The 72,089-nt window shown below is 34.5% G+C and overlaps 4 protein-coding genes across 8 annotated transcripts in view; 2 read left to right on the top strand and 2 right to left on the bottom strand.

The window, feature by feature from the left end:
* LOC111052047 (indian hedgehog protein) overlaps positions 1 to 20,900 on the top strand; it is a 111,990-nt gene extending 91,090 nt beyond the window's left edge. The window contains exons 2-3 of the mRNA XM_022338664.2: positions 5,277 to 5,538; positions 19,765 to 20,900. Coding sequence (XP_022194356.2) covers positions 5,277 to 5,538; positions 19,765 to 20,486 — 984 coding nt within the window. The 3' untranslated portion in view covers positions 20,487 to 20,900. The remainder of the gene's footprint in view (positions 1 to 5,276; positions 5,539 to 19,764) is intronic.
* A 5,423-nt stretch (positions 20,901 to 26,323) lies between these two features.
* LOC111052043 lies at positions 26,324 to 43,907 on the bottom strand. 3 transcript variants are annotated; one of them, XM_039434676.1, is made up of 5 exons: positions 43,809 to 43,903; positions 43,297 to 43,439; positions 40,621 to 40,687; positions 36,032 to 36,243; positions 26,324 to 26,636 (listed from the first exon to the last, which is right to left on the bottom strand). In XM_039434676.1, the coding sequence occupies exons 2-5, from the start codon at positions 43,419 to 43,421 to the stop codon at positions 26,615 to 26,617; spliced, it is 426 nt and encodes a 141-aa protein (XP_039290610.1). In that variant the 5' UTR covers positions 43,422 to 43,439; positions 43,809 to 43,903; the 3' UTR covers positions 26,324 to 26,614. The 3 variants fall into 3 exon arrangements, with proteins under 3 accessions (XP_039290610.1, XP_039290611.1, XP_022194350.2); XM_039434677.1 differs by lacking the exon at positions 36,032 to 36,243 and having other exon boundaries at positions 40,409 to 40,687; positions 43,809 to 43,907; XM_022338658.2 differs by lacking the exon at positions 40,621 to 40,687 and having other exon boundaries at positions 36,032 to 36,316; positions 43,809 to 43,907.
* A 226-nt stretch (positions 43,908 to 44,133) lies between these two features.
* LOC111052045 (dnaJ homolog subfamily C member 9) lies at positions 44,134 to 53,078 on the top strand. The gene is made up of 5 exons (XM_022338663.2): positions 44,134 to 44,381; positions 45,127 to 45,279; positions 46,701 to 46,823; positions 49,004 to 49,215; positions 50,859 to 53,078. Exons 1-5 carry the CDS (start codon positions 44,288 to 44,290, stop codon positions 51,081 to 51,083), a joined length of 807 nt encoding a protein of 268 aa, XP_022194355.2. The 5' UTR covers positions 44,134 to 44,287; the 3' UTR covers positions 51,084 to 53,078.
* On the bottom strand, positions 53,068 to 67,001 carry LOC111052044 (protein spindle-F). 3 transcript variants are annotated; one of them, XM_022338661.2, is made up of 5 exons: positions 66,188 to 67,001; positions 63,608 to 63,699; positions 60,599 to 60,797; positions 57,804 to 58,171; positions 53,068 to 53,547 (listed from the first exon to the last, which is right to left on the bottom strand). In XM_022338661.2, exons 1-5 carry the CDS (start codon positions 66,654 to 66,656, stop codon positions 53,524 to 53,526), a joined length of 1,152 nt encoding a protein of 383 aa, XP_022194353.2. In that variant the 5' UTR covers positions 66,657 to 67,001; the 3' UTR covers positions 53,068 to 53,523. The 3 variants fall into 3 exon arrangements, with proteins under 3 accessions (XP_022194353.2, XP_022194352.2, XP_022194354.2); XM_022338660.2 differs by lacking the exon at positions 53,068 to 53,547 and adding an exon at positions 53,727 to 55,910; XM_022338662.2 differs by lacking the exon at positions 53,068 to 53,547 and having other exon boundaries at positions 57,795 to 58,171.
* Positions 67,002 to 72,089: the final 5,088 nt, after the last annotated feature.

The raw sequence follows: 72,089 nt of genomic DNA, 5'->3' as shown, positions 1-72,089 counted from the left end.
AGGGAGGCATTTGCTTTTACAGTCAGTCTTACGCTTACTTTCCCCTCTTATGCTCATTCACACCCGCTCTTTCTCTCTCTTTTTTTTTGTCTGTCTCTTTCTCATTCTCTTTTCTTCATTCCCTCCTGACTTTTATTTCTTATCTTTACGTCGCTCTCCTTCTCTTTACCCCTCTTTTTCTTCCCTCTATGATCTTCTCCTGTCTTGTCAATGAAATACCGAAGCAAACGAACCGGCTTTGTCCAATTCCGCCAGTCATCTTGTTCGAGACCAAAATCTGAATGGATCATTCTTTACACTAGTTTGGTGCAGTGGACATCAATCACAAGTTATATGGGGTGGATAGTTATGGTATTTGATGAGGGAGATGAAACGTATAGAACTTGCTTCACTTCATTATTGAATTTGTATTAACATTTTGTTAAACATCACACGTTTTTTCACATGAATGAGTCACAATAGGATTTCAAATTCTACCTTCACATCCAGTTACATCAAAGCTTCCTCTGACTAATTCATGAAAACCTGACTCAGTATAAATTTTCGATCTCTACATCCAATCACATAGAAGTGTCCTCCGAACAGTTCATGGAAATCTCACTGTCATTGTGAAAGTTTTAAATTTGGCCTTCAAATCCAATGGATTCGTAGTTTCTTTCCTTTAGTTCATGGAAGTTCATGGAAATATGACTCAGTTGAAATGAAGGCTTACAATGTGACCTTTACATCCACACAAAAATCTATTTCCTCTGACTAATGCACGAAAATACTTTTCATTCACAGTGGGCTTCTTCAATACAATAAATACAATTAATCCAATACAATACAATACAATAAAGCCCTTAAGACAAACTTCACAACCAATTAAAGTTTTCTTAATATTATGTGAATCCCTGTTATCCCTGTTACCTACATAACTTCAGAAGTATTTAGCTTCGGATATATACTATATTAATTAATTCATTCAATGTGTAGTGATAATTGAATGTAATATTTAACTATAATTTGTTGTTTTAATTCTTCTAAATTCAAAATTTCCAGCTCATATAATTAATTATATTTCTGGACTAATATTGAACTTGAACTTTTTACAGTAGAAACATAACCTATTTTTTGGACATGTAACATTATCAAAATTTGGGAATGGAATAGTTTTAGGCCAAGCCTGTTGTTCCCACCCAACAATATTTATATGATTTGTGATTCTATCCACGAATAAATAAATAAATAACATAATGACAAAGAGGATGAAAATAGGACTAAGAAATTAAAATATGATGAATATTTCTTTGATGGGAGATTCTATTAGAAATTACAGTTTAACCAAATGCTGGAATATTATTACATTTCAATGAATCATTATTTCGTTGAATATTTGTAATAATAATTATTTTTATACAATGAAAATTTCTTCCCCTTTGATAATACCCTTCTCAACTTCTTTTCTTTATTCATTCTTAGAATAAGTACAACATCGAAATAATTAGAATATTGAGTTTGTTTTCTGGTCCTGCAAAATTATTTCTTTAATATGTGAATATTTCCTATTTTAGTAATAATTATGTGGAATATTTCTTCTATGTTTGGGTTTGAAGCATATAAATTTAAAAATCTACTTTGCGAAAATATTTAAGGACTGAACATTTTCTGAAGTGAACAACTACAAGACTGTTTCGGACTATGTGTAACCTTATCTAAATTTTGTAGCGTGAATGTTGATGTTGTGGAACTTTTCCATAATTGAATAGAATTAAAACGTTGTCAAAAATCCACTTTAATTAAATAAAAATCAATATTTTACAGGAACATGCTTTCGTGTGCAAACATTTTAAGTCTATTCAATTATCTAAATTTGGGAGAATAATAGCACAAGGTAACCTTATTTTTTCTCTCCCTATCATTTTGATGATGTACTTATTGTATGAATCAATAAAGGATGAAGATAGGGAGATGGAAATAAGGTATTGTAGCTATTGATTTCCAAAACTTTGAGTCATCACGAAAAACCTACTCCAATCTCCACATCATATCTCTGACTAAAGCTTTCTTACTAACAGCTTCCAATGCATCCTCCACATGGAACTCTCGTCTGATAGTTTGCCAAATTCGAATCCTGCGAGTGACGTCACAGTGTGGTGACCTTGCCAGGGGGCGTTGAGCTGTAAGTCCGGCTCGAGGCTTAGCCAATGTCTGCCCGGCGTCTAGCCTGATCAATCGCAGGCTATTAGCCTAAATTTATGCACGGCCTGTCCAACATTAAATAGATACTGTGTACTATCATCAATTAGCTCCTCTGGGTACGCCTACTGCAATAGCTGTGCCGCCTCTTTGTTTATGAATTCTATGTACCGAGAACTGAGATAGTTCACCTTGAGGTGAACTCTATACAGTATTCAGGGGCAAGGAAATAAACTGATAGGCATATCAATCCAACGAAAGTTGATATTCAGCTATTCATCCGTCTCTTTTCATTTGTTTGACTCGTCTATTTTGTTACATTTTATTATTTTGAACCGCCGTCTGTGATTTTCATTACTCCTTTCAATTCGATCTAGCATATCAGTATTATTTTCAAGCTATAAGTAAAACTACTAGTTTGAAAGGTTTATTTCTATTTATCAATTATCTCCTATATCGAAAGTTGAGCTTGAACTTCTTACAGAAGAAACATAACATATTTTTTGGACATGTAATCAAAATTTGGGAATGGAATAGTTTTGGGCCAAGCCTGTTGTTCCTTCCCAATCATATTTATATGATTTGTTATTGTATCCACGTATATTGGTTATTACTTGCTTTATTTGACCTTTGCTGTACAAGCTTGTAGTAATTTAAGTAATTTATTGTGATTGATGGGATTAATTTCATCCAATCACTTGCAGAGGTTCGAATTAGACTCTTTAATATATTAAATTTAAGTGATACTTTGAAATTGGATCCCCAAAGTTACTATCTTGTATTTTCACTCAGGCCTTATGATCGTCATAATTCCTCGGACACAGGCTTTGCCCATGTGAGGAACTTTCTTCAAGTTTTGTATATGTATACTCTTCTGTATTGTTTGTACTTTCTAAGAAGAAGAATAGATATAAATTCAATTTCAATTACAATATTTTTTCTCAGTGAATATAATATGTGAAATGAGTAACATGAATCATTCCTCTTCTATAATGTTTCTCTTCAACTCATCCTATTTCACTTCTCACGGCAACCTCATACTCGGATTATTCACCTACACTGATCGCCATAGGCATGATCTATCATTCTCTCAAATAAGACAAAAGATAATCTTCAATAGCCTATCTTCATAAAACCTTCGAGTTCTCAGTGATCTACTACTAGTAGTTCTGTGAACAGTAGACATCGCGCTCAGTAAGTCATATTGACCTGTTGTTGTTTTCAAAAATTAATAAATAGTTTATCAAATTAAAATGTCTAAAAAAAAATCCTAAATAAACATAGAGCTTTCTGTCCTATCGTACCGTGACGTGTCGTCCCTGAATGTGAGTGTGAGCACTGTTATCAGGTCTGGCTGCAACTGTCTACAACGTTGATGGAAAGATACATTTTCAAGATGTGCGATGTTTTTGAACGGGTAGTATTATAGTCCACTAAACAGCTGATTTATGATGAATAATTCTATAGTCTGATGTTTACTCTAATATTGGCGGATGAAGGAAGCTCCTTTTTCCTTTTATATTATCATTGAAATGCAAAATTTCCAAAAACCTTGTATATACGTCGACGCGCAATTTAAAAAGGAACATACCTGTCAAATTTCATGAAAATCTTTTACCGCGTTTCGCACGTAAATGCGCAACATATAAACATTCAAACATTTTCACATTAAGAGAAATGCCAAACCGTCGACTTGAATCTTAGACCTCACTTCGCTCGGTCAACAAATCTCCTTGGAATCTGCAATTATCCTATTATCACACCAGACAATATCATGTTGTGCTCTGTAATCTACAAATCTAGTTAGAAATTTACAATTTTCATTCAACGCTTTAGTGAATATGTTCTGCACTGCATCTATTGCTCTTTATTTCCTATGTTTAGATGAGGTTATTAGCAGCTATAACCTCTGAACACTCAGTGGTAATGAGCCACTGGCAATGTATGGCAATAAACATTTTGAATCTTGGATCTTCATCCTGCATCGTAGATCTTGAATAATGAATTTGGAATCTTGAATCATGAATCTAGAAACTTGCATCGTGAATCATGTTTCCCTTATATTTCACTTGATAAATTAATCATGATGACATAAAACTACACGACCTTTCCGTTTTCTCTATTAAAGAAGTGCAACGTACCCAGAATGCCCCAACACTTTCAACACTATTCAACATCAACACTTTTCAACGCTATTTCGGTAATAACCTCTATCTGTATCTACATTCTTATTCGATACTTTTTCTTGCAATTTCTCTCCATAATGCACCTGTTTCTAACCCATTTCTTCTCTCTAACTGCGAAAGTTCCAAGAACGTCGCAACACTTTCGCTATTCCGGTGATACACCTCTATATCAATCTACAGAATTTCATATTACTTTTTTTGTTTTGATCCAATTTCTTTCCATAAATTGATCTCTAATCTAACCCTATTTATGTTAGAACAACATTTGTCAACAAATATCTTCGGTATAGTGCCTTCCTTGCAACATTGGTAATGAAAAGATTCCTGTATCTAGTGTTGTGGTTGTGGTTTCTAGTTTGAAATGTTGTTCTATTATGATGTTGTAAACTATCTAATTTCTTCTGTAATAGATATAGTAGTTTTAGTTATTATTAAATAAACATGTATTTATTTATTTCTTGTCTTTTGATTACAGAAGTACCTAGAACGCCCAAACACTTTTGCTATTTCGATGATACATCTATATCCTGTATCTATATCATTTCACAGAATTTCATATTACTTTTAAGTTATCTCTCAATAAATCAACCCCGTATCTAACCCAATATTTCTTCTCTCCTGACTACAGAAGTAGCTAGAATGCCTCAACACTTTGGTTATTTCGATGATACACCTCTATCCACCTCTATACACCTCTACCTATATCATTTCACAGAATGTCATATTACTTTTCATGCTTTCTCTCCATAAATCAACCCCGTATCTTACCCATAATTTTTCTTCTCTCTCCTAATTACAGAAGTTCCTAGAACGCCTGAACACCCTTGCGATTTCGGTTATATACCTCTATCTCTATTTATATCTACATTCACCGATATCTAACCCAATATTTCCTCTCTGTTCTGATTACAGAAGTGTCTAGAACGCCTGAACACGCTGGCGATCTCCGTGATGAACCAGTGGCCGGGAGTTCGGCTGAGGGTGACCGAGGGTTGGGACGAGGAGGGCCAGCACGCCGAGGAGTCGCTGCACTACGAGGGCCGAGCCGTCGACCTGACCACCTCGGACAGGGATCGCTCCAAGTACGGCATGCTCGCGCGCATGGCTGTTGAGGCCGGATTCGACTGGGTTTACTATGAGTCGAGGTCGCATATACACTGCAGTGTTAGATCAGGTATGTAGCACAAAGTAGAACCAAGATTGAATTAGTTTTAAGGGTTTTGATTTTCATGAGTTAGGATATTTAGGTTTAAGGAGGTTTGAGTTTAAGAATTTATTTACATTGCTCAGTCCGATCAGGGTTGTAAAAGAAATTGTAGGATATGATTAAATTAGTTTTAAGTGTAGGATTTCCATAGGCTAGGAGTTGCACGTACGCCTGTAAAATCTTATTATATTAAAGCTGCAAAAGACAAAAAATTACGAAAAATTATCAGCCAATACGGCTGATTGTATCGGAGAACCTACCTCGAAATCGGTTAGAGAACACACTGGAGGCTATTGATTAACAAATCAGCGTTAGTTTAACGGATTCATTTCTGTTCCACAAAGATTGGTTAGTTTTTAATCCCGATTAAGTTTTCCGGTTAACTAACCAAGATTTTAACGGTTTCACAATCTGGCAACACTGTAATTCAACCGACAGATGTTATTATTCTGAACAAAAATGACACAAAATTGAGGTTATGTTATTGAAGCAGTGACCATTCATGGTCCACATGGTTCACATGGTCCATTTTTATGGCATGCACCATAAAAATGTTCTGTCTGTCGCTAGTGCAAGTGCTATCTGCAGACGAACCAGATCGAAAACTAACCTCAAAAATCAGAATCTAATAATTGTGAATGCTTATATAAGCTAGATACACTCCTATATCTTATTAACGAATGAAATTCATTCATATATTTAGCCCATACTTTGAATTTTGTAGTTTTTTTACCAAAAACTAATTGTAAGACAGCCATCACTAGGTACCTAATCGGCATTAGTTGGATTTAATTCCCCCTGAATGGCCTGTTAAAAATCTTTTCGTCGATTACTTTAACCGGCGTTATTTTTCGATTTCTACCTTTGTGCAACCAAATTTTCTTCGTTTCAGCTAATCGCCGTTAAAATGGCGTTATCGCTTGAAATTTCTGTTTTGTACAACCAAAATGCATCGGTTAGCGGTAATATCGATTAAAGTATAAGATTCAATTGTGATTAAACGTTAACCGATGTACGTGCAACGAGGGGTAAGTCTAGAGGGATTTGAAATTAAGAATTCAGTTATATTGCTCAGTCAGATCAGGAATGTAAAAGAAAGTGTATATGATTAAATTAGTTTTAAGGGTGAGATTTTCATGGGTCTTTAGGGGTTTGAGTATAAGAATATCTGATGATAAGATACCTCTGGGAGGTTTAGGTCTGGGAGGACCTCTGATCTATTTTTCACCCCTGGGCCTTAACCACATCAATCCTCCACTGTTGGTATAACAAAGAAAATCGGATCATTGGAGACTGGATGGAGGCGGATTGCCGGATTTTAACATTTATCAGTATCAGAGTCAGTGACTGGTAAATATTATAATTCTCATGAGTTCTAGTAGAACTATCCTCACTAACCCCAGCCGAGCGAATATGAATAATCCCATTATAACTCATGGGAAGAATATTCTAACTACAACCAGAGAAAACTTCTATAATTTAAATGCTGTATTCTGGGCTACAACGGACCAGATCACTGATACCATAGCCACCTCTAATACCTCTGTAGTAGAGGTGGCTATGCTGATACTGATATGTGGGAACCCGTCTCATACATGGAATGAGATGAAAGAGTAGCAAATCCAAATATCTCATGCCATTAAGGTCCCCAAAGTTATAAGTATCTCAGTAACTGTAATCAAATCGGTATCTCTCGGTATATCTTCATCACGTTCTAATAAGAAGTAGGCTCCATAATTTCCTGATGGAAGCGCGATTTTTGATGACAAGTTTAAGCTCTTCAATCAATTCAAGGTTAAATTACACTTGATGCAGCTTTAAATAGAATGAACAATACTGGATATTGTAGTGAATCGGCTAATAAAATGGACACTTTTCATGGTATTCTAATCTCTTTTTCATATAAACGCCTTTCGAAAGACTAGTAATTGTTGAATATTGTTGGGTGATTTTAGATCTAGGAGAGGGCAAGGAACGCAGAAACCGACGAAAGAAGAAACGCAAGAAGTACTCGTACAAACACGATAGGAAGAATTCTACGGAAGACGATAAGGACCTGAGGTAAGCGTGCATGAGCAAAAGATGAAATGATTGAGGATTGAGAGAGAAAAGGAAGATAAGAAAGGAAGTACATAGAAAATCATGATTGAGCATTTGTGTGTGATTTGAGAAAGTAGTAGGAAACAACTCTTTGAATGAATTATAGTAAAGCATGTTTGTCTTTCACATGAGTACCAGAGTACAAAACACTATTACTGTGACACGTGGATAACAATTTTGTACTTGAAAGGTTAAATCTGTATGTGAAATGCTAAAAAAGACTGCAATTAAACCAGACATTGGAAGACAGTTTTTGGAAGTAATACGAAACAAACCTGCATGGACCATGCTATAAAACTTTCAAAATATCCAGGAAAAGTAATAAGTTGATCATAAAAGCGTTAGTGCTGAGTCTGAGTGAAATAAATGAAATTGAAAGAGGAGAAACTCATAACGGCACCTTGAGAGAAAAGAGACAGAGGACTAAATCTACAATCGTTCGCACTTATAAAAACGGAAATCGAGGATTTAAAAAATTCAGAGAAAATAAAGATCATGAGAAAAACTCTTGTGGTAAGGAATGAGTTGAAATATAATGAGTTGACAGGATAGGAAGCATGAAGTGAAAGACAAATGCATTCTAGAAGAAATAAAGCAACATGCTGTATTGCTCAACATCAGTTTGAATTTACAAGTACCGTGCTATGTCCTCTTTCTTCAAAAATAGTTGAATTATTTATTAGAATTGGAAGAGTAGGAGAAATAGAATGAATGAAATACCATCCATATAAGGAACGATTGATCAGAAGAAATTACTTTCTAGAACGTTCAACAAGTGGGAGGGGCTTGACTCAGCCAACAGCCAATGACAAGTCGTCAACCATAACTCACAAACTCCTCCCACTGACCAATAACAGCATATTATAATGTTGCTATTGCGTCTGCGCCAGCCATGTTGGATTTCAAAACAAACAATTGCCCAAGTGATGCATAAATTCACGTAGAAGCAAGAATAAATTCTATTCAATAACAAATTATTGGTTATTTCAAGTTTTTCTTTTGAAGAGGCGTGTTCCAAGAGATTCAACGAAACAATTATTGAAATTTCCAAGTATCTCGGAACCAATATTTTTAAGCATGCAGACTTAGTTTCAAATCATTTCCAATATTGGTGACAAGCAAGATATTATTGAATGTTAGGAATTCAAAGTAAATTCACCTCAATAGAATCACTGGTAGATATTATTTAATTGCTCTTCATCATGCAATTATTGAGACAGAAACAAGAAAATCAACAAAACTGTTTCTCTCTCGAATTTTGGTGAATAGCTTAGCCCGAAGAGCATAGTATGAAGTATGCAGCTACGTACTTAATTGTAGAGTGACCCTTAAGATATTTAGTATAACATTATAAAAAATTTTGTAATGATAAGAATGAGGTTTCCATGCTTCAGTGAAGTTTCAGTTTATACGAGGGATTAAGAGATTCAGTTCAACATGTACGGCATTAAAAATACGCTCTCATTTCCTCCCATTCATTTAAAAGAATATCTATCACCTTGATAAAAGTATTTCTTGAATAGATCCTTTAGAGCCTTTAAAACTATGTTTATGTATTACTCATGAACTCATGGTAAAAGATAAGGCAAAAGAGTGATACTTAAGTAGAGTTTATATTACATTAAAAAATACGTCCCAAGTGTTCCCATTCATTAAGAATATCTACCACCTCAGAAAAGTAGCATCACTTTAATTTCAGTATCCTAAAACAATGTTCTCAGCTTCTCACTCTCCCCAGATTCCGTTCAAGGGGAAGATGACTTTTAGGAGACAACCTTCCACCAGAAATAATGTGAATGATAACAAAATGGAGACGCAGCAGACAACTTTCTCGTAAAAAGAGAAGAGAAACAAAGAAGACTGGAAGGGAGAAAGAAGTGGAATCATTTAATAAGAAGTAGTTTTATGTTGGGGCCAAGATTTAAGGCCGGACTCCGGCGCTGGTTTCATATCACTAATAAATTTCGAATAAACAAGTGGCTCGACTACTTTTCTCACGAGCTGTGGAATGCAAATCGAGGTGATGATGATTGTAAAGAGATGATAAACATGGATGAAAGCAATTCGGAAGAATCGTATAATAAGGACCTCCCGCGTTTTATTTCTGTGCCGCTATTTAGATGAGTGAAGGCCGGCTAATAAATCAAATCTCAACGAAAATGTTGAGAGACGAATATATTTTTCATAGTCGTGAACTGATTTGATTTGAATTTATTTTTTGATTCATAGTGAATCCAGAAATAGGTATAGAAGCTTATAGGTATTCGCTTCGTCAATTTGAGGATTGTTTTGAGATTAAATGTATGTTAAGAATTTTTATTTTAATATTATCTACGTCAATTCAAGGATTGTTTTAAGGTTCAATGTACGAGTATGTTGTGAATTTTAAGGATTTGTTCGATCTAGAGATCACTTGTACGAATGCATGTAATAATAATAATATTGTGAAAATATGCAATAGAGTTTAAAAAGCAGAGAATGTGAACGTTTGGAGTATTCGCTTCAATCTGGAGATTGTTTTTGGAGTTGAAGATTATTTTCAAGATTGAAAGTTCGTCTATTGAACATGAAGGTTCACAAGATCTTTGAGAAGACGACTCCATTCATTATTGTCTGATTGATTAGATAATTTGAAATACCGCACTGTAATGGTCATCAGCTGAATGACATTGTACTGACTGTTCATTATGTTACCCTATTCATCTAAAATTAGAGGTGGATCAGGCATTCTTCAAGATCGTGTCGGAAAAGTTGAGTAGTTAGAAAAATTCGAGGTGGAACCCCAGAATATTTTATGAATCAGTCGTATAAAATAATTAAGCCGTTCGAACAAAAATACAATCCATTGAACTCACAAATTGTCATGTAATTATAATTCAGATTATTACTACGTGCTTAAATGCGAACACAGGAAACTTGTGACTTGAAGCAATGAGAGTTGATCACAAATAGATCCTGGCCCTTCGATTGTGGCCCTCGATCCTGGCCCTGATTTCCCATGAATTACAACTGAAGATAATTTGAGTAAAATTGAATTATGTAAATCTAAGAATAAGCCGTAGGTTTATTGAATATGTAGTTTAATACTTGGTTCTATCATCATGAACTGATTTGGTTCAAATTTACTTTTACATTTATTCTGATTCGGTTTATTAAATCTGTAGTTGGATTTTTCATCTTCTCATCATCTTATTATTCTATCTTATCATCATCTTATTATTCTATCATATCTACGGCTTATTCTTAGAATTACATGTTTCAATTTTACTCAAATTATCTTCAGTTGTAATTCATGAGAATTCAATCTCCTTGCTAACTTTAGAACTCTCCTTCAAATTACATAAAAAACTAAACAATCTAAGCTCAGATTTGAACAATCTGCGAAAGAATTTCTCGAAGAATCATAGCAACAGTCATAAAAACGTTCACCGTTATCCGTCTGTGTATCATTTTACGCAGAAACCCCTATCATTGAGAAAAACGTTCCAGACTGACACTTCCCAGCCATTTCATTCATGCTCAGCCGGCTCACTAAAATACGCCAGCGGATTATCCGGATAGTTGAGTCCTGATAATGCGTTATCCGGATAGTTGAGTCCGGATAATGCGGAGCCAAAGAAACCACCATTGAGAAGCTCGGTTGCCAATTAACGTAGCAAAATTTTCCCATAACCTAGAAAAGAGCAACTTAACAATGTTTTCCGTACCAGTGTACTTCATGAATGAATCTTTCTGGAAATGTATGGAAGGCTAGTGTTGTGAAGAACAATGACCAGTTTTCTTAAGAAAACATTTCGCATCGACGAATTTGCAAAAGTGGTTTAAAATGCAGCCTAACAATCTAGGCATACGGTAATGTGAGTTTGAATGCCGACCTTGCAGAGATCAACAGATATTGTTAGAGAAATCTGTGACACACTCACTTCACATTCTTAAAAGTGAGATAATTCCTTTACCAGTAGGTTATTGTGGAAACTCAGAGGAGTTATAATAAAATTAGCCAATTTACTCGCAGAAGTAGACTATTTTTTCTAATAGGTTAAGGTTGAAATTTACAGATATCATTATTTCTTTACCAAACAAAATTCAAACTTTCCCTTTGAATTTGTACCTATTCTACCTGAGCAATTATTATTGATGAATTTTACAGTATTGTAATAGCATAGAACTCTTTCCAACACACAGATTCGTAGGAGTATTTAATTTGATTTGAAACATTAATGTTTAGTTTCACCCAACTCGGTCAAGATATTTGAACATGGTCATACCGATCACGCTTTTACACGTGAACTGGAATTATCGCTAGTAACTACCACCATAGAAATCAAATGTTCCAGTGCACTTGTAAACCGTACCTGATTAGCCATGTTCAAATTATCAAGATCGAGCTTATTGGTGAAACCCGGCATAATAATATCAACATCCGTGGGGTAAAAAATGAATAAAATTTTATTTTAAAAAACTGTCGTTCAATTCTTAGTTCAAAGTGTGATTCTTAATATTCGCTTACCCTTATATATTTGAAGTCCGTTCAATTTCTTCTCTGTAGTCGGAGATCTTGTTACATCAGCCAAATGAAATTCATTCAATTGAGGCCATAACATAGAAGTTTCAAAATCTGTTATCAAACAAAAGTAATATTGAAAATGAAAAAAATATATATTCAAAATGTGTTGCTCTAATATCTATTGACGGTCGTTTGTCAAAATATTAAACGGTTTCATTGAACTATCAAATGAAGGGTGATTTTATGAGTGGTAATAATAATCTTTTGAATAATAAGAAGTCATAAAAATACTTGCTTGATACTTTAAAAATTTAACTATATTTCCTCTACTTATTTCAACATGTATGAATAATGAGTCTAAATCCTGCAAAAAACTGAGTTAAACTTGAAAAAGTGTGGACTGATAATTTATTCTCGTCACGAATTGAGTCACTAAATAATTGTCGGCTAATGATTGTCAAACAAATGGCTGTCTCATTCCAACACTAATATTTCAATATTTGTACAGATCTCACTCATTTATGTCAATTTGTTTTCATTTTTCCTGTTCTCTACAATGAATCTCTTCTTCTTCTTCTTCTTCTTCTTCTTCTTTTTCTTCTTCTTCCCACTCCTATTACAACTATAATATTCTCTTACCTTGAAATTAAATTTTCTTCTAATTTTTCTCTCGCTCCTCCTTCATTGTCGTATGTCATTCTTCTTCTTCTTCTTCTTCTTCTTCTTCTTCTTCTTCTTCTTCTCTTCTTCTTCTTCTTCTTCTTCTTCTCCTTCTTCTTCTTTTCTTCTTCTTCCCACTCCTATTACAACTATATATTCTCTTACCTTGAAATTAAATTTTCTTCTAATTTTTCTCTCGCTCCTCCTTCATTGTCGTATGTCATTCTTCTTCTTCTTCTTCTTCTTCTTCTTCTTCTTCTTCTTCTTCTTCTTCTTCTTCTTCTTCTTCTTCTTCTCCTTCTTCTTCTTCTTTTTCTTTTTCTTCTTCTTCCCACTCCTATTACAACTATAATATTCTCTTACCTTGAAATTAAATTTTCTTCTAATTTTTCTCTCGCTCCTCCTTCATTGCCGTATTCGTTCACCCACTTTCTTCTCATTTATTCACTCTGTTTTCATCTTACTCTCCCCATTCATTCTCAGCCTCTCTTCAGTTTTCTTTTCATTTTTCTAGGGTCCTCTAAATTCTTCGTTCTCTCACGTCTTCCCACTTCTTCATTCTCTCCCACTTTTATATTCGTCTCTCTCTCTTGTTCACATTTCATTTTGATATTCTTTTCTCCTTTTCCTGTCAATTTCTCCCACTTCTCGTCTTCATTCTCTCCCACTTCTATCCACGTCTCTCACTCTCTCTCCCTCTCACTCACTCTCTCTCCCTCTCTCTCTCGTTTACATTAAATTTTGATACTCTTTACTTCTTTTTCTGTCAATTACTTACACTTCTCAGTGTTCTCAATTTCAATTTTCTGTTTTCCATCTTACTCTTCCGCTTCATTCTTAGTCTCTTTTTTGTTTCAATTTCATTATTCTCGGTCTCTTCCACTCCTCCCTTCCCTTACATTCTCCCACTTCTTCCTTCTCTTCCTCTCCTCTATTTTGTTCAAAGTTCATATTGATCCTCTTTCCTTCTGTTTCAGACCAAATTTCTTCCACTACTCCTTCTCAATTTCAATCTCCTTATCAGCTTTCCTTTACTTTTCTCTCTTCGTTCACTATTCTTCTTTCTCTCTTTCTCATTCTTTCTCTCTTTCTCATTCTTTCTCTCTTTCTTTTATCTCTTCCTTCACTATTCTTCTTTTACTTTCTTCCTTTTCTTTTCTTACTTCCTTCACTTTTCTTTCCTCCTTTACATTTCTCACTTTACTTTTCTCTCTCCCTTTATTTTTTTCTCTCCATTCACTTTTATCCCTTCCTCCACAATTATTCTTTCTTCTCTTCTTCTCTTTCTTCATTTAATTTTCTCTCTCCCTTTACTTTTCTCTCTCCCTTTATTTTTCTTTCTCCGTTCACTTTTACTTTTCTTTCTTTCTTCATACATTTTTCTTCTTTCCTCTTTCCTTTTTTCATCCTCTCATCCACATGTCGGCTGGGAAAAACAAACTCTGCCCTATGTTGTTTGCTTGCCCACAGACCTCAGTGTGGACAAGCAAACTAGAACAAATCAAATAATATTTATGCAGGAAATGACAGACCTACGTCAAACACACACACACAAATGCTCAGCCCAGGTCGTGACTTTGAAGGCTCTATTGACTGACTATCAGAGTCCCAGGTCAGGGTATACTGAAATTACTTCAGTCAGCATCTAGAGACTGAGGTCTTCTAAGGATTCCTAAGGACTCTTCAACTGTCAATAGTCGAATAACTGAGATACAACTGTATGTTAGGAACTAGGGTTGCATTCTATTTATTGGATTGTAATAGACTTTGAAGTGCTCCAAACCAGCATTATGTCAACTCGATTCATATCAAAACTAAAATGAGATATATCTATACTGAAAATACATAAGGGTTAAATATAGATAAGGAAAGAACTGGCTTATACACGTACGGGATAGGAGAATTGTGTTTGACGCATCATCACGTCTAATCTACTGAACTGAATAACTAGAAATTTTACATAATAGATTCTTAATTAACCGAGGATGGTTCTAGGCCTATTTCAAACTCTTCAAGAATCTACAAGATCAAGTTTTCAAGTTAAAAATAGACTGTTGCGGAGCACGGGTTACCTGCTAGTTCAAAATAAAACAATGAATCGTGATTTACAAATAGATGTACATTCACATAAGAATTTAAAATCAGAGTACCCTTATCAACATTTACTTTTCAAATAATATTGACATGAGAACTTTGACTTTTAATTTTTATGTAAATTTTTAATTTTTATCCCGAAACAAGAAAGTGAAGATGTACATTTAAATGAATTCAATCTGAGTGTGAAACAGTGGTAGAGTTCGAAGAGCATTAACTTATAATTGGATTTAAATGAAAGAGTATTAGATTATAATTGGATTCAAATAAAAGAGTATTTGATTATAATCGGATTCAAATAAAAGCTAAAGTATGTACTTTTTATAAAGCTAAAAAGTATGGCTGGATTGTCAGATCATTTGGTCATGGAAGATAAAATGTAGATACAGGATTTGAGGACCTATAGAAGAACTATTGAACTGTCAATAGTCAATTAACTGAGAAACAACTCACTATAACAACAACCTACCTAACGTGAGGTCCACGTTATAATGACAGTGGAGAAAGATAGGAGAACAACGTTGCCGATCCTCTGTCCTGTAAAAACCTTCTATAGACGGTAGCTGATACAGGTTTATTGATGTAATATTAACTGTTCATTCTCGTTTAAAATAATCAATTATATTTTATTAAGCGAGAAATTATATTTTTTTCAATAATTTTATTATGAATTTTCATAATTAAGATGAAATATGTTGTTGATTGATTATTAATTCTACATTGTTGAGAGACGATCTGGCAACAGAGCAAAGCGAGAAAGAGGAAGCACTGTCAGCTTTGTTGAATGATAGACAAGGTAGCAATACCAATGCTAATCAAACACTGCCATCATAACGTCGCAGATTTTAAATTCTTATTCACTATACATTCAATTAGTGACTTTATGATGATCTTCAAGGTGGTTTTGAATATTCATTATAAATACATAATATCGATATTATATGAGTTGTGTACTTATAAGTTTGAAGTTAATTTCTACTGTATTAATGATACATTATAATATAGTGTCAAATAAGTGTCTACTTCTAGAAGTAGGTCTAGTATCTTATTGTTAGTTATAGGTATCTGATGGGATGTTTTGTATTTTGTTGTATTGCTGATGTAAACAATAAACTTGAAACATGGTATTATACGAGTAAACTGAGATGGTCGTATATACCATCCACGTTGAACGCTAACTACGATTACATGAAGCTATAGTCGCGTTTATTACAAAATGTCCTTCATTACATGTTTAAACCAACAGCTGACACATCTCCGTTAACACCAATGTGGTGCATAATATGGGCTTAAGAATAGGCCTACTAATGCACAATTCGCCTTTTATGTATTTCCGGTTTTACAGAGGGCTAGTAAAGATGTTCTAAAGCTATCGAAATTTGAGCTGATAGACTGAAAACTCAAACTAATTGACAGACGGAAAACAAGCAAATATTGACTTTTAATATTAAAAGAGTTTTGATTATTTACTTTGCAAACTCTCCATCATCTCGCAATCTCAGTTCTCATAGTTTACAAGGGAAAATCGTTCTCTTCCTTCGGAAGAAATCACATGACAGCCGATACACTATCATTTTCTTCTCAGGAAACCAAAGTTTGAGTTTGTAACTAAACCAAACAATTCCATCCTTCAAAGTTTCAATCAAAAGGGTTGACAAAAGTGAAAGGATATTTCGTGTGAACCGTTCAGGTTTGTTGAGTTCGAGCCCTCCCCAGTTTAGAGGAATGAAACTACAGAAAAGGTAGTCACTGAAGGACTCAATTTAATTGGTGTTTGTCACGTCAAGAAGTGGAGATTCGTTTTCAGAGAAGAAGATGAGCTGTTTTCAGTGTGGTAAACGAGCCTACTTAATTTGGAAATTGACGTTTTGACAGTTGGAACGCAGAGGCGGTCCTGTGAATTTTTGCGAGTGGGATATGCCTGATTTGTCGGGCATATTAGCAAATGCTGGACAAAGATTAGAGAGACAGCTGGGAATGTGTACTATTCAAACAACGCTAATAATGGGTGTTTAGAGGAGCACTGTTATTCAAAAATGTGTAGAACTTCCCATAGTTTACAGAAATAAGTTTGGGAGTTTTTTCAGTTTCACGCACTTTTCAACAATATGCACTTCCAGTTGTAATGGAAGAGGAGGTATATGAGTTTGGTGGTCAAAAATCTATGTTTAGTCCAAATTGAAGATAATATCATAGAGAAAGAATAGCATAAGTAGATATCCCATGGTATAGGGAATTTATGTCACAACTTTTACTGTTATCTCAAGCCGATTACTGTCGATTATTGACAATTTTTACTGTTTTGTTGGGGTGAGAGTGTATGAACGGCACAATTTGAGAGACTACCAGGGTCACACAGCTGCATAGGAAAGAGCTATGTGAACTATCAGCTTGGGATAACAGTAAAAGTTGCGACATAAACGCCCTATACCATGCGATATCTATGCTATCGTTCCTCTACGGTTATAGGTATCTGATGGGATGTTTTGTATTTTGTTGTATTGCTGATGTAAACAATAAATTTGAAACATGGTACTGTACCTATTATACGAGTAAACTGAGATGGTCGTATATACCATCCACGTTCAACGCTAAACTACGATTAAGTGAAGCAATAGTTACAATGTCCTTCATTACATGTTTAAACCAACAGCTGATTACATCTTCGTTCAACTGAGATGGTGCATATGGGCGTAAGACTACTAATGCATAATTCGACAATTATGTACCAGTTTTTATGTACCTTTCTATTTCCGGTTTTACAGAGGGCTAGTATAGATGTTCTAAAGCTATCGAAATTTGGGGAAGATTAAACTAATAGACTGAAAACTCAAACTAATTGACAGACAGAAAACAAGCAAATATTGACTTTTAATATTAAAATAGTTTTGATTATTTATTTTTCAAACTCTCCATCATCTCACAATCTCATTTCTCGTATAGTTTCCAAGGGAAAATCATTCTCTTCCTTCGGAAGAAATGACATGACAGCCGATACACTATCATTTTCTCCTCAGGAAACCAAAGTTTGAGTTTGTAACTAAACCAAACAATTCCATCCTTCAAAGTTTCAATCAAAAGGGTTGACAAAAGTGAAAGGATGATTTCGTGTGAACCGTTCAGGTTTGTTGAGTTCGAGCCCTCCCCAGTTTAGAGGAATGAAACTACAGAAAAGGTAGTCACTGAAGGACTCAATTTAATTGGTGTTTGTCACGTCAAGAAGTGGAGATTCGTTTTCAGAGAAGAAGATGAGCTGTTTTCAGTGTGGCAAACGAGCCTACTTAATTTCAAAATTGACGTTTTGACAGTTTGAACGCAGAGGCGGTCCTGTGAATTTTTGCGAGTGGGATATGCCTGATTTGTCGGGCATATTAGCAAATGCTGGACAAAGATTAGAGAGGCAGCTGGGAATGTGTACTATTCAAACAACGCTAATAATGGGTGTATAGAGGAGCACTGTTATTCAAAAATGTGTAGAACTTCCCATAGTTTACAGAAATAAGTTTGGGAGTTTTTTCAGCTTCACGCACTTTTCAACAATATGCACTTCCAGTTGTAATGGAAGAGGAGGTATATGAGTTTGGTGTTCCAAAATCTAAGTTTAGTCCAAATTGAAGATAATATCATAGAGAAACAATAGCATAAGTAGATATCCCATGGTATAGGGTGTTTATGTCGCAACTTTTACTGTTATCTCAAGCTGATAGTCCACGTAGTTCTTTCCTGTGAAGCTTTATGACGCTGGTAGTCTCTCATATTATGCTGTTCATAAACTCTTATCCAGTCAAAACAGTAAAAATCCACAATAATCGGCAGTAATCGGCTTGAAATAACAGTAAAAGTTGCGACATAAACGCCCTATACCATGGGATATCTACTTACGCTAATGTTTCTCTATGATAATATTAAATAGTCTAATAAATTAAATAATAATAAATTAAAGATAATTAATCCAAATCGAAGTGATGATACCGATTATGACAGTCCACTAAATCCAATTTCTTGGCGGCCTAAATTGAGAATTGAATTGGAGTCTCTTTCAGTTGAAACATGGAATATTACTTGAATGTTTTCACTGAGTTTGTCCATTGAGAAAAGCAAATATTATTTTCGGTTATTAAAATATTATGAACTGACACTTGCTTTGAATGATACAACTATAGTGAGATCCAGGTTATAATGGCAGTGTTTGATTAGCAATGGTATTGCTATCCTTGTCTATCATTCAGCAAAGCGGATAGCGCTATCTCTTTCTCGATTTGCTCTGTTGCCAGATCGTTACGATCTGAGCAAAGCGAGAAAAAGGAGATAGCGCTATCTGCTTTGTTGAATGAAAGACGAGGATAGCAATGCGAATGAAACACTGCCATTATAACGTGGACCTCGTTACGATTGAACGTAACATTACGTTGATATAGTACTGTAAACTGTAATTTGATTTCCAGAAAAATATTATTTATATTTATGTTTGTGAACTGTATTTTGAATGGAAATAAATTTGATTTGATTACCATTGTGAATTTAGTGTTTGTTTTTCCTCAATATCTATCAAGACCTTCGTTTCTAATAAGTCTAATATAGTATCAGTGAGTATTCTATACTCACTAGTCTAAATAGGCTACTCCACTGTAAACATCTATTGACATCTCAGTCTTTTTTGTAAATACGAAAAAGCGCGTGTGAATAAGGGAAATATATAAGACTTGACTTGTTTAATAGCAACTGTTGATGTTTCGAACTTTCGATTAAGGGACATAAGTCTACAAATGCTTTTTCGTAGCATATTTTGAGTTTCACAACTTCCAACCTAATTCCGTCTCTTTTTGTTGCAGATTCGTCACAAGTCGGCAAGACAGGCGGCTGCTTCACGGGCGACAGCCTGGTGACGACATCAGACGGCCGTCAGCTGAAACTAGAGGAGGTCCGACTCGGCGACGAGATCATGGCCGTCGACCCCGACACAGGTCGCACCGTCTTCAGCGAGGTCATCCTCTTCCTAGACCGCGATCCTCAGGAGACGCGTCCCTTCCTCAGGATCGCCACGAAGACAGGCGCCGTCATCAAGATGACTCCCTCACATCTTCTCCTCCGAGTTAACTCCCAGAAACCGGCGCTGAGTTTCGAAGCAGTTTTTGCGGACAGTGTGAAACCGGGTGATTCTGTTTTACTAGCTAACACCTCCGGTGGGGATCCCATCATAGACCAAGTGCTAACCATAGATACATTTACAACCGCCGGTGTGTATGCACCCCTAACCCGCACCGGTACAATAGTCGTCAACGGTGTATCAGCTTCATGCTACGCGTTAATTAATAGTCAGTTTGTGGCGCATCTAAGCTTCGCGCCGTTAAGAATCTATCTTAACCTTAAAGAAAGTTTGACGAGGTTCTGGACTTTTGCCTCGCATCCCTTAACCACAAACACGTGGGACCATCATAACTATCTTAGGAAAAGACGCTCGTATAGTATACAGTCGGGTATACATTGGTACCCGGAGTTTTTGTATAAAATTTCGCATGTTTTGATTCCTAGTTTCATGATGAGGGATTCTTAGTGAAAATGGTTCTGAGGATGTGTGAGGTGCATGCTCAGTGAACGTTTAAACTCATCAACGTTTTAAACGTTGATGTGTCACTGTAAACTGATCTATTAGATTAATAAATTAAACTAGAGTAGTCTTTGAATCCAACAACTTGTCGAAGTGTTGAATGAACGTTAAACGTCAATATGAACTGTAAACTAGTACTCAACTAGATTAATTGAACTTGTTCAGTCTCTGAATCCAACAACTTGTAGAAGTGTTGATTGAACGTTAAACGTTAATGTGAACTCTAAACTTTTCAACTAGATCAATAAAACTAGTACTAAATTCTCTCAATTCAACTTCTTAAGTGAACGTTAAACGTTGATGTAAACTGTAAACTGATTAACTATATTTGATTAACTAGTTCTGTCTTTGAATTCAGCTTATGAACTTACGCAGTGAACGTTCAACGTTGATGTTAACTCAATAAATAAATAAGAGACTTGATTTGAAATTACTGTATAATAATTATTTCAAATATTTAGCAGTTAGTTAAACTACAATTTCTAATAAAATCTTCCATCTTTGATTTGAAATTGTTTACTCGGCTGAAATAAATAATTCTGTGGACTGTTTTGAACAGGCAAATTGGTGTAGACTATTTATTATAGAATCTACAAGAGTGTAATTTATTATGTGTATGTGAGATAGAGGTGAAACCAATAATCTAGAAAACTGCAACTGCATTTTCTTTACAGTGAACTGTTTAAAAAATGTAGCCTACAATAGGGCCTACACAATTTTCTCGTGTTTTTCCTACAGAATTTTTGTAAACGACAAGTTTTATGCAAATAAAATTGAAATCTCTTGTTAATGATATCAGTCTCATTCCTCATATCATGTCCTGATAACAATGAGTTAGCAGTAATGGAGATCCAGAAAGATATTGTTCCAACTCTGTTTTGAACAGAGATCACAACGCTATCTTTCAGAGAAAATTGTAACTGGAGGAACCTTCAGAAGTGTTGTGGAGCATTATCTCTGCCCTATAAGAGGTTGTTCCTTCTTCAGATAAATTTACAGATTTACCTGATTAATTGATTAATCTAATTCCAAGGATCAACATTGATTACTCATTTATCGGTGATTCAAAATTATTGCTATTTATCAAAATAAATACTGTAACTATCGGATTTCTGGTACGGTAATAATCTGATTTGATGGGTTACACTTTCACATGACTTGGTCAATTACCGTAAATCATTTTGAAGCTAAGAGCAGATTATATTATGAAATTTCGCCTACGGTAGAACTTTTGAATCTTTAGTTAGAAAAGAGAGGAGTTGTAAATTTGTTATTGGATTTTGAGATTAAAAAATCTGTAAAATAAAATGTTTTATTAGATGTAGTTATTTATTCAAATAGCATTTAATAAATTTATAATAACATGTAAATATGGAACTGTCTTTCAATATGCTTTACTGTTATCAAATCCTGCTTTCCATAATAAATAATCAAGTCTAGGTTATACGGTATAGTAAAATAAAATTTGGTAAATATTAATTCTTCAAAACTTAGCTGAGTTTATTTTTGTAAACCCTACTGTATTTAATTTTGTACATTTTCTAATATGGTAACCTTTAGGCAGTTTAAAAGACTACTTTTTCATATTTAATTCTGTTATATTGGGTCCATTTGATGGTTATAATAGTTGTATCATAATGGACATTCATAGCAGATTAAAACTATTAGCCTTTACTTTCTATTATTTTTTGTAGTAAATCAGACTCCGAATAATTTTACTGGAATTCTTATTAACAAGTTTTTAGTTTACAAGATAAATTTTGGGTCCTTGAATTTAGTTCGAATATTGTCTCAAAATGTTTTATTCCCCTATGTAGTCTATCCCAAATATTTGACAATCATTATCCAATAGAAACAACTTGGAGCCTTTCTCTCATAAATGAAAAACGTTGTCCATTTATTTTTGGAATAATACTTAACTTGTAAATTATTAAATAAAAATACTAAGAAATTGTCAAAAGATTTATTAATAGATAGAAAAACCGGTTTCGGTTGTTACACCATTGTCAATCTCTGATAAACTCTCAGTTTATTGTGGTTTTTTGACAGTTTCTTAGTATTTTTATTTAATATGTATGAATAATTACCGCAATATCAACTTCTCAACTACACAAAAAGTGAAACTTGTAAATTATTCAAATTATTGTAATATAGTGGAAAATGTGTATACTTTTCAATTATTTACCATAAAATGTTTTTGTAAAATATTATTCGAATGGAATTGATTAAATTCAAATGTATTAGGTGAGTCTATTAGGATTTAAAAAATATATTACTGTAATTAGTAGGTATTTATTATCGTGAAAATAACTGATATTCCAAGTTTTTATATAAATTATTTATTGTATTTCCAATGCTTTAAATCAACATTGAATAATCCCAACTTTTAAAAGCTAACGTTTATTCGCGTTGAATCCATAGATATAGATCATAATAATAAGTTATTGTTATAATTTATGGCTTCAGATATTTTACTAATGTATTTTCTGAAGTTATAGCCTTGTAAAGTTCTGTAAAATTTTAGTTTAAGTTTTGTAATTAAATTATTGGCAAGATTATAGAAGAGGCTGTAAACCTTTCTCTTAATTTACCATTTAGTTGTAAGTTAAATATTTAATAATATTTTAAATACGTTTTTTAATATATGTACATGAGAATAAATCGTGTAAAAATATTCAACTGTTGTTCTTTCTCAGACTCCATAACCATACAACTATATCTTCGTAAATCACTTAAATGGGCTAAAGGGGACTTGTAGTACCCTTTATTGAAAACTTTAAAATATTTTACGATTAGTTTCGACCGTAGGTCATTTTCAAAGAACATTTTCAAGTTATTGGAAATGACCTATGGTCGAACCTAGTCGTTAAAATATTTTAAAGTTTTTAATAAAGGGTACTACAAGTTGGTATATTGTTTTTATTAATATTTATATCTTCGTATATAACTCCAAATTATGTTGTTGACTATCTGGTAAGACTATCTAAAAATTTATAAAAACATTGAAGATTGTCATCAATAGTAGTAGGTAATATTTTTAAGACTGTAGTATTACTAGAGTATTCGAGATACTACTAGTGAGCCCCCGGACTGGAGAACTCGCTCAAAATGTCGCTGATATTCGGTCAGCTGTTCTATTGAAAGCGGTGGAAAGTCAAGAGAAGTAGTTCAAGCTGCATTGCGTTATTGATTAGGCTACACGCATGCATCACTAGGCATATAGCTGATTTGTGATGATAAATTACTACAATTAATTTCTTAAGCACTTCCAAAATTATCCTGTTAAATCCTCAAAAAGGACAAAGGAGAGTCAATTCCGTTGGCCAACGATCTAGATCTGTATAATGATTCAAAGAGTATGTTTGTGTTGAAAATTTAAAGTTGATTGATAGAAGTTTCAAGTTCAATTGATTTGAAGTTTATCGTTGAACATACAAACAAATTCTAAAACTGACGACTCGAGCCTCTAGTCAAAAGTAGGAACTCGCTATGCTCGTTCAACAAGATAGTAGACTATGGTGTATGCTGCAGAAGTTTATTAATTTCTTAAGGCTGGGCAAAGGCTAGAAATAAACATTCTGCTGATGATATTTTGCAAAGTTTTTAGAAAAACTTAAAAACTTTTTCAAAGGTATTCTTGGTGATTTCTATATCACCAAGCTATCAAAATGAAAATGTTTTCTTAGGAAAAATTGTTTTCCGATCATTACTTTTTGAGATATGACCGCCTAAAGTTTAAATTTTTGGGACAGAACATTTCAAATTCTGTAAGAGATAAATCCACGAGATTTAGAGGATAGAATGAAATAAAAATGTTTTGATAATATCATTTTTTGAGAAAGTTATTCAATTTACCAAAAATAACTTTTAGTTGAATTTATATTTTTATAAATATCACCAGTAGAAAGTTTATTTTTAGCCTTTGCACAGCCTTAAAGAATGGAATCTAAATCAGGAATGTTAAAACAGGGAGCATGAGTTTCTATGATATTAGTTTTCATAAAAATACAACTTACCAGATTTTTCATCAGATTTTAATTCAACTACATTATTGTAAATCATAATGATAACAGTCTTATAAATAGGCTAAACTAGTATCCCAACTTACTTTACCTCCACCAGCTAATTTTACACAATAACTTAAATTTACAACTAATTATGAAATCACACCAACAAAATTTTCTACTGAAGTACTGTACTTCATAATAATTAAGATTATTTCATAACCCTGATTGAGACTGATGAAATCTTCGGAATAAAGCAAAATGGTAGTACCTTTGACAATGAACTTCAAAAGAAAATATATTGCATTATTCTGTACATCACGAGGAAACACTAAAGAATATCGAAGCCTGCAGGTAATTTCAAAATTTTAGTAAGTAATGACATTGTCTCAAGAGTAAAAAGGGAAAATCTTTAGAACTTTCTAAAGTGAAAATAATTTAATCCAATGATTAGAGAATTGTTATTATGGGATGAAGATTACTCACAGGGAGTATCTAAAAAAAGTTGATAGTTCCATTCTCGAACAGTTTAACATCATTGCTTGATAATCTATATATATAAAAGCGAAATGGCACTCACTCACTCACTCGCATAATTAAAAATCTACCGGACCAAAAACGTTCAAATTTGGTAGGTATGTTCAGTTGGCCCTTTAGAGGCGCACTAAGAAATCTTTTGGCAATATTTTAACTCTAAGGGTTGTTTATAAGGGTTTAAAGTTCGTCTTTTAGCATGTATATTCTTCTTCTCCCAATCTCTTAATTATAATTGAAATTTCCATATCATATGTTACTATAGAACTATAATCTAGATAGAGTACCTCTTCGAAACAGTTGTTAACTGGCAACTAAATTAATAATTTTGTCAGGTTGGCATTAAGTTGAGTTGACTTTGTTAGGTTGGCACCAAGTTGAAGATTTAAATGCATCTATCGCGGAAAAATTGATTGAGCACTGCTACTTCAATCCTGGGAATATTATATTACTAGCAGTCAGGCTCGCTTCGCTCGCCATATCCGTTTAGTCTGGACCCCCGACTGGATTGTCCTAATATATGATAAAAATGCCCAACGCGAGCCTGCTGATCTCATTCTTGGATGATCCAGTCGGGGGTCCAGGGGGCGGAGCCCCCTGGCTAGACGGATATGGCGAGCGAAGCGAGCCTGATGGCTAGTTGGTTATAATTATTACAATAAACAATGGCGAATAATTTTTTTTATGAAGTTGATTAACTATGAAATCAGCTGTACAAATAAAAATCAACTCAATTAATTCAACTATTTCAAATGATACATTATTTAATAATATATTTGAAACATCCTTAACGAATTGAGAGTACTGTTTACAACATTATAATATTCTTTACTAATTTCAGATCTAAACCAATCAAATTTCAATGGAAAGATAGGTTACAAGTTTACACTTGTAATTTTAAAATGAGATACTAATATGCAGTTTAATTTCATCTCTAGTCAGGTTTTTCAATTGATTATTACTTTTTTCTCACTGGTCAAAGTTGAAAATAGCTGCTTGCAGTATTTCAAGTGAGAATTAAAGTTGAATTCGTGCAAAAATTAAAATTTAGCTATAAAAAAATTTAAACTGAATAAACAATTTGAATTTAATTGAGAACATTGAAATCACTCTAAAAACTCAGAACTCACCTGAATAAATGATCATAATAATTGACTCTGAATATCTAAGAGCCCATCTCAATAAACAATAACCAGACGTAGAATAAAAAGGTTCAAATAATAAATTCAACCCAACAAAATAAAATAAAAGGTTCAAATATTACATTCAACTGAACAAAATAAAAAAACTAATAACATTTAATGTTTACTATACAATAAAACCATTTTACAGATAATATACACAAATTAATATGCTAGATTGTCTTTGTTGAAACTACTGCAAAATAAAAGCATATTCTCACCCATTAGCACAATTATTAAAGCAAATATGTCGATTTTTCACTTCAAACTCATTGGATGTTGTCAAGATCTTCACTCGGAAAATATTATTAATACTTTTTTCACTTCAGTTCAATTCATAAAGCCATAATAGTTTTTACAAGTAGTCCTCCAAGTCCCTGAAACAGAAAAAAAAAAACATAATCATTGCTATCTTTTTCTACTAAAAATATTAAATTTAATCATGCTCAACATTGAAAATTTTTGTGATTTATCTTTAGAATAGAATTCTATTGATTTTACATATTGATTCAACATTCTAACATTCTAGTAATATCTCAATAACCATTGAAGTTGCAGATTTCTATCTAGTTACATTGAATTTTAAAGTTAATTTACATTTTAGATACTGTTTTTGGTGAGATATAGTGATATTTGAAACACTAGAATATTCTCTGAAAATATCACGAATTTATTGTAAAGTTACATAACTTACATGTTTAAATACCTATGGTGTCATCTTGTAATTTTACATGTTAACTAATTTGATACTACCCTTCTGAGCCACTATAATGTTATAAAATTATAAGTTTACAGAAAAACATTGAATCTTTTACCATCTTTATCTCAACGTTTTGCAAATGATCTATGTAACTTGAAAATTGAAAGTATAACTGCACATCTTGTGAGTTCCAACTTTTAGCTACAACTATATAAGTTATACCTTTATTTATAGAATAGCATTAAAGTACCCTCTGTTTTGAAATTAATATGAAATAATAGATTGAAAACACAAAAGATAAAACTACAATAGTGAGGTCCACGTTACAATGGCAGTGTAGGAAGATAGGAGAAAAAGGTTGCCAGATCTCAGCCTTGCCACCCAAAAAGCTGATACTGGCATATCTGATCAATTTAACTGTTCATTATTGTTGAAAATGGATAATCATATTTTATTTGTCAATAAAATATATTTTATTTGTCAATAAAATATATTTTTTAAAGATGTAATAATAAATTTTCATGATTGAGATTAAATATTTTGTCAATTAGTTGAATTTATACATTGTTGAAAAACGATGTGGCAACATCGCAATGCGTGAAAGAGATAGCGCCATCTCCTTTGTTGAACGATAGACAAGGATATCAGCACCATTGCTAATCACACACTGCCATTATAACATGGACCTCACTATAGTTTCAATGTTCCACCACATCATCTGATGTCGAAACTAGTAATTTTAATTTGTGTTTTTAATCTATTATTTTATATTAATTTCAAAACAAAGGGTACTATAATGCTATTCTATAAATAAAAATAAGTAGCCCTGAATTCATACATTTTAATAAGTTATAGCTTGTATCTTCTAACTTGTTACTAAGTAACTTTGAAATATTACTTCATCTACATAACTTTCTAAGGGTGAAAACATGGTGAAGTGGAGAAGGTAGCTTCAAGCTTGAGAGTTTTAATAATAATACATGTATTTAAATGAGTCCAAACGATAGTGGAACGGTATGTTTTGACCCATTTAAATACGTGTTTCATTTTGCTAGTAGCTACTTTCATCGCTCCACTATGTTTTAACCATGGATAAATATAGCATAAGAAGATATTACATGGTATATAGGTCATTCATGTTTCAAATTTCAAGGTGATTTTTTGTTAACTCAAGCCGATTTTTGACTAATATTTATAATATTATTGTTTTGTTGGGGTGACAGTATGAGAAGTGGACAGTATGATAGACTACCAGCGTCAAATAATTCAAATTCAAATTGAGTTTATTCACAGAAATCATTACAAATACAGTACACATGTATAAATAATATAAATACTTGTGAATTTTCCCCACATAGACAAGTCTGTGTGTGGGGAAAGAGTTCTAATGAAAAACAACTTTGTACTAAAAAGAAAATTATAAATATTTACAATATAACTTGAAAAATAAAAGTTGATTAAATTTAGTGGAGAAAGTATATTTGTTTTGAATTTTCGTAAATAGCTTTACGAAAAACAACTTCTAGGACTATCCGCCTAAGTTAACAATTTACATTTAGAACATAAACACCCTATACCATGGGATAACTTATTATGCTAACTCTTTTCTATGGTTTTGACCCAGAGTCTGCGGTCTTACAAGCATTTTTTCACGCGTAAATGCAGCTCGTTCTCACGCCGCTTGAAAACCCGCTACAGTATGGTCACACGTCCATGTTTTTCACTCGATTTAAGTATATATTTTTGGCCAGGGAATGAGCGTTGAAAGAAGTGCCAAACGTGAAAGGACACAAAGAGCTACCCTAAGAGCTATGCAGTTTCATACGTCGAATAATTGAAGTAAAGTAGAAGTAGAGAAGATTAAAGTAAAGTAGAAGTAGAGTGGATTAAATAAAGTAAAAGTATAAATAGAGTAAAGTAAAGTAGAAGTAGAGTGGATTTAAATAAAGTAGAGTAAAGTAAAGTAGAGGTAGAGTAGATTAAAGTAAAAATGCGCCAGTTACAGCAAGGAAATAAGTTCTTATGGTAACTATACTCCAAGCACATTGAGTCCAATACCGTTTTCACTCAGCGTGCTGCAACATTAAGGGCAACCTGCCGTCCCATGGGTTTCTATTTCTATACCTAAATCGCATCATCTTACTAAGATATAGATGTAGAAACTGATAAAATTTCTTTCCGCAGATACACTCAATGTGGCCGTACCCTTTTGCCGCATCCACACTATAGGCCAATGCGTACTAATGACGACCAGTGCAAGAGTGTGGATGGGTGGTTTGCCAGAGCTCACTTTCATTGGCCATCGCTGCGATTCTTGGCCAGCGAAGGCCAGCTCAGTGACTGAGCCAAAGTGTGGACTGGGCATTACCGATTGTCGGCCGACACTCATTATTATTGACCTCTGATTGGCTAATTTATACATTGTTGAAAAACGATGTGGCAACATCGCAATGCGTGAAAGAGATAGCGCCATCTCCTTTGTTGAACGATAGACAAGGATATCAGCACCATTGCAAATCACACACTGCCATTATAACGTGGACCTCACTATAGTTTCAATGTTCCACCACATCATCTGATGTCGAAACTAGTAACTTTAATTTGTGTTTCTAATCTATTATTTTATATTAATTTCAAAACAAAGGGTACTATAATGCTATTCTATAAATAAAAATAAGTAGCCCTGAATTCATAAATTTTAATAAGTTATAGCTTGTATATTCCAACTTGTTACTAAGTAACTTTGGAATATTACTTCGTCTACATAACTTTCTAAGGGTTAAAACATGGAGAAGTGGCGAAGGTAGCTTCAAGCTTAAGAGTATTGATAATAATACATGTATTTGAATGGGCCAAAATATATTGAAGCGGTATGTTTTGACCCATTTAAATACGTGCTTCATTTTGCTAGTAGCTACTTTCATCGCTCCACTATGTTTTAACCATGGATAAATATAGCATAAGAAGATATTACATGGTATATAGGTCATTCATGTTTCAAATTTCAAGGTGATTTTTTGTTAACTCAAGCCGATTTTTGACTAATATTTATAATATTATTGTTTTGTTGGGGTGACAGTATGAGAAGTGGACAGTATGATAGACTACCTGCGTCAAATAATTCGAATTCAAATTGAGTTTATTCACAGAAATCATTACAAATACAGTACACATGTATAAATAATATAAATACTTGTGAATTTTCCCCACATAGACAAGTCTGTGTGTGGGGAAAGAGTTCTAATGAAAAACAACTTTGTACTAAAAAGAAAATTATAAATATTTACAATATAACTTGAAAAATAAAAGTTGATTAAATTTAGTGGAGAAAGTATATTTGTTTTGAATTTTCGTAAATAGCTTTACGAAAAACAACTTCTAGGACTATCCGCCTAAGTTAACAATTTACATTTAGAACATAAACACCCTATACCATGGGATAACTTATTATGCTAACTCTTTTCTATGGTTTTGACCCAGAGTCTGCGGTCTTACAAGCATTTTTTCACGCGTAAATGCAGCTCGTTCTCACGCCGCTTGAAAACCCGCTACAGTATGGTCACACGTCCATGTTTTTCACTCGATTTAAGTATATATTTTTGGCCAGGGAATGAGCGTTGAAAGAAGTGCCAAACGTGAAAGGACACAAAGAGCTACCCTAAGAGCTATGCAGTTTCATACGTCGAATAATTGAAGTAAAGTAGAAGTAGAGAAGATTAAAGTAAAGTAGAAGTAGAGTGGATTAAATAAAGTAAAAGTATAAATAGAGTAAAGTAAAGTAGAAGTAGAGTGGATTTAAATAAAGTAGAGTAAAGTAAAGTAGAGGTAGAGTAGATTAAAGTAAAAATGCGCCAGTTACAGCAAGGAAATAAGTTCTTATGGTAACTATACTCCAAGCACATTGAGTCCAATACCGTTTTCACTCAGCGTGCTGCAACATTAAGGGCAACCTGCCGTCCCATGGGTTTCTATTTCTATACCTAAATCGCATCATCTTACTAAGATATAGATGTAGAAACTGATAAAATTTCTTTCCGCAGATACACTCAATGTGGCCGTACCCTTTTGCCGCATCCACACTATAGGCCAATGCGTACTAATGACGACCAGTGCAAGAGTGTGGATGGGTGGTTTGCCAGAGCTCACTTTCATTGGCCATCGCTGCGATTCTTGGCCAGCGAAGGCCAGCTCAGTGACTGAGCCAAAGTGTGGACTGGGCATTACCGATTGTCGGCCGACACTCATTATTATTGACCTCTGATTGGCTAATTCTTACCAACAGCTGATTCTCATCTAATCAGAGGAAAATTCGGTCGACAATAAATAATTGATGAGTGTGAAAAACTGGAAACGGCCATTCGCAGGAATCAAAGCAGCGAGAAACCAAGGAAGAAAAGTACGAGCACAAAAAATGCTTGTATAGTCACTAACTAAACGTTTCTGGAACACAGGATTCAAATACTTGTGACTAACTATAAGAACACTTACAGATAAGTAACACAGGATTGCAATACTTGTGACTAACTATAAGAATACTTACAGATGTAATAATAAATTTTCATGATTGAGATTAAATATTTTGTCAATTAGTTGAATTTATACATTGTTGAAAAACGATGTGGCAACATCGCAATGCGTGAAAGAGATAGCGCCATCTCCTTTGTTGAACGATAGACAAGGATATCAGCACCATTGCAAATCACACACTGCCATTATAACGTGGACCTCACTATAGTTTCAATGTTCCACCACATCATCTGATGTCGAAACTAGTAATTTTAATTTGTGCTTTTAATCTATTATTTTATATTAATTTCAAAACAAAGGGTACTATAATGCTATTCTATAAATAAAAATAAGTAGCCCTGAATTCATACATTTTAATAAGTTATAGCTTGTATATTCCAACTTGTTACTAAGTAACTTTGGAATATTACTTCGTCTACATAACTTTCTAAGGGTTAAAACATGGAGAAGTGGCGAAGGTAGCTTCAAGCTCAAGAGTATTGATAATAATACATGTATTTAAATGGGCCAAAATATATTGAAGCGGTATGTTTTGACCCATTTAAATACGTGCTTCATTTTGCTAGTGGAGCATCATCGCTCCACTATGTTTTAACCTTGGATAAATATAGCATGAAAAGATATTACATAGTATAGGTCATTCATGTTTCAAATTTCAAGGTGATTTTTTGTTAACTCAAGCCGATTTTTGACTAATATATAATATTATTGTTTTGTTGGGGTGACAGTATGAGAAGTGGACAGTATGATAGACTACCAGCGTCAAATAATTCAAATTCAAATTGAGTTTATTCACAGAAATCATTACAAATACAGTACACATGTATAAATAATATAAATACTTGTGAATTTTCCCCACATAGACAAGTCTGTGTGTGGGGAAAGAGTTCTAATGAAAAACAACTTGGTACTAAAAAGAAAATTATAAATATTTACAATATAACTTGAAAAATAAAAGTTGATTAAATTTAGTGGAGAAAGTATATTTGTTTTGAATTTTCGTAAATAGCTTTACGAAAAACAACTTCTAGGACTATCCGCCTAAGTTAACAATTTACATTTAGAACATAAACACCCTATACCATGGGATAACTTCTTATGCTAACTCTTTTCTATGGTTTTGACCCAGAGTCTGCGGTCTTACAAGCATTTTTTCACGCGTAAATGCAGCTCGTTCTCACGCCGCTTGAAAACCCGCTACAGTATGGTCACACGTCCATGTTTTTCACTCGATTTAAGTATATATTTTTGGCCAGGGAATGAGCGTTGAAAGAAGTGCCAAACGTGGAAGGACACAAAGAGCTACCCTAAGAGCTGTGCAGTTTCATACGTCGAATAATTGAAGTAAAGTAGAAGTAGAGAAGATTAAAGTAAAGTAGAAGTAGAGTGGATTAAATAAAGTAGTGTACAAATAGAGTAAAGTAAAGTAGAAGTAGAGTAGATTAAAGTAAAAATGCGCCAGTTACAGCAAGGAAATAAGTTCTTATGGTAACTATTCTCCAAGCACATTGAGTCCAATACCGTTTTCACTCAGCGTGTGGCAACATTAAGGGAAACCTGCCGTCCCATGGGTTTCTATTTCTATACCTAAATCGCATCACCTTACTAAGATATAGATGTAGAAACTGATAGTATTTATTCCCGCAGATTACTCTCAATGTGGCGTCACCCTTTTGCCGCATCCACACTATAGGCCAATGCGTACTAATGACGACCAGCGCCAGAGTGTGGATGGGTAGTTTGCCAGCGCTCGCCTTCATTGGCCTTCGTTGGCCATCGCTCCGATCCTTGGCCAGCGAAGGGAAGCACAGTGACTGGGCGAACGTGTGGACTAGAAATTACCGACTGTCAGCCGTCACTCATAATATTAACCTCTGATTGGCTAATCCTTACCAACAGCTGACTTTCAGCATAGAGGAAATATAACATAAGAAGATATCCCATGGTCACGGAATAAATATACGGAATAATATAGAGTAGTGCTTCTCTACTCTGTGCCCATGGTATAGATTGTTTATGTTCAAAATTTCAAGCCGTTTTTTGGTTAACTCAAGCCGATTACTATCGACTACCTTGTATTATTACTGTTTTTCGGGATGAGAGTGTAGGAACGGCACAGTATGAGAGACTACCAGCTTCACATAGCTTCACGAAAAATTACTACTGGAACTATCGGCTTGAGTGAACATTGAAAATTAGAGCATAATCGCCCTATACCATGAATTAGCACAGAATATTTTCTTGTGCTATCTTTTCTCTATGCTTTCAGCCAATCAGGACGATCGGCCAACAATTGGTGAGTGTGAAAAGCTGGAAACTGCCATTTGCAGGAATTAAAAATAGCAGCGTGAGTCCAAGCTAAGTATGAGCACCAAAGCTGTTTGTACAGCCACCAACTAAACTTTTCTGCAACTAATGATTGCAATACTTGTGACTAATTATAAGAATACTTTAAAATTACATTTAACAACAGGTGTAGGAAAAAAAGAAGATAAAAAGGGGAGAAATTTAATCTGGGATGGAAAAATACCAGAAAAGGTAAAGATTATGATGTGAAAGATATATTATGTACCTATCATGTTGTATGGTGCTGAGACATGGACGATGACAAAGAGAGAATGGAGTAGAACACAAGCAGGAGAAATGAGGTTTCTCAGGGCAATAAAGGGAAAGACACGTAGAAACAGTAAAGTTAGGAATGAGGAGATAAAAAGAGAACTGAACATGGACGGCATAAGGGGAAAGATATAAAGCATGAGACTACACTGGTTTGGACACGTAAAGAGAATGGGAGAGGATCGGCTGCCAAAGAAAATGGAAGAGATGAGGATTGAAGGAAGGAGACCATGACACCGATGGAAAGACACAGTGGTCAACGAAGTGGAGAAGAGAGGATAGAGATGGCGACATGTTGAGGTGGGAAGACCGAGGAAGATAGAGAGGCATTGTTCATACCCAGACCCGGCACTAGCTAGAAAAGGACACGGATATGAATGAATGAATGAATGTAGGAAAAAATAGCAATGTCATTTTAAACATGCACAGAGTAATGTCTTTATTCATTCTTTCAATTTATAGTCATTCTTTGCTACACTCGAGAAACTATAAAAAATTTATCTACGGCTTGAAAGTTTCTTTCAGTGCCTAAAAATACCACATTTAGTAGGGGTATTCACAATGTTGGAGTTAGCTGGCTAAGTCGAGTTATTCGCTAACTCTTTGCTAATTTAGCAAACTTATTTGCTAAGTCTGTGTTAACTCAATACTATAGTAGTACATTAGAAAAAAAATAGCAGACGAGATAGCAGATAGCGCAGGTTTGAGTCCGCTAACTCTAGCTAACTCTGTTAAAACGGCGGCCATATTTGTTTTGGTCATATTTGGTAGCAAAAGTGAGGTTATAAACTTTGAGTTACACAAATTATCCGCTTGGAACGCTATTGCAGTTAGCTTATAGCAAGGTCTATAAAATACAGGTCATGACACAATCCCGTGATGCATTGCAAAATCGCCATTTCATGGGGTCCTAGTTCACCAATTTTCAAATTTATCAGCTGTTATCATTATAGATTGAACAACATGATGTGTTCTTTTGTTATATTGTTCGAGAAATATTGTTTGTCTTTGAATTGTAAAATAAATTATCCCCACAGAATAATAATATTTAGATTTCAACTGGTAACTGAATTTTTTTATTTTTAAATTGGGAACTACAAACTATTTTTGAGGTTAGCCTTTTGTCCCAATGCCTTATGAATATCATAACAAGTTACAAGAATAAGAACAATTTTTAATGATAAAAAATGAATTATTGAATCATTTATTATTGAAATTTCATTATTAAAGAATCAAAAACCTGAATTTACATATTATCTGAATCAGAATATTGTTTTTAAAAAGCATAATGCATGATTTTGTTATGAGCAGATTGGAATATTTCAAAATTACCGCCATAAAGACCCCACATAATGGCCGCTCCATAAGAAACACGAGTGTCATGACCTGTATTTATTGACCTTGACTTATAGCAGTTGGGTTTAGATGGGGCGTTCACAATCCAGTTATCAAATAGCACTTTAGCTGGCTAAAACAATATTGTGAATACCCCTATAAAACCCCTATTCTATATTGTGAATAGTGAGGTCCATGTTATAATGGCAGTAGAGTTGGATAGGAGAACAACGTTGCCGATCCTCTGTCTTGTGGATCTATAGCCTTCTATAGACGGTAGCTGATACAGGTTTATTGATGTAATATCAACTGTTCATTCTCGTTCAAAATAATAAATTATATTTTATAAATCAGGAAATTATATTTTTCAACAATTCCATAATGAATTTAAATGATTAAGATGAAATATTTTGTTAATTAATGAATAATTCTACATTGTTAAATGTACATCTGGCAACAGAGCAAAGCGAGAAAGAGATAGTGTTATCTGCTTTGTTGAATGATAGACAAGGATAGCAATACAATTGCTAATCAAACACTGCCATTATAACGTGGTCTCACTATAGGAACACAAATAATTATCGATATACTCACTTGACAAGTTTCTGGTCGACATCGTTCTCCTCTCTTAGCAAGCAGAAGTAGACCAAGAGGGCGGCCATGCTTAGACTGACGACAAGTGGCTGTATTTCGGGCACATCCTCGTCACTCCCTTTCCACGTGTGCTCTGCCCTCCACGCGGCCGCCCGACTCGTGGTGAACTTCACCGGCCCTTGGTCCTCCTCAGCCTCGTCTCCTTCCTTCACCTTCCTGGCTTCCTCCACCTTGTCCGGGGAAGACTGTACTGTATTGCTGACTGAGCGACGGCATGTTAGAGCACTGTGGGGATTGAATTCAATATAATCCTTATTTAAAAACTGAATTAGAGTTAGATTTCTTTATTTATGTATGTTACAATATTTTTGTCGTAGTGATTCAATCTCAGCTGTTGTCCATGCATGAAATCAAGCCGGTAAACAGCTATTTGCAGAACAAATAAACATATGATTCTCATTACAGCATACTCTACTGTAATGAAACCATATGTTTTCTTTACAGTCGAGTATGTTTCCTAGTTCCGAAATAGGACAGCAAAACTGATACAAAAAAACCACCTTCAGCGCTCCAGTTGGAAGTTTTGTTAATTTCCACAAAATTCCTAATTCGGAATTTGTAAAGTAGGTTATTTTACATAATAATTCTGTATCATTGAATCAATAAATAAATAAATGTTTATAGAATGCATGTAGTAACTTCAGCACAAGCAGGTAATGTTTTCTATTTCTCAATTAGTCTTCTTTAAATTATTATGACAAAAACGTTTACGTTACTTGAACGTGAATGTCTTTTGCAGTACTCGAATGAAATTCTATCATTCTCGCCTACAAAAGGGCCCTTCCCGTCCATGTGACGTAAGATACTATTACTGGCTTATACACTAATTTGCATTAAATAACAGTTTTGCTAATTATTCAACGAGTTTTACAAAGTAAGAAAAAATAATCAATGAGAATAAAGATTGAATGCAATTTGAATAACGATAATATAATAATAATTGTGATCTAACTTCATAAATCGGTGGTGTTTCAACAACTAATTGTCGATTCTTCTGAAAAGGGTATAAAATAATATTCTTCCCATCAACACACGACCGTGAGTTGGGAGTCTATGGTTAGGTTCACGTTATAATCTAAGCTAAGTACGTCAGATCTCTTAGGGTAACCGTCCACTGGAACCGTATTCAACCGATCCGTTCGGCCGTTGGATCGGATGAATCTGCCGGCTGTTAATTCGGCCGAATATGGTCGGTCATTGGAACCGTTTACGTCAGTCTAGGTCAGTAGTTGGCTAAACTATTGAATATCGAATAAAAATTGAATTAACTACTATCATAGCCACCAAAATTTTTCATAAACAATGATTATATTGAGATTTTGTAAATTGAATAAACAAATATCCACTAAATTGATTATTTATTACAATAATGTTATCTTCCGATCCCATTTAGTTCAGCAATCTTTGTCCACAGATTCCTTTGAACATCACGACAATGATATCTTTTGTCTCGCATATCTCACAATAGAACATGCTCTTGAACCAAACTTATCAACTTTTCATTGTCCATAGTTAAAACTTTATAAAACAGAACAAGTTCAAAAAACAAAAACAGACAAGACTGTGAAACAATTTTGAGGTTAGGATGATGATGTCTCAGCTCGACTTCGTCCGGATAGAGCCGGAAAATCCCATTCAATACAATCGAAAAATTGATCGGCCGGAGACGGTCGTGTACGGCTGTATGAACCTGTTGCAATGGACGAGCATCTATTCCTTTCTTTGTTGGGGGATCGTTCGGACGAGTTCGGTAGTTTTCGCCCGATGCTAGTTCGGACGAAAACGATTCTAGTGGACGGCCCGCCTAAAGCCTCGTTTCCATAACCACAGATTCAGCGCTGCAACATGACTAGGTAACGAATGACGGGAGCTTGTAATAATGTAAACAGTTTACAACATTTCAACTCGGCAGGTCCCTGTGCCAGCCCAATGTGCCGCATAAGTGTTGTTGCAAATTCGTATTTCGCAATTGATTACTCATCTCGTTTTCTCTCAAATTCTAGTTTCCTTATAGAATAAAGATTAGTTCAGATCTCTATAGTGAGGTCCACGTTATAATGGCATTGTTTGATTAGCAATGGTATTGCTATCCTTGTCTATCATTCAACAAAGCGGATAGCGCTATCTCTTTCTCGCTCTGTTCTGTTGCCAGATCGTCTCTTAACAATGTAGAATTAATCATTAATTAACAAAATATTTCATCTTGGTAATGAAAATTCATTATAAAATTATTGAAAAATATACTTTTTTGTTTAATAGAATATTATTGATTATTTTAAACGAGAATTAACCGTTAATATTACATCAATAAACCTGTTTCAGCTACCGTCTATAGATGGCATTGGCAAGACAGAGGATCGGCAACGTTTTCTCCTATCTTTCTCCACTGCCATTATAACGTGCACCTCACTGAAGCTATAATAGTGAGGTCCACGTTATAATGCAAGTGGAGGAAGATGAGAGAGCAGCGTTGCCGATTCTCTACCTTGCTACTGCCTCCTATATAAGATAGCTGATACCGGTATATCTGAAGTAATATTAACTGTTCATTCATGTTTGAAATAATCAATGATATTTATTCGTCAAGAAAAAATATTCTTCAATGATTGATTAATACATTTTCATAATTGAGGTTGAATATTTTGTTAATTAATTATATTCTTACATTGTTAAAAAACGATCTGGCAACGTGCCGGAGCTAGAAAAGAATAGCGCTATTTGTTTTGTCGGATGATAGACAAGGATAGCAGCATCAATGCTAATCAAACACTGCCTTTATAACGTGGACCTCACTATAGGCCTACATCCTCTCAGTCACACAACATGAGAGGATATTATCTCTATACTTATAAAAGGCTAAGCCCCTACAGACTGAAATCACACCACAGCCCAAACTACTGAGCCTAAAAACTTGAGATTTTGCACGATTGTTTATGGTAGCCTGAAAACATCCACTAAGAAGGATTTTCAGAAATTTGCCCCCCTGAGGGAGCTGGGGCCCCCCCAAAATTTTGTACTTTTAACCGCTCATTGCACAGCAAAGTCATGAGGAACTTTTTTGTTCAGCTACGAAAAAAATTAAATCTATGCAGAAAAATTTCGATCAGGAGCACGGGGGGGTCCAGGAGAGGGCATTTTTCGAAAATTTTGATGTAAAATCACACTACAGCTCAAACTAATTGTCCTACAGACTTGAAACTTTGCTAAAATATTCTTCAAACATGCTAGACGCGCACTAAGAACGGATTTTGAGATATTTTGCCTCTAAGGGTTTCAAAGGATGAAAAAGGATCCTATTAAGTAAGGTTATGAACATGGTAAGGTGAGTGCGATATAGAAATGAGATAATATTTATTTATTGACATGTGATATTCTAACATATGTTGTAATCATTGGAAATAACAAAATAATATGATAGAAATTCAAAAAAGAACATCTGTTATATTATTGCTTTCTACCTGATTCCACTCAACCTCAATAATATTGTTCTGATAATTGATAAATATGTTTATATATTATTATTATAGATATAATAAAAGTATTGTTTTAATAATTAATTATTATCATTAATATAATAACAGTATTGTTTTGGTAATCAATAAATATTTTTATTTTCACAAACTCTGTATAATTTATAATGGTGAATGTAAACAGCTGCATCAAAGGAATTATCTCAAAAACATATGTTTAGGAAAACCATAGTTTTGAACTTCGTTTTCCTGATGGAATGTATAAGCCTACACGTGGCATGTATTATTAATTTTTCAGCTAGAACAGTTTCTTGAGACTGCTAAATAAACGTCTACAGTTTTATCAATGCTGTATCGGCAATATGAAAACGCATGCAGTTAATATGTCTTTAAATAAAGATGTTGATATCTACATGATAATTATTCTCTACCATTTTTATTTAATTAAAATTTCATAATTATTCAAGCCTTGATAGAATGATTGACTCACTGTACTGTCAGTCGAAAATTTTAATATTGAAATGAGGGGTATTTTGGCAAGCTGAACAAAAAAGTAAGGTCCTATGCACCTTTTTGAAATTATTTCTTCAAATGAAAAATGAGTTTTGTTGGTTGTCAAAACTCCCCCTGAAAGAGAACTATTCATTTTATCCTATCTTTTAGTAAAATAACAATGGTTTCTGCATTGAATAACATCTATCTTGCCAACAAGAATCGAGCTCTTTGTGAATTTAGATATGACCTACACTTTAGATTTATATAAGGATAGCAATACAATTGCTAATCGAACACTGCCATTATAACGTGGTCTCACTATAGGAACACAAATAATTATCGATATACTCACTTGACAAGTTTCTGGTCGACATCGTTCTCCTCTCTTAGCAAGCAGAAGTAGACCAAGAGGGCGGCCATGCTGAGACTGACGACAAGTGGCTGTATTTCGGGCACATCCTCGTCACTCCCTTTCCACGTGTGCTCTGCCTTCCAAGTGGCCGCCCGACTCGTGGTGAACTTCACCGGCCCTTGGTCCTCCTCATCCTCGTCTCCTTCCTTCACCTGACTTCTCTCCTTGTCCGGGGAAGACTGTACTGTACTGCTGACTGAGCGACGGCATGTTGGAGCACTGTGGGAATCGAATTCAAAATAATCCTTAAAACGGAGTTAGATTAGATTTCTTTATTTATGCATGTTACAATATTTTTGTCGTAGTCATTCAATCTCAGCTGTTTTCCATGCATGAAATCAAGCCGGTAAACAGCTGTTTGCAGAACAAATAAACATATGATTCTCATTACAGCATACTCTACTGTAATGAAACCATATGATTTCTTTACAGTCGAGTATGTTTCCTAGTTCCGAAATAGGAACAGCAAAACTGATACAAAAAAAAACACCTTTAAAAAAGTTTACGTTACTTAAACGTGAATGTCTTTTGCAGTACTCGAATGAAATTCTATCATTCTCGCCTACAAAAGGGCCCTTCCCGTCCATGTGACGTAAGATACTATTACTGGCTTATACAATAATTTGCATTAAATAACAGTTTTGCTAATTATTCAACGAGTTTCACAAAGTAAGAAAAATTAATCAATGAGAATAAAGATTGAATGCAATTTGAATAACGATAATATAATAATAATAATTGTTGATCGGCCGGAGACGGTCGTGTACGGCTGTATGAACCTGTTGCAATGGACGAGCATCTATTCCTTTCTTTGTTGGGGGATCGTTCGGACGAGTTCGGTAGTTTTCGCCCAATGCTAGTTCGGACGAAAACGATTCTAGTGGACGGCCCACCTAAAGCCTCGTTTCCATAACCACAGATTCAGCGCTGCAACATGACTAGATAACGAATGACGGGAGCTTGTAATAATGTAAACAGTTTACAACATTTCAACTCGGCAGGTCCCTGTGCCAGCCCAATGTGCCGCATAAGTGTTGTTGCAAATTCGTATTTCGCAATTGATTACTCATCTCGTTTTCTCTCAAATTCTAGTTTCCTTATAGAATAAAGATGAGTTCAGATCTCTATAGTGAGGTCCACGTTATAATGGCATTGTTTGATTAGCAATGGTATTGCTATCCTTGTCTATCATTCAACAAAGCGGATAGCGCTATCTCTTTCTCGCTCTGTTCTGTTGCCAGATCGTCTCTTAACAATGTAGAATTAATCATTAATTAACAAAATATTTCATCTTGGTAATGAAAATTCATGATAAAATTATTGAAAAATATATTTTTTTGTTTAATAGAATATTATTGATTATTTTAAACGAGAATTAACCGTTAATATTACATCAATAAACCTGTTTCAGCTACCATCGATGGCATTGGCAAGACAGAGGATCGGCAACGTTTTCTCCTATCTTTCTCCACTGCCATTATAACGTGCACCTCACTAAAGCTATAATAGTGAGGTCCACGTTATAATGGCAGTGGAGGAAGATGAGAGAGCAGCGTTGCCGATTCTCTACCTTGCCACTGCGTCCTATATAAGATAGCTGATACCGGTATATCTGAAGTAATATTAACTGTTCATTCATGTATGAAATAATCAATGATATTTTATTCGTCAAGAAAATATATTTTTCAATGATTGAATAATAAATTTTCATAATTGAGGTTGAATATTTTGTTAAATAATTATATTTTCACATTTTAAAAATACGACCTGGCAACGTTGTGGAGCTATAAAAGGATAGCACTATCTCTTGCGATCGTGGCAAGGAAAGCAAAACCACCACAGCGGGACGACAAGCATAGATACCGAACAAGGAATTCCAAAAACATAGACCTTCCGCAACAGAGCCTTCCGCGGGAGCCTATTTCTATAACACGTTACCGGCTAACTGAAGGCCCTGGAAGACGAAAGGCTCTTCTCTGCTGCATTGAAGCATTATCTGACAGCCAGGCCGTATTATGCGCTGTCAGAGTACATCCGGGACCACACCTATCAGCATCTGGCAGGACGTGCAGCTGACAACATTCACTGACCTCCTCAAGCATGAGGAAATATTGACAATTCGCCGGTCACCGACTGCGGCGAAGACTGAACAAGTAAGTCTGCTTTGTCGGATGATAGACAAGGATAGCCGCATCAATGCTAATCAAATACTGTCTTTATAACTTGGACTTCACTATACTTCCTCTCTCCACACAACATGAGAGGATATTATTATGAATAAAGAGGTGAATAAATATTATTTAGAAAAAGGTGGTAATAAAAAATATAGCGGGATTCCCACATATCAGTGTCCGGTACAGTTAGAATATTATTCCTATAAGATATAAAGGGACTATTCATACTTGCTCGACCGTGCTGAGTGAGAATAGCCCTATTAAAACTCGAGTAAATTATATTTGCATTGTGCCGTTCATTTCCAATTTACTGGTGTGTGCATATCCAGCTTGAATATGACTTGGGTTCTACAGACTTGCAAGTACAATATTCTAATTTGAAAGGATTTCAGTTTGTCAATTTTCCAGTTCAAGAAGTAACTATTTTGATCTTGAGACTATTTCTTCAGATACTGAAACAAATAGGAAGTTGATTCATTTAGTTTGTCAAATATACGACAAGTTTTTGTTGCAGATTGATACAAAGGGAGTGAATTAGATCTAATAGTTTGTCAAGTCAGCTACACCGTTGCACACTAGACCTCAAGATATAGGCTACACCAGATACAGCATTTTAGGTTAGAAGTTTGGCTTCAAAAATAATTGATAACTTACGTATTATTCGATAATTGGAAGATGGTGAGAGGCCTCTCTGTTTTTACAGCGGCAATTGAATGAGTTCCAATTCTGACACTTGAAAGTGGCAAGTGGGTCTTGAAAACTGCTCTTAGAGCAGACATTTTGATTAATTACAGAACCTAGAATTGAAAGCATACGATTTAATAGACAGTAAAAAAGGACACACAAAATAGTTAGAGCTGTCTCAAGAAACATAAACAACTATCTTATGAGCGTAAAAAGAAAACTATTCACTGTTTCAGTCATAGAATGATGATAGTAATTATGAGTACAACATAAAACACTATGGTATTTTAATATTTTTTATGAAAACTTTTAATAAATTACGATAGGTTATGCAAGTTTGAAACACCAGGCAAAATCAAGGACAAGTTACACTTTTTACCATCTGACAAGCAGGTCAATATGGGAGAATATCAATATCCTCAATAAGCAAGGTAAAATAAACAAAAAGTTAGTGAAAAATATTAGTATGGAATTAATTTTACCTCAAAATAAACGTCTAGAAATAATCTTGCTCTTGCCGTACTTTGCAGGTTAAAGCTTGCGCTTGCAGATGCAGACTTGCAGCCGAATAGTCAGCTGTTATGGTGAAAATATGAGGTACGAAAAAGTAGTCACCTAGAGTATCCCTCGTAGCCTTTGAATAATTTATGTTAATATCAACATTATTATCTCAAAAAGGCGAATTATTTTGAACTATAAACGCAAATCTATTGTTTTTGATAATATTTCAATAGATCAATGCTTACTGCACTCAATTTTATTATTTCAACTCTTGACTCTTCTATTTGCTTACCTCATCTATGATCTCAGAAAATTTACCCGGTCGTCGAATTTTAGCGCGCGATCCAGTTCCAGATCCAGAAGAACCAGAACAGTGAGAACACACTCAACACAGACTACAGTAACAGACAAAGGATTTGATTTATTTTTTATTATAATTAATTGTTGAAATTCTAGTAAAATGCCTAACTTGACAGAATTGTGTGAAAAATTCTTCAAATGTCGTGATTTCTACGAGATTCTACAAATCTCTAGAACTGCATCAGAGAAAGAAGGTGAGAATTAGGTTATCCCAAACTACTTGTTTGTTCTTGATTCATAATTTAATTTTATTTAAGCATATTAAATATTAAAATCACATTCAATTTTTCTTTTAATTTTTATCTTTCTAGATATATATTTGTATATAGCATAAAAGCAATAAATTGAGTAACATTTTGTTATCTAAGTTACCTTACCTAACATCTAACTTGTCACTACGTCTATCATGATTTGACCAATTTTTGGCTTTTAATTAGTTAATTATACGTTTTAAATGTTATAAAAATATTTTCTTTTTAAAAGTATAATTGCTATAATGATTTAAAGTAATAAACAGATTTTAGAAGTACGTCACCTATGACATCAGATTTTTATACCTGCTTTAGTGAATGTATAGCATTTTAAGTGTAAGGCACGGTTGCACAAAAGCCTCTCAAATTTTAACTGCGATTAAATGCTACAAGAACCAATCAGAGAAAACTCCTTTTAAAAAATAATCTGATTGGTTCTCAAAGCGTTAAGTCATGACGAAAATTAGACAGGCTTTTGTGCAACCGGGCCTAAATGTACTATCATTGAGAGTAAAGATATTTTGAAAAATATTTTGTCCCTGGTACTATGTGTAAATGAAGATTGTCACCTTTGCTCACACTATCCAATTTTTCAATGCTCTTTATCATATTCTTTAATTTATGGTTACTACTAGGATATAGGGAAACAGTTTTCTTAATTAGCCTAACCATTTTATTCATTTTTCAGTTCGTAAAGCCTATCACAAACTGTCTCTGCAAGTCCATCCTGATCGAGTGAAGGATGACGAGAAGCTTGATGCAACAGAACGTTTCAAAGTTCTGGGAAAAATTCACTCTATTCTTAGTGACTCTGAAAAGCGAGCTGTCTACAATAGTACTGGTAAGCTATGTGCAAATATTGTAGGTATTTAATTCTATAGATTCTTTCTTAAAATACAATTAAAAATATGCAACTCATTTTGTTGAGAATACTTAGAATCAGCCCATGATGTCAATCATTATTAGTTAACTTGTTAATTTATGCTATTATCAATTATTCAACCATTACTCATTAATATAATTCAATAAATTATTAATTGACTTTTTTCAGCACTAATGAGCTTTGGCCGCCTCCACTACAGCTCTCCACGCTTCTCGGTCCTCTGTTAATTGTCTCCATCCTCTATATCCCATTTTTTGGAGATCGTCTCTCACTTCATCTTCCTACCTTATTCTCGGCCTTCCTATCTTTCTTCTTGAATGTAGCCTCTCCTTGATATTATTTTAGGCATTCTGTTCTCATTCATTCTACAGATATGTCCAAACCATCTAAGCCGCTGTTCCTTTATAAATTTTACAATATTTCTGTCTTTTATCAATGCCTCGAGCTCTGAATTAGTTCTTCTCCTCCACGACCCGGTCGTGTGTTGATGGAAAGGATATTTTATGTCCTTCTAAAAGAATCGACAATTATTTGTTGAAACACCGCCGATTTATGAAGTTACATCATATTATTATATTATCGTTATTCTAATTGCATATTTATTCTCATTGATTAATTATTTATACTTTGTGAAATTCGTTGAATAACTAGCATTATCGTCATTTAATGTAAATTAGTGTATAAGCCAGTAAATATTGTAACATACATAAATAAAGAAATCTAATCTAATCTTCAGCTGGGCCATAAATCTTTTATAGGATTCTCCTTTGAAAAAACGCATAAATGGTTTTTGTCTTCTTTTGTTAACGTCCAAGATTCACAGTCGTACGTAACAACAGGTCGAATTAGGCTCTCATATAGTTTAAGTTTCGTGTTTCTACATATGAGCCTATTCTTCAAAAGTTTCACGTTACTGAAATATGCTCTATTTCCCGCCAATACTCTTTGCTTTATGCTGTAACCCATCTTGTTCTCGTTATTCAGTTCAACCCCCAAGTTGCTGAAGTTCCTTACACCTTGAAAGATTTTATTTCCAATTCGGAGGTATTGTGGAACTCTTCTTGCTTGACTCCTGATATTTTCATATGCCTCGTTTTACTTTCATTCACTATCAAGCCAATCTTATTCGCCTCTCTTTCTAGCAACAAATACGTTTCCTGTAGGACATCTTTCCTGCTTGCAATTATTGTTACATCGTCCGCATATGCACATACCTGATACATTCGGTGGAAAATATTTCCCCTGTCTAATCCTTCAATAGCTCTATGCAATGTAATCTTGAATAGGATTATTAATTGACTAGATAATTATAAAGATTATTCAGTTTCATAGAATTGATTGTTGGTGAGGTTGTATAATTTTGTGATATGTTTTTTCAGGTAAATGGGAAGAAGATGATGATTCAGACGATATGGAAACCAAGGATTGGGGTGCGTACTGGAGAAGCCTGTTCAGGGAAATTACAATCGAAGAAATCAACAGTTACGAGAAAAAATACAAAGGTTGGTCATATTCTAAATGTACTAATGTTTCCATATAATTATTTATCTTTCTTCTAAATAAAGTAAGATATTGTCTCTGGATTTTTACTTTCCTTGCCCTATTACCATAGGTAAGGAAAGTATTGCTGTCCGAAAAAAATTAAGGTACCTCAATTTCTATACGTTTCAAGGTCCCCCAAGTCCAAAAAAAATTGGTTTTTGGGTATTGGTCTGTATGTGTGTGTATGAGTGTATGTGCGTCTGTGTACACGATATCTCATGTCCCAATTAACGGAATAACTTGAAATTTGGAACTTAAGGTCCTTACACTGTAAGGATCCGACACGAACAATTTCGATCGAATGCAATTCAAGATGGCGGCTAAAATGGCGAAATTCTTGTCAAAAACAGGGTTTTTCGCGATTTTCTCGAAAACGTCTCCAACGATTTTGATCAAATTTATACCTAAAAAAGTCTTTGATAAGCTCTATCACCTACCACAAGTCCCATATCTGTAAAAATTTCAGGAGCTGCGCCCCATCTATGCAAAGTTTGATTTTAGATTCCCAATTATCAGGCTTCAGATACAGTTTGAACTGTTGGCAACTGTTGATTCTATTAAATCATTCACTATGAAGAGATAGCAGATCTCGTGTGTCTGCAGCGTTATTGTCCTGTCACCAGCTGGCTTAGATCTTTAAATAGTAGACTTGAGTTGCGCGGGAACACTAGCGTCAGTTGATCAATTTTCATAACGGCAAGGAAAGTTGTGTAAGTGCGCCAAACCAGATTTTTGATAATTGGACTATATACTGCCAAATCTCCACCGTAGTTGAAAGAAGAGCTAGATATATAATAGTTGTGTAGGTACACTTAAGATCTATCATGTTCAATACCCGCTTTTAAGCTCTTGTAATTGTGTTATTATATTACTTATAAATTGATGATTTTTTCCATGACAAAACACTATATAATAACTTTGTTGTAGTTCAGACACTGTGTTACACTTGTAGATATTACCATATAACAAGTTATATATTATATTACTATATGAAGCAGTTGGACTTGACAAATCAGACGACCCAGGATCGTTCGAACTGGAGACTTGGATCAAGGAGAGCCGACCACAAATAATGGGAAAAAGGCAAGGAGGAAGAGAGATATTATATTACTATATTACTTGTTATATTACTTTAAGAGGCTGATGAAGCTCCTCGTCAGGAATGAAATGAATTTCTCAATACTCCAAGAAAACTAAGTGTTTTTTTCAAATATTTACAATTAACACAGTGTCTGAACTACAACAAAGTTACTTATAAGTTGCTTTTTTGGTGTCGTTTATAATATTTTATTGCTGATTTAACAATAAACTTCAATTTGATTTCATTTGTTTTACAGAAAGTGAGTTACAACACACTTCCTGAAACTCTATGTTCTGTACTCATCTGCAGTCATTAGTTGAACTATTTTTGTCTTATGAAATGTACGATTAGCATCAATTATTTAGAGAAGTGAATCTATACGAGATGTATACGAGATGGTAGCTTGTAGATGGTTTAGTTCCAAGGAAATTGTTGAAATTGCAACGGCTTGAGTAGCAACAGATTACTGCGCCTGCGCTCTGTTTCTTGCAAACACGTTGGAAGTTGAATAAATAAATAAATCTGTCGCATGTGCCACAGATTAGTACAACTTGACACTATAGTGAGGTCCACTTTATAATGGCAGTGGATAAAGATATAACAACAGCGTTGCCTGTCCTCTGCCTTAATTAATTATATTTCTCCATTGTCAAAAACAGATTTGACATCGTTGCAGAGCTAGAAAAGGATAGTACTACCTGCTTTGTCGCATGATAGACAAGGATAGCAACATCAAAGTTAATCAAATTTTGTCATTATAACGTGGACCTCACTATAGTCATCTACTAACCGGTCTTTCTCGTGAGTGATCCATCTATAACTATGTGAGTTTCTAAGGCCCGATATGTAGTACACTTATGAAATATAAAGAACCATTAAACCTATAGATGTGTTGTTCCAATATATTTAATACTTGTCCTAGGAATCGGACCTTAGAGGGACCAAGCAGCCGTCGCTGCTGTGTTGAACACAAGCCTCTCAATTGGAGTAGTTTTTCATAAATATTATTGTTTTTCAGTAATGCATTAACCTGATGTTTTAATGATTGATGTTTGCTAGGTTCGGACGAGGAGACGGCCGACCTGAAGCGCGCCTACATGTCGCGTCAGGGTGACATGGACCACATCCTGGAGGCGGTGCCGTTCACTCACACAGAGGAGGAGCCCCGCCTCAGGCAGATCATAGACGGGCTCATCGCCAGCGGAGACCTGCCCGAGTTCCCCGAGTGGAACAACGAGTCACCCAAGAAGAAGGAGCGTCGCAGGAAACGGGTATGTTAATACAGGACTAATTGAAATATGAGATTTAGATCGCAACTGGTAATAAATAACATTGATACCTAAATAACTCTTCTGGAGATAAGAACTATCTCTAAATAACACCTCTGGAGATTACACTGATCTTTAAATAAAACCACTGGATATAGCATTAATCTCTAAATAACACCTGGAGATATCACTGATACCTAAATAACATAACTGAAGATTACACTAGCTAGGGGGAGGATACCAGTTAATCAATATCTCACTTCATCAAGTACTGTACCTATTTTGAATAGGTAGATTACTCTAGATACTGAAGCAAATGGGGAGTTGAGAAAATGATGAAGTTTCCGTAGCTGATACACAGTGAGCTACATCGTTGCACACTATAGTGAGGTCCACGTTATAATGGGAGTGGAGAAAGATAGGAGAACAACGTTGCCGATCCTCAGTCTTGTTAATGCCTTCTATAGACGGTAGCTGATGCTGGTTTATCGATGTAATATTAACTGTTCATTTTCGTTTGAAATAATCAATTATATTATATTAAGCAAGAAATTATATTTCTCAATAATGAATTTTCATGCTTAAGATGAAATATTTTGTTAATTAATTATTAATTCTACATTGTTAAAAGCCGATCTGGTATCAGAGAAAAACGAGAAAGAGATAGCGCTATCCGCTTTGTGGAATGTTAGACAAGGATAGCAATACCATTGCTAATCAAACACTGCCATTATAACGTGGACCTCACTATGGTTAGGGTTTAGTGAGGATGGGTTAGGAAGAAGTTATTCAAAGGTCGAAGGATGTGTTAATTAAAGTTTAGGGGTTAGTTTTTCATGACAATATGCTGGTATTGAGACTTTTATAATTTTAGAATAAAATGTATGTTACTAAATCCACTGGACTTTCTGAGAGCAACAGGAAATGTACTGAAATTGCCTACCCGGTCTGATTCTTGATCAACTGAGATCTTGATCGAGTGAATATCACCCAACAGAGCTAATAGAAGCACTGACCTCTAAATAACACCACTGGAGATATCACTAACTAGGACTGATTTGCCGTACCAGGGTTTTATCAAATTTTGTCAGTTTGGTAAAACGTTGAGGATTAGAATTATCCAAACAAGCTCTAGATGCTGTTGAACTTTGTTAGATTGGTAGTGAGTTTATGGCCTATGTATATAGGTTGAGAGTCGAGTTTAAGAGAGGGCTGACTGCGCCCTAACTTTGTTCTATAGGGAAAATAAAGGCAGTCATTCTACATTTTTTTTTAAATAGTCGGGTCACTGTTGCCTTGAATAATGCATGTATATAGATGTATCTGCTTCCTTCTACCCAACCTACGCCGCTCCAATAAGCCCTGGAAAGTCTTGTTTCTCCAGAAACAATATGCTCTGGTAAGTATTGTTTCTCGTAAGCTCTGGAATCTTGATTCCAGATAGGAATACATGCATTATTTTCAGCTAACTTTCCTGATACACTCTACTTTTTTGCTCCACTATGTTTTGAACCTATCTCAAGTAAAAATCACATGTTTTCATCGTAGTTTATCTTCAACTTTTCATTTACAATTTTTGTCATACTCTTTTTTATTCCATTTATCCTATATTTTACTATTATTGATTATAATTTATTTTGTTCTAGTGGGAGAGAGAAGCCCAGGAAGCAGCCAGACTAGAGGCGCAACACGAGAAGCAGCGCAAGCGTCGCTCGTCAAGCGCTGTTGCCGAATTGAACGGCAGTCTCGAAAACGCGCTGCTTGAACGCAGAAAACAGCGCGAATCTCAAATGGACAGTCTGCTAGAAAGTCTCACCGCCAAATACTGCAATCCCAAGCCTAAGAAGCGTTCCAGCACACGCAAAAAGTGAACTTCCATGTCATGAAACTGTGGTTTTTAATAAGATATTAAGTGAGAGACTGTTGATTGTTTGTAGGGTAAGGTTTACGTTTGTAGAACTTGGTAAGATTTTCATTTCAGTTGTGGTTTTTCAAGTAAAAATGGTCACAATTCTGTTGTCAAAACAAGGTTTTTAATAAGATATCAAGTGAGGGACTGTTGATTGTTTGTAGGGTAAGGTTTACTTTTGTAAAACTTGGTAAAATTTTCATTTGTTGTGCTTATTCAAGTAAAAAGGGTGTCTGATCACTACCTCCGTAAACAGAGGTTTACGGAGGTAGTGGTCTGATCTGGCACTCGTAATAGGGGGGGGGGGGGGGGGTTGACTTGAATCATGTTTTTCTATAAAATATAAATTGGCAGACTGTTGTTTGTTGGATAAGGTTTTCGGGTGTACAACTTCATAAGATTCTCATTTCAGTTGTGGGTTTTCAAGTAAAAATGGTCACAATTCTGTTGTGAAAACAAGGTTTTCAATAAGATATTAAGTGAGAGACTGTTGATTGTAGGGTAAGGTTTACGTTTGTAAAACTTGGTAAAATTTTCATTTCAGTTGTGGTTATTGAAGTAAAAAGTGTGTCTGATCTGGCACTCGTAATGGGGGGGATGAAATCATGGTTTTCTATAAAATATGAATTGACAGTCTGCTAATTATTATTTGTAGGGCAAGGTTTTCGGGTGTACAATTCCATAAGATTCTCATTTCAGTTTTGGGTTTTGAAGTAAAAATGGTAATATTCTGTTCCGGCACTCATAAGAGGGGTAAAACTTTGTGTTTGAATAATATCTTTCTATGAAATATATGAAGTGAGAGACTGTTGATTATTTTTAGGATGAGATTCAGGATAAACTACTCAGTAAGATTGTCATTTCAATTGTGGAATTATGTGAAGTAACAAGTACAATACCACTCTTGATAAATGTCGATTCTCACTTCCAAATGATTGTGAAAATATAAATCCCTCATTGTGAAAATATAAATCCCACAAGTTCTAATTGGACTATTCACACTCAGCCCGGCCGAGTAAGTATGAATAATACCATCATAACTTATGGGAATTATATTTTCACAGTCACTGTTGTGTGGAATTCTAGCTCAACTGAACTACTCTTTGATTAATTGACGTTTATCTGTAAAATACGCGAGTGACTTTTGATGTGTTTTTAACGTGAGGTCAACGTTTATCTGTAAAATACTCGCGAGTGACTTTTGATGTGTTTGTAAGGTGAGGTTTAAGGATATTCGACTTAGTAAGATTTTCATTTCAATCGGAGAATTTGAAGTAACATTTTAAATTAAAATCTAGTATTTTGTAAACAGTGAATACCTGTGTGATTATGAGTTAGTTACCTCAGTATTAGCACAGAAAATAGAAACAATAATTAATTGTTGTTAATCACACCGTGGTGTTATCGAAACAACTTTTTCTTATATCATTATTTGAAAAATTAATTTTTGAGTAAGAAATCAACTCTCTGAGATTGAATGCAGCTCAACAAGATAGTTTTTTTAACTATAAGCGTAAATTCGATAGAACTTGAGCTAACACAAGAGTAGTGCAACAATAATTTTTAGACAGTTTTTAAGATATTCTATGTACGAAAATGATAGTTTTCTGAACAGGAATTTCTAAAGAAACTATTCAGTATGAAGATAGTATTGGTCTATATTCATGGTCACACAATTTCCTAGATGAAATTTTGGACTGGCTTCCAAGTTTACTATTTTATTAATGAACTGATGAGTATCCCAGTTCCTCAAACGCTGATCAAGGTTGATCTCTGATCACACTTTGATTGAACTTCATTTTAATCAAGGCTGATATCCAATCACATAACATCTTGATCGAAATCCATACAACTCAGTTTTAATTCTAGTAACTAAGTATTGTACAATAAATAGGTTAGTTTGTGTAAAAGATTATTATTTTGTAATGTATTGAAATAAAATTTGATAAATCTCAAAGTGTTTATTTGTGAAAAATTGACTATTTTTCTACAACTTACTATAAGCTATGATATAACATATATTCTCCTCGTTATTAAACACATTTATATGGAACATTCATTACGTTTCAAAACTTAACAATACACTAATCAAAAGAATGTTTTAATTATTTAATGAAACAAATCTTTTGAGAAATCAATAATTTCTAATAGATTTGATAAGTTTTAAAGTAGGCTACAGTGAATATTGAGTTGATAGCTTTTAAGGAATATTGTAAATAATAAAACTTGAAAGAGTAACATAAATAACATTAAATTGACAATTAAAAAGGATACAAAACTGGAATAAGAGAATCTTTACTGGAAATATAACAGGAGTGAAGGCTTCTTCATGGACGTGAATTAATTTCTTTTCAAATTCTTGCAGTTTTCAAATAGTTGATTCTGGTTATCTATTCATCATTTCAAGAGGCTGCGAACATAAAGTCCTGCAACAGAATAGATCTGTGGTCAGAATTCTATAATTCCATACCTAGGGGTTTCATGATTGATGAAGATTAGACTAATATATGAGAAAACATAATTAAGATACATAATAATGAAATTATGTGGGATAGGGATTCGATAGTTTTGGGAAGAATGTCAAGAATTGTTAATAAAGTCGAAGTTTAAAAATACTGTACTTTATTTCAGGATTGGGTTGTTTCTATATTCTATAAGAAGTCAACGTTAATGTGAAAAATATAATTTTGATTAAACAACAATATATAAGCTCGATTTCAATAACACTAAACACCTTCCAATAATTTCATGAAGTTTTACACAAATAATACATAGACTACATAAAACATTGACTACTAATTATTATATACACTTGTAATAATAGTAATGACAACACTAATAATGATGTTTATCCAATACTATAGGCATAGAAAACAATGGTGGCATAGAAAAAGAAGATATTAATCCGCGCAATATTTTTGAAAAATTGATTTTTCAAAAACTATTTTTCCAAGAACACGTACTTTACTATCATTACTTAGATGATAATAGTATGTTCTGCTCTTCCTTTAGCCTACCTATAAAATCAACTTCTTTCATATTAAATTATAATGTTTCACACACCATCAAATTGTATGAACATACTAATTGTATGTAGGCTACATTAATATAACAAAATCTTCTTATTCTATCTTTGTTCTCGCTTCCAAATGATACTCATCAAACTATATTGCCAAAATCCCACAGCCTAAGCCAAACAGATTGACTTATTGGATAAAAATATCTATGATAAGATGTGATTTTTACGTAGTTTGAGAAATACAAAATGAGGATAATTGAACTACTACCTTGCCTACTAGTACTTTCATCTCTACTGTTAATCTCAGAGAAGAATAACAGGACTGAACTCAACTTAATCATTTTCATTACTAATAAATATTAATCTTTCGAGTTCTAGAATTTAATCGAAAACATTTAAAAATTCAAGTGTATCTGCCTAAATACTATCTTGAGTACAACTATAAGTTTCCGTTTGATACTTGTATCATTTGTCTCTGATACAACTGAAATTGATCGTAATGCTCTCATGATTCTAAGTAGTATGACATGAATGAGATACATGATATCAATGTATGATTGATATGATTCTAATTTAATAAATGCAATATAAAACGAAAATTAGAAACAACTTTAATACTCTTATGATTTTATGTTTAGCATTGATGAAATATCAATGATTGTTACGATTTGAAGTTTGAGAATTGCAAAATGAAAGATTGATTTGAATAATTTTACAGCTATAATGATCATACAGTTAGCAAGGATAAGATATCAATGATATGATATGTTTCTAGAATTCAAAATAAGAATGATTAAGCTACTAGTACATGAATTGTAATTGAAAAAAAGGGATATGAAAGTAGGGTTAAATTTACGATAGTAAGGCAAGGAAAGTAACAAAGTTGACTATAATTATAACGTAATCGATTATCAGCACCTATGTTATATTTTATTCAACTATAAAGGGTTCCTTACTCATCTTTAACATTCCTCAATACATTTGTAACACATCAGTCTTCACTTAACATCAAATATGTACTTAAAATTTACCTTTTATTGCTAAGAATCTAGTAAGTTATAAGGTACCTCCTACTGCCATTAACCATGATATAAAAAAGAAGATACTAAACTAAAATCTAGATGAGAAGTAATCTGAAACAAACGGCGTTTCTTTTATCACAATAATTCAAAGTTTATTCGAAAGTTTTCATACGGTTGCTGAAATCATAGAGAAACAATAGCATAAGTAGTTATCCCATGGTATAGGGCGTTTATGTCGCAACTTTTACTGTTATCTCAAGCTGATAGTCCACGTAATTCTTTCCTGTGAAGCTTTATGACGCTGGTAGTCACTCTTATTGTTCATACACTCTTACCCGGACAAAACAGTAAAAATCGACAATAATCGGCTTGAGATTACAGTAAAAGTTGCGACATAAACGCCCTATACCATGGGATATCTACCTACGCTATTGTTTCTCTATGCTGAAATCTACTAAAACCCGTTGATAACGTTGTAAATATTCTTATTTCTTAATAAAATACTTGATGAATCTAAGTACTGTAATTGTGAATTCCATACAAAAATAAATTTTGTTTTATAGTAAGTAGTATAAATGCGCAATTGTAATAACAAATAATTCTCGTGAAATGTGTTTATACATAACACAAAATCGTTGTTGTCATGATAATATTAGTAACGTTTTTTCAATAACTGACTGAAATAATATTATTGAATATTGAGGCACTATCGGGGGGTTGATGCGCTACCTAGAAATTCCGGTAAAACCTGAAAATATCAATAAAATTTATTCCAAATACAATTCAACTATACATACATTTTTATATTCGACCTATTATATTTTATGAAGGTCCATGTAAATAATGAAGAACAGTGTATGTATAGAATGGCCCAAATCATTAGTTAGCGCTATGTGTTTAATGAAAGTCTAAGTGACATGCAACAATAAAATTATCAATTTATAGTTGAAAAACAATTAAAATTAGTCATAGAGTTACTCGATATTTAGGAGAAAATTTCATAGAATGAATATTTCATTAAAGAAATTTTCTAAGTTTCTTATATTTCACTTCTAATTTACACTAGTTTAGACACACAATTTGTTCCAAATGATCATGACTTATCAAGTAAGTTGTAGAATATGCAATCATGTTTGCAAAACCAATATGCAAATGTTTAGTAAGTACTGTATATTAATATGATTGTATGGTATGAGATGTAGTGGTATTTCTCCACAATTTGAAAGAATAAGACGTTGATGTTGTAAATACCACTTTTATTTATTCGAAAATTAATTCATCTTACAGAACCAGGTTTCATGATAACACGAATTAATGGTAAGATGAATTAATTTTCGAATAAATAAAAGTGGTATTTACAACATCAACGTCTTATTCTTTCAATACTGTATATTAATTAAACATAGTTGTAGTAACGTAGTACAAAATAGGCATTGATGAAGAGTGGAGATATCAAAGAAACTGGAAGAGAGAAGAAGAGCTGTCATAATTGGAAGATAGGTACTAAAGAAAACTTGTAATTATTGAATTGAAGGAATGTAAGGAATTATTTATAAAAATCAAAATATTTAAAACAGAGCTGATATTAATGAAAGAATCAGAAAATTTGAAAATACACATGAATTTGATTTATTAGATCTACACTACGTCGGCTCGTTACACTAGAACGCCAGTTTTCGAGCCAATAATGGGGCATTGGACAGGTGCAATAAGAAGCACCTATTACACTCAGGACACCATTGTTGTCCGAGAAGCATCACAGGTTGCTCATTAAAGCGCATTGCTACTCTTACACACTAACACCTTTGGTGTCTCACTAGTGTCCTAGCCTGGTGTGTAACGGTGTGATACGAACCTTGAGCTATAAAAAGCAATTTGAAACATGCCTAATCACTACAAATTATTCTTGAAAACAAATCCTCATCTTTACTTCGTCTGGTTTCGAAAAACTGAAGCCTTCGATAGTAGCAATCATCTTCCAATAACCTCCGTATATTGTAATGTATGATGTATAAGACGCAGTATATAATTGTTTTGTTTTTCGGATTAGTTTCAACGGGTTTGTAGATTTGACACCTAGTGAGATCGGACTCCCAATCAAATAATGCTTGAAATGATATAATTCTTATCTTAGAAGAGTTATCTGTGTGAATTAAATTTTTATATACGTATGCGAACTCTTACTCACGAACAGACCGACAGGTCCATGTGAGTACAGTTTCAATTATTTTGTGAAATAGTATAAACATAGATATAATCTTCTTTAAATTAGTACATTTACTGATGTTACATAAATCTGATTTTTGTGATACAATAAATCAATTCAATTCAACCACTCTCCGGAAAAGTAGATTTAAGACAAATCCAAACATAACAGGGTGAGACAGACATAAAAAACATTTAATTAAATTTGGCCAGATGTATAATATAGCATTCAATAGGACTGTAATATTTCAGCCCGTATCGCCAATTACCATATACATTTGAAGCACGTGTCCAAGTGTGCCATCCTCTAAATTTTCGCATTGAATGGGCCACACATCATTCATATTAGGTACCACTAGTTATCGTGTTACAAAAACTCTGAAGTGACCACAAACTTAAAAACTCATAAATTATTAATAAAACTGCTTCAACTCACCTCAAACCGATTAATAATCGAATCGGGCTCAGTGTCTTGCTCGCTGATATCTCTGAAATGGCCCAACACATGATCGTTGAATTGGTCGAAAGGAACGTCAGCCGCATAGTACTGAGCGCACATAGGACAGATACGCTCCTCACAGCTGACTTCGCCCTCTTGTGGCATGCCATCTTGCAAGCCATGAGGCATGCGATGAGGCATGCCATCGCACGGCGGTTCTGCCACTTCTGCCAGCTGACGTTGCAAGTCGTCCATATCTAGAAGGCTTCGCCGTGAGTCGGTATTGTCGATTACCTTCGATCGACTCTCCTCGGCCTCCTTCTCCTTCTTCTCGCGGTCGGCGCATTTTTTGCACCGTTTTTCGCCTGAGAAGACATCGTGGTTTCATTAGAATAGAGGTTACAACACTACAGAGAATTTCGAGAAAAACGACTTTTGATCAGCTTGATCAGAACCCAATCGTTAGAGATCATAGAATGAGATGAAAATTCTCAAGTACGCTTTCGAAATTTATTATTAATTTACCACAACATTTTTTGACTATTCACAGTAAATATGAAAATATGGACGAGAGTGCAAATAAAAGTGAATGAATGAATTTTTATTTGCCAAAAACAAAATACAAAAAAGCTTTACAAAAAGATAGATTTATTCATAAATCAAAAAACAATACAATGAAAGCAAATACACAAAACAGAGTTCCTCTCCTATCATTACAATTCTTCAGACATTCTTCAATTATTTAAAAATTACGCACTGTTAAGTTTTAACTCAACTTAAGCAGAGTTCTTAAAAATTCCAAGTGATAGTAATATTAGACTGACCTAATAATATATAGGAAATATTAGGTATAGGTATAGGTATATATAATATCCTAGTAATATTAGTTCTGTCCTAACACAAGTGTTCAATAATATCTATAATTGTGGAAACATTCCAGAACATTGGCTGGAGTCTGAGTTTATTGCTCTTCCTAAAAAGACAGGAGCAAAGATTTGTGAGGAATATTGCACCATAAGCTTGATGAGTCATTTTCTTAAACTATTCCTAAAGATCATTCACAGGAGAATCTATAGAATATGTGAAAAACAGATATCATCTAACCAATTTGGCTTCATAAATGCTGTAGGGACACAGGAAGCTTTGTTTGCAGTACAAGTGTTGTTCCAGAGATGCAGGGACGTTAACTGTGATATTTATGCATGTCTTATCGACTATCAAAAAGCTTTTGATAGGGTACAACATGATAAAATGATGTATATTCTGAAAGATGCGGGCATTGATGATAAAGATTTGAGGATAATTGGAAATCTTTACTGGAACCAATCAGCGAATTTGAGAATTGAGAATGAGCATACAAGGCAAATTGAAATAATGCGAGGAGTGAGATATTGTATATTATCACACATCATATTCAATTTGTACTCAGAAAAAATTTTCAGTGAGGCTTTGGATGAAATTGAGAAAGGAATATTGATTAACGGAATGAGACTCAATAATATCCGTTATGCAGATGACACGATCGTTTTCTCTGATAATTTAGAAGATTTGCAATTCATGATGGACAAAATAACGGCAAGTAATGATTATGAGCAAGAATAACATAAATGGAGATCACCTATATATCAATCAAGCACCAGTGGAAAGAGTAAAGAAGTATAGCTACCTGGGAACCATAATAAATGAAGAATGGGTTATTACTGAGGAAATAAAATCAAGAATAGGAAAGGCCAGATCAGCTTTCAATAGAATGGGCTCCATCTTCAAGAGCAAGAATTTCTCCCTAGAAACAAAGATAGAAATGCTCAGATGTTATGTGTTTACAGTCCTATTATATGGTGCAGAGTCCTGAACTCTGAATGAAGCCATTAGTAAAAGACTTGTTTCATTCGAGATGTGGGCATACAGAAGGATTCTGAGGAGACCGTGGACTGATCGCGTGACAAACATTGAGGTTCTAAGGAGAATGGGGAAAGACATTGAGATAATCACCATCATCAAATGCAAAAAGATCCAGTATCTGGGACATGTAGACATGAGAAACGACGTAAGATACTCTCTATTACAGGTGATTCTCCAAGGAAAGATTTTTGGAAAGAGGGGCCCAAGTAGAAGACTAAACCAGATCAGATCCTGGCGTGGAAAAAGCTCCATAGAAATATTTCGTATTGCCGTGGATAAAGTGAAAATCGCCATGTTGATCGCCCACGTTCGTAGCGGACAGGCACAATAAGAAGAAGACGTTTTAACTAGTTTATGATAACTTTCATAAATCATCAAGTAAATAATTATTACAATATTTTTAGTTTTGAATCAATAATGTCTTCGTCGACATTATACGATAAGCTGTGTTCAGACTTAGGGTATGATCACATTGGATGCACATTTAAGTGCAAGTAAGTGTACGTGAGATCATGCATGACCAAACGCGCAGATGAGAAACAAAATCTGGAAAGAGTCATAGAAAGGCGTTGTGACTTGCATGTAGCAGCTCACACTGAATGCACCAGCAAGTTCAAGCGTTCAGTGTGAGAGTTCCTATTGTTCTTTCCACATTTTGTTACACATATCCGTGCTTGATCATGCATAACCAAGCGTGCACTTGCACATATATGCATCCAATGTGATCACTCACTTAGTCTGTACACAGCTTGATGAAACCGGGCATTAGAGTTGTATCCAAGTGTCACAAGTGAATCAAAGTGAACTTGCGATAGCGCCTTTCAAAGACTCTGAGGAACTAAAATATTCTAGTGTTTTGTTGTTCATGCGACTCCTGAAATTGAGCTTACCTATGAGCTTGAGAGCCGCCCTGAGCTCAGTCTGCTGGTCCCTGAGCGTGGCCAAATCGAGTCGCATTTTCTCTCTCAACAGTCGCAGCTCATCAGTGACCGCCTCACCCCCCTCTTCCACGCCCTCCATCGCACCCCCGTTCAGAGCAAACTCGCACTCTCCAATGCTAACGCCGGTCTCCGTCTTCAGTTCTGCCATCTGAAACAAATATATTACACTATTAAACGAGCAATTTCTGTTTATATGTTTGGATGTTTGTATTTCACCGGATCTCGAAAACGGATGAACATGCCTATTATATTAAACGAGCAATTTATGTATTTATATATCTGGTTATTTTTATATCTGGTTATTTATGTTTAAAGGATCTCGAAAACGGCTCTAACGATTCTCACGAAATCCAGAACATAGTACGTTTATAATATAAAAATTCGTTTGCACTAGGTCTCATCCCTGGGAAAACTCTCTGAAGGACATTAAAAGGATAATTATTATTCATCCTTGGAAAAACAGCTGATAATAATTATTTCGTCGTCTGTTGATGATGGAAGTAAGTGAGCGAGTTCATGTGTGTGGGACTGTGTCAAAATTATGACTCAGCTGTTGAATTCCTGTAATCATTCAATCAGGTACGTAGTGCCGGTTGCAGAAAATCCGGGTTATTTTCAATCCTGATTAATTCCAGTAGATCCATCTTTTTGAAATGGTCTTCACGTGAAATTAATCAGGATTTAACCGGCTTTTGTGCAACCGGGCTTTGTGAGGGAAATTTTTTCAATCCTCTGGGATTTAATCTCAATTTACTGTGATTAGATAGAACATTTCTGTATTAACTATGAATGTTATTATAATTTCTTCTTTCGTGATAAAATTTTTTATGCTTTTGTACTCCAGAGCGAATCTCGGTCCCCGATATTTCACATAATGCGTCAAAAAACTATCATAAAACATCTGAATCAATTTCACAAAATGCGTCAAAAATTATCAAAAAACATCTTAAACAATTTCACAAAATTCCTCAAAAACTATCATAAAACATCTGAAACAATTTCACAAAATGCGTCAAAAAACTTAATAGAACATTACAATCAAATTTCATACGGTATGTATGTAATCTAAATGCATATTGTATGAATGTATTAAAGAAAAATAATGTATTATTATCGAGTGCCCTGGATGGCTCATGACTGGTGTCAGAGTTTTCAGGTCGTAACTGATCATTTTCAGGGACTCTGAAATAACCTAATGACTGCATTTTCTTTAATGTACTAAATACATATGAAATTGAAAGCAATTCACAAAATGCTAGAGAATTTAAATTCTTTGGAGCATGACATCTGAAATTAATTCAGGGGGTGTTACGAAATTTAAAATTATTGCATTAGAAAGTTGAAAGTTTGCAGTATGTTTGAATCTGGCTGTAGCATGATTATTTCTATTGGAATTCCAGTCATTACTCTTGGGGGACACTAAGGGCCGTTTGCACAGTATAGATTGCTAAACTCGATTAAGTTAATCGAGTTTAAGTTAATCTGCAAGTTTAAACTTTAATAGGTTTTCTCAGTGAATTTACTACCTGTTTAAGTTAAACTAGTTTAGCGTTAAGTTGGTAATAGGTAATAGCGTTAGTTGGTTATAATATCAGGAAGGGTAATTTTTAAAGGAAATTTGCTATTTGTTTAAAAACTATCAGTAAATTGAGGTTATGTAGCTACTATTCCCTGGTTCAAAATCCACAGAGCTGTAAGCTGTACGGTAATAAAAGTGAAAAGCGATCAAGAAATTTTTCAAAAAATGAAACGCTATATTACTATTAGATACAAACTTATATTTAGTTGGCATCAAATAATATAATCTAGAATGAAAGATAAAAACCTTATTTTTTTATTAAAATCTACTTAAATCTACTACGGTCTTCCTCGTTTATTAGAAATCTCTCGAAAGCAAAATATCTCAGTTATGCGTTATTAAGAACATGTTTTCTAATCAAAGACCACTGATAAAAATTGTCTTATTTTCTATCAAGTGGTTTATTTAATCAAATACTAAATTGACAATAATTGCTTTACTTAAGCAAAACCGTTAAAAAAATCCTCTATCATCCCAGAAATTTAAATTATTCGCTTTTTGCCAAATTTTATCTCAGTTCCAAAATTTCTTTGGAGTCATCAATATCAATCGCATTAAAAACTTCTATCAATTCCTGTCAATTCTATCAATAATGATTCTCTATAACCTAAATAATTATTATCGTCTACAGAAGCATTAAAAACAACCGTCGAAAAATAATTTACTATTAGCTGTTTCCCCATCAAATCTTACAGATGTCTAGTTAATCCAAATTATTTAGTCTTCTTCTTCTGGCATTACAGCTCGATGTGAACTTTGGCCTCTCGCACAAGAGCCCTACAAGGACACAACACGGTCACATTCATGTTTTCATGTTGGAAAAACATTAAACATGTTTTCATGTTTCTCCATGCCATTACTCCCACGGAGACCATCCTCCATTTCATCGCTCCATCGGTTGAGCAAAATGAGTATAAAGGTGCGTACAGATATACGCGCCTCCAACACGCTACGCCCTCGCTCCGATCATGAACGTTACGGGAGATGTTAGCTCTTCTTGCGTTCCACTCTTGTTCCCCGGTCGATCATCAATCGATCTGTTCGAGTGACGTTCGATTGTGGAGCAGAGAAAAAGTCTGTACGCACCTTAAGATTAAATAATTATGAACTATCTATTATAAATATAACATAAAACATTGATAATTTTGAAAATGTAAAAACATTCAAGATGTAACAGCACAGGTTGCTACCAGATTTAGGTTTAAACACTATTGAATTTAAACTCAACCAGGACCTTTTATATAGGAAGTACTGTATATTGTATATACTGAAGTATTGACTCAACTCAAGATCTGGATTTCAATAGTACTTTTGAAAATACTGTTGAAATCAGCATTGTATTGTGTGTTTCTCACGAAAATGTTAAAGATGAGTTTTACCTGTTTACATTGATGTTCGAGTTCTTCTTTTTCTTTTTTGATGCCATCGATTATTTTCAGCGAAATCTCTTCTAGACTCTCCTCTGTTTCGACTGAAAAAATAACAAAAGTGTGAATAAAAACAATATTCTTGAAAGTTTTATATTGAAAACTGTATAATTCTAATACTGATTATTGGAGGTAATATGGAGTTAGTTTCCAGTTAGTTAATCTGGAGTAAGTTTTGTTCAGGGAAGATAAATTTAGAGATGCAAAACATTTATTAGATTGACTCTCAAAATTGGCTGATACAAAAAATGTATTTGATTTTGAGGTTTTTATAATACTGTATTACAATAAAATATTTTCCCAGTCATTTCTATGTTAATAGGTTGAAAATTCGAACAACAAACTTTAATGTTTCTCTGATACTTTTATTGCTTTAGAACGATAAGCAGAATGAGAATATGCGTCTCATTTTTATTCACTGATTTTAAATCCTAACAACCAACACTGCAGTAATAATGTATTTCTTATCTAATTCCTAATTCAGATTGAGTGTCTGCCTCTCTCTATCTCACTTGAAGATAAGAATACGCAAATATAGACTTTTGAGTTTGTTGAGCTCTTTTTTATAAAGAGAGCTGTAATTTTATTTCCAAATATAACTCATAAGATTTTTCTCAAATGAAAAGCTGCTGGTTGATTCAATTTTATTTAGGATAAAATTTTATTTAGGACGGCAATGATATAGACAGATATATGTATAGTCTGTTGTGGATGAAATTTCTGGAATGCTTAATCAATGTTCCTCAAATCAAATGATAATTAAATCAAGAGGTTTCAGCATATATTGGACGGAGGACTATCCTGGGATCTATACATGTATCTGAGATCTAACTATGTATCTGGGATCTAAATATGTATCTGGAATCTATCCATGTATCTGGGATCTACCTATGTATCTGGGATCTAACCATGTATCTGGGATCCATCATTCTATCCTGGGACTTCTCCTCCTCCTCCTCATTTTCATTTACGAAACCTCAGGTTGGATGGAAGTGCTCTTCTATTTGCAGATGACACAACCCTACTTGCCTGGGAAGGGGATGCTGATGTGGCAAAACACAGGTCTGACGACTGTTGGAGTTTGCCAGTGATTGGTTCCGGGTGAACAAACTTGCATTGCACGAAAGGAAGACACAAAATCTACTCTGCACTCTAAGGTAGAATCAACCAATTTTCGGGGAATGCCGTGTTGATTTGTTTCAACTGCTTGGATTTATGATGGATGCCACATTGACATGAGATTGTAAACTTCGTCAGTCTCTTTGATCGGCCATCTTGAGAAAATTTCAAATATTTGAACTTTTGTGTTTTATTAATCAACAATGCCTGTTGTTCCTTTCCCAATCATTCACAGTTGAGAATGATATTGTATCTAGCAATGTATAAATAAATGTCTATCTAGTAGGCTATATCATAGAGAAACAATAGCATAAGTAGATATCCCATGGTATAGGGCGTTTATGTCGCAGCTTTTACTGTTATCTCAAGCCGCTAGTTCATGTAATTCTTTCCCGTGAAGCTGCGTGACACTGGTAATCTCTCATATTGTGCCGTTCATACACTCTCACCCCAACAAAACAGTGAAATTCGACAATAATCAACAGTAATCGGCTTGAGATAACAGTAAAAGTTGCGACATAAACGCCCTATACCATGGGATGTCTACTTACGCTATTATTTCTCTATGGCTATATACACTGGTCACAGGCGTAAGAATAATTGAATTTAATTGACATGGAAGCAGCATATTGACATCATCTTTAATTGACTGTCAAGAGTCACATATCTCATGTGCAAGCTGAGAGGGCCTGTTTCATTGCAGTACCTGGTTACAGTATACCTTGGCCTCTTCCACACCCATATCAATTATGGCATTGTGCAGGCACAAAGTCCTGTTTCTACAAAAGAAGGTACCCCGGATCATCACCTCGTCTGGAACACTGTACACCAATCTTAGGAGATTGAAGATTATGACAGTATACAGTCAGTATCGGTTTAGTTCGCTGTTAGTGTTGAGAAGAGACCAACATAGCTTTCAGCAAAGAGGACATGTACACAGCTACAACACAAGGAGGAGGAAATATATTGATTTTTATCAGATAACAGTCAGCCAGACTGACTCGATCGCATAAGAGGACAGCGTCCCTGTCCGTGCACTTGAGATTTTTAACAGGTTGCCGGTTTATTTCTATGAGCAGGAGGAAAAAATCTTTGAGAGGGCACTTCGTAAGAGGCTTGTAAGTCCGGCACTGTAGGCTACTCCAGGGATGAAGAGGCAATACCTACAATGTTTTCTAGATCTATGACTGACCTCTTATCTCGATCTCAGTTTTTAAATTTTGTCGTAATCTATCTAGCAAGTGCTGGTCATGGAGGGAGACTACTAAATCACTGAATTAGGAAAGTGGTACCTACGATTATTATGTGAGTTGAGACTGAATAATTTATCATATATGGAATATAATAAATTAATTAATATTTTAGGATTTTGAATGTCTCATGGTTTATATTTGATTTTTAAATTCTGCTCACCTGAATCATCTTTCTGCAATTTTTGACTGGAATCAATGAGAATAGAACTTTCTCCAATTGGGTGCTTATTAAGTGTATCCGATATTTTAGACATGTGGTCTCCCAAAGACTGATTTGCTTCAGTGAGTTTTGAAAGCCTAGTCCACAGTTTATTATTTTCCTTAGCAACCATAGAAATTCGATTTTGAAGTTGCGACTTCTCACGTACAAGCTGCGTAATCTGTTCTTCATACTTTTTATGGTTAGAATGTTGTGGTACATCAGTCTTATCTCGATTGTTGTTCTGGCACTCAATTCGAAGTCGAAGATTGTCTTCTTCTACGGAGGACAATCTCTGTTGCAGAAGTTGACATCTTTCCTTCATGGTTTGAAGGGCAACTTGCATGGCGTAATGCGAAGCAATTGCACCATCCAATCCTTTACGTTCTTTTTGATTATCAGGTAGCGATTCATTAGAATGGTTCATCATGAAAATATAAGATTAAAATATGAATATATTAACACACTGAGATCATAAATGTGGTATCAAAACAAACAAGAATGTAGAGGTTAGAGTATGACGGCTAATTCCATTACCAATAGTGTTCCTATGAGATACACACAAGTATTCACAAAAACCACTTGAAATCAGATAGCACTGAATTATATAGTTCACATTCCGATTAAGTAGATGAGCAGAGTCATTTTATTATCAAAATTACTTCACAACATGAAACTTCCTGATCTGGAGACTAGACACAAAAAAACCCACAGAAAAAACAATCCAGATTAAAAATGACTTTGACAAACATGGCTACTTGATCTCTGATCAGCTGTTTTCCTCTTCATGAAAGAGTATACTAGGTCTACGACAATGTAGTATATTGTTAGGGTGAGACGGTTCTTCTGTTCCAGCTTGTCGTTCTGTACATTATGAAAGAGAACTACTCAGAATCATTGTTTATACTTTATAGTGAGATTTGCGTTATAATTACATTGAAGAGGATAAGGACAACAAGGTTCAACAGTGTTAGTAATTATTTGCCTTCTGTAAAGGATATCTGATACTTGTATATTGTAATATAACTGTTTATTATTGTTTAAAATTATCAATGATATTTCATTTGTTAAGGAAAATAATGGTACCTGAATAATGAATTTTTATGATTGAGATAAAATATATTTTTGATGATTGATAATATAATAATATTTTTACATTGTTAAAAAATGATCTGGCATTAGGAAGTGGACCATAGTGTTCCATAGTGTTTATAATAGTCAAAGTGTGTGAGGTGTCTGCAATGGAAAGAATAGGGAAATATTGTCTTCTCCTCCATTGATAAGCTGCTGTTCCTGGCAAACAGCTGAACCACAAAGAATGATATAGCCTGAACAGGCTTGAAAATAGGTGGATGTGCTGAGCAAAACTCAAAATATTCCACAGATTCTGTGTGAATGCACATTTTTTCATTCCATAGTGGTCTGAGTCTGAATACTCTATATATGTTGCTTTGCATGAGACCTGCCAGTTGTAGATTTGATATCTCAAATTAGAAAATTATTTTCTTCCATTTCCCAATACTATTTCATCCAATAGCGATAATTGGAATAGGATACTACACTTGAAGATATTGACTCACTTGCCTAGCAGATGGAAGATTCCTTATTTCATCCGAAATATGCTTGAAAGTTTTTAGCTAGGTAACACTCTCCCAGTTGGATACTCCAGCAGGTAATTTTTAGCCATTACTAGGTAGCTACTGTGACACTCTCAAGTTATGAGATGAGCATATCATAAAGTCAGTCCCAGCTCAAGTAAGTATTATTATAAGTTCTTTGGTCCATTGTTGACTCAAAATATATATTTAGGCTGGGACCTTTCTATAAGAACCTGCCACCAAGAAACAGTCATACAACTTTGTAGAACATATTGACAAAGTGGGAAACTGACAGTTGGTCAACATTGGTCAATACCATTTGAGAAAACAATGCCTAATTTTGGAAGCATCTGCAGAGCATCTTTGATCCACCACTTAGTGGTTCCTGGCTGATCAATTCCAGCTGAATGAGGACAAGACACAAAGGATCATCTGCAGCTTGTCACGAGAACTGCATGACTGAGAATCCAGTGAAGCTGCTAAGTCTTGTCTTGGACTGCAAACTCAGCTGGGAGAGTCATATACAACCGACTCATCCTTGCATATGCTTCCTGCTTCTCAGGATGAGGGTCTGGTGACTGAGAAGTATCTTGTAATGATGTGCCATACTCTCTTCTTTTGCCACATGACCTATGGATTGCTCCTGTGGGGCCACTCAGCAGGGGCGATGCTGATGTCCTGAGGCTGTAAACCTAGCGCCGCAGTGCAGGCTGGTTGCTTGGCTGAATTGGACTAGGCGCTGAGACAGCAAATAATAGCAGCATTGGTGGGAATGCGAGCGGCTGCGGTAACATCCTCCACCCAGCAATGGTCGGCGTAGTTTTGCCTAGCGGACAGACAAAAAATCAAAACAGTCGGTTATTTGATCCCTCCAGCCAGGCTCAGCCAAGCAGTCGAGACAATAGAACAATGGAGTGGTGGTCTTATTCGCGTTCATCAGCAGTTTTCTTTCTCACGATTATTTTGATTTTTGTGTGTCAATAATAACTCCAGTCACCAGTAAACAGTCACCCAGAAACGTGGTGTACTACCATATTAATGACTTTTCATGATGATTTTTAATTATTTAAAAACATTGTTGACATTCTGAGCCTTTAGGCTAAACTTGGGGTCGCTGAGAACGAATCTGCAATCAGAATTTCTCTATCACGAAAAATAACGAAAAAAATCCAGCTGTTGATCTTCTGGCAACCGTTAACAGTCATCTTGCAATGCGGCCGAAACACTTCCAAGCCAGACACCCATCTCGAATGACAACGCCAAGCTGTGAGAAACCATCCTGCACTGCGGCGCTAGGTTAAAAGAGGTGAGAATCTTAACAGGCAGCAACCTTCTTTCCCACTGCAAGCCCTTATTTGCTCGACTTGGTGTGCTGACGGTCCACAGCCATCACATCCTTCAGCGCTTGGTGCATATGTCAAGAGGACACAGCATATTCTGGCTCCTGGTAGTGACATTCACTACCACAACACCAGGAACCGTGAACTGTTGGGTGCCCCCCAAGAGTCGCCACCAAAAATCACAGGCCAGTCATAGAATTCCTGCCCCGAAACTCTTTAACAAGTGGCATCCTGTTGTGAAGCAGTTGAATGAGGGTGCCTTCAAGAGAACTGTCAGAAAGCTGCTTTGTGACAAGACATAATATAAATAACGTGAATGAATTTATGAGTGATTTGAACTTTTATTAAGAGTGGTCACTGTATTTATTTGTCATCAGTATAGTTGATGTGTGATTACACATATTGAAATTGAAGTTTTTGATGCCACTGATTTCACAAGTGTGGGTAATGGATGAAGCAGAAGGTATTAAAGATATAAGAGTGAGTAAGTGAAGTCTCATAACTCACACTCGCAGTTCCTATTACCCACGCACAAGTAAAAAGCTCATGTTGTGTGCATCATAAAAGTAAGCGGTTCTCAAGAAAAGGTGAGTTTTTCCAGTTAATTTCTTGGTATTTTCACTTGTTGCAGCAGCTGATCGGTAACTAAACTCTCCTAACCTATGTGCTGTTAACTCAATCAGCGCATCGGTTTCTAACTTATTTAGGAACGTATTCTTTATTTTTGCAATGCAATTTGTCTTTCAGCTTTGTGGTTTACAAAATATCATTCCTCTCATTTTCTAATCACTTGTATTGGACCTTAACTACATCAATGAAAAACTGAAATCAGGTTGTAACCTTACCTTTTACGGTACCGTTGGCACTGTTCAAACGTATCGTATTGAATAACAAACTTTCAACTTCTTTAATAATTTGCATAGGTAACTCTCTTTGAACTTCCATCATTTGAAAATCATTTTGCTTCTTATATAAGGAGTAAAGCTTTTAGAGCAGAAGCTTGGAAAGAAGGTCTCATTTTTCTAAAATTACATTTCGTACGGACGGTACTAATTGAATATTCCAGTGCCGGTGTGGTTATTTAAATTCTGTTGTGCATTTCAAGTTCATAGGTAGTTCTTCTTATCATTCAAATCTACGTTCATCTATGGTGGTTCTTTTCTAAACATTCTTCAAGGATAGCCGAAAAGTTAGATAGCGTTTCAAAGTCCTTATCGTTTTGTGTTAGTTTTGAAATCCAAAGTTATCAAATCACATGTCAATTAGAAATATGTATTTATAATACATACATACATTTGAATAAGGTTTTATATTTGTTATTTGTTCAATCTAAACATGAATGATTTGAAATTAAAACATCTTGCATCTTGCTTGAGATGTCGATATGTTTGGATTAATATTATTCTTACTCTTCTATGGGAATAGATAAAATCTTTCCAGTTTGTCTCTTCTACAGTTCTTAGCAATCATCTCTAAAACACATTAAATAGCTTATAGGTAAAAGCCATGTTTTTTGGAAATTTGTGTAATTTCTTATACTTTTCCATTTTTTTACTTTCCTTGCCCTACTACAGGTACCTAATGAAAGTATTGCTTTTCAGAAAAATTAAGGTACCCCAATTTCAAGTTTTCTATACGTTTAAAGGTCCTCTGAGTCCAAGAACATGAATTTTTAAATTTGCTTTTAAGACCATACTTTTCAATATTTACGAGTAACTTAATTAATTATTATATTATTCTAATCAATTCTGATAGTTGCTGAAATTTCGAATTAATCATTACCGTACTACGTGGCTTATAATATATATAAATTCTAAAACATAGCTTTAATTTGTGCATAAGGTGATGATTCATATCTGCATTGTTCAATTCCATCCTGTAGCCTGCATTACATTATATTTTTAGATGTACAATATTCACTAGAGATGATAAGTACATCTAGTTTCAAAATTATATGAACAGAAATTAGAAAACAATTAAACATAAGGTAGGTACCCTACTTGTGAATAATGTTTCTTAGTTCCAAGTGAATAATTTTTAACGGCTGTGTGATTCACTTTAAAATATATCCTAATAAGTATTATAAATAACATGAATGCTTTCCATTTTCCAATTTTTGGGGAAATATTTGCTCATTTAACCAATCATGACAGCTTGAAGTTAATCACACTACAGTTATTTGGAGTTCTCCCATCATTTCATTGATAAATCCAGAAATACTGCACCAACAGTGACTGCAGATCTACTGCATAATATAACAAGGGTAACATCAATAATTAAAAACTAATACTATGTTTTCAACTTTATTTTGCTTCTCACAATAAATTTTCATTTGTTTATGTAGTTCGTGATAATATATTGTTTTAGCTTGTGAATCAGTATTGTATTGGAGGTTTTAGGGCCGTTTGCACAGTCAAAGCTTTAACGGAATTTAATCAGCTGGTGGCTTAAACTCAAAATGTACCACATTATAACAAACAAGACTTGATACGGATTTAATCCTGTTTAAAATGAAATTTAGTTTAAACTGTAACTGTGCAAACGGCCCTAAGTGTAAGAGGGGTGGCTTCACCCTCCTAGAATTAAATAAAGTGTAAGGGCCAGCTTCGCTCTAACTTCACCCTCCTACACTCAAACAAAAGGCAACAATTCAATTCAAAATAAAAAATATTTAAGTTTAAAACAGGGTACTTTGATGTTTAATTCTTATGTAAAAACGAGTAGCCCTTACCAACAAAGTGAACATCGGTGACAATATTTATTATCGGTGTGTCAATCGGTATTTAGCTATCAGCTGTTAACAGACGTGACACATATGTGGGTCACGTGACCCATTACCGGTGCGCTACAGTTAATTGGGTTAGACCTGTTTACTGGTCGAGTGCACATCCTGCCAGTCAGTTGTGAACTACTATTGTTGTTGTA

Source organism: Nilaparvata lugens, chromosome 8 (genome assembly GCF_014356525.2).
Source record: "Nilaparvata lugens isolate BPH chromosome 8, ASM1435652v1, whole genome shotgun sequence".
NCBI classification, from domain to species: Eukaryota; Metazoa; Arthropoda; class Insecta; order Hemiptera; family Delphacidae; genus Nilaparvata; species Nilaparvata lugens.
This window is presented reverse-complemented; position numbering and strand designations above follow the sequence as displayed.

Coding starts and splice junctions, on each gene's coding strand:
- LOC111052043 (XM_022338658.2), bottom strand. CDS start 43,421: ATGTCTGCTCTAAGAGCAGTTTTCAAGACCCACTTGCCACTTTCAAGT. Junction 36,317..43,296: donor TTCCAATTATCGAATAATAC/GTAAGTTATCAA, acceptor CAATCCCCACAG/TGCTCTAACATGCCGTCGCT. Junction 26,637..36,031: donor GTCGACCAGAAACTTGTCAA/GTGAGTATATCG, acceptor TTTCTGTTTCAG/GGACTTGGAGGACTACTTGT.
- LOC111052045 (XM_022338663.2), top strand. CDS start 44,288: ATGCCTAACTTGACAGAATTGTGTGAAAAATTCTTCAAATGTCGTGAT. Junction 45,280..46,700: donor AGCTGTCTACAATAGTACTG/GTAAGCTATGTG, acceptor ATGTTTTTTCAG/GTAAATGGGAAGAAGATGAT. Junction 49,216..50,858: donor AGGAGCGTCGCAGGAAACGG/GTATGTTAATAC, acceptor ATTTTGTTCTAG/TGGGAGAGAGAAGCCCAGGA.
- LOC111052044 (XM_022338660.2), bottom strand. CDS start 66,656: ATGATGAACCATTCTAATGAATCGCTACCTGATAATCAAAAAGAACGT. Junction 63,700..66,187: donor ATTGCAGAAAGATGATTCAG/GTGAGCAGAATT, acceptor TTATTTTTTCAG/TCGAAACAGAGGAGAGTCTA. Junction 60,798..63,607: donor TCGAACATCAATGTAAACAG/GTAAAACTCATC, acceptor TATTTGTTTCAG/ATGGCAGAACTGAAGACGGA.